The sequence below is a fragment of the Trachypithecus francoisi genome, unplaced genomic scaffold (genome assembly GCF_009764315.1).
Source record: "Trachypithecus francoisi isolate TF-2019V2 unplaced genomic scaffold, Tfra_2.0 Lachesis_group10, whole genome shotgun sequence".
In the NCBI taxonomy this organism is placed as follows: Eukaryota; Metazoa; Chordata; class Mammalia; order Primates; family Cercopithecidae; genus Trachypithecus; species Trachypithecus francoisi.
This window is the reverse complement of record NW_022681455.1, coordinates 27,176,847-27,248,935: the sequence shown is the minus strand read 5'-3', so window position 1 is coordinate 27,248,935 and position 72,089 is coordinate 27,176,847. Positions and strand designations below refer to the sequence as shown.

General features: G+C 39.0%; 1 long non-coding RNA gene and 1 other non-coding gene across 3 annotated transcripts; one reads left to right on the top strand and one right to left on the bottom strand.

Moving 5' to 3' along the window:
• The first annotated feature begins 26,736 nt into the window (after positions 1–26,736).
• On the top strand, positions 26,737–43,615 carry LOC117086871. 2 transcript variants are annotated; one of them, XR_004438602.1, is made up of 3 exons: positions 26,737–26,801; positions 28,492–28,940; positions 43,402–43,615. It is a non-coding gene; the product is annotated as an uncharacterized LOC117086871 (long non-coding RNA). The 2 variants fall into 2 exon arrangements; XR_004438601.1 differs by lacking the exon at positions 43,402–43,615 and adding an exon at positions 29,382–30,385.
• A 5,454-nt stretch (positions 43,616–49,069) lies between these two features.
• On the bottom strand, positions 49,070–49,163 carry TRNAI-UAU. Its single transcript has 2 exons — positions 49,126–49,163; positions 49,070–49,105 (listed from the first exon to the last, which is right to left on the bottom strand). It is a non-coding gene; the product is annotated as a tRNA-Ile (tRNA).
• Between the last annotated feature and the right edge of the window lie 22,926 nt (positions 49,164–72,089).

Below are 72,089 nucleotides of genomic sequence, written 5' to 3'. Positions count from 1 at the left end.
AATGGATAAACAAACTGTGGTATGTCCATACAGTGGAATATTATTCATCAATAAAAGGAAATGAGGCATGAAGCCACAGAAAACACGAGGAAACTTACATGCATATTGCTAAGTGAAAGAAGGTAGTCTGAAAAGGCTGCATACTGTATGATTCCAACTGTATGACATTTTGGAAAATGCTAAACTATAAAGATAGTAGAAAGATCAGTGGTTGCCAGGAGGTAGGGTGGCAGGAAAAAGAGAAGGATGAACAGGTAGAACACAGAGGACTTTTAGGGTTATGTAACTATTCAGTATGATCCTGTAATGATCATTGTATATTTGTCAAGACCTTTATAAAGTGCAGCACAAAAAGTGAACACTAATATAACTATGGACTTTAGTTAATAAAAATGCATCAATATTATCTCATCAACTGTTGCAAATGTATCACACTATAAGGATGTATATGGGAACTCTCTATACTTTCTGATCAATTTTTTTGTAAATGCAGAACTCTAAAAATAGTCCAGAATTTTTTTTTTTTTTTTTTTTTTTTTTTTTTTTTTTGAGACGGAGTCTCGCTCTGTCGCCCAGGCTGGAGTGCAGTGGCCAGATCTCAGCTCACTGCAAGCTCCACCTCCCGGGTTCACACCATTCTCCTGCCTCAGCCTCCAGAATAGCTGGGACTATAGGCGCCCGCCACTTCGCCCGGCTAGTTTTTTGTATTTTTTTTAGTAGAGACAGGGTTTCACCGTGTGAGCCAGGATGGTCTTGATCTCCTGACCTCGTGATCCGCCCGTCTCGGCCTCCCAAAGTGCTGGGATTACAGGCTTGAGCCACCATGCCCGGCCAGAAAATTTTTAAAAAGAGATAAAATGGAAAGTATTATCTAGAAAGTAGCACAGATGTTAAAACAATGGAAAACATCTTTAAAACACTTAGAACTTGCAGGATAGGAAGAGGCAATATTTACAAAGATAATGGCTGATAATTTCTCCAAACAAAGGGAAGATATGACTTCACATACACAGAAAGCACAACATATTCCAAGCAGATCAAATAGAAAGTGATCTCACCAGACACACTGTAATGCAATTAACAATACTAAAGACTAAAGGAAGACTTTTAAAGCAACAGGAAAGAAAAAACAAAGATTGCTGAAGAAATAACATTCAGATTGCTGTAGGTTTCTGAAACCACAAAGTGAAAGTCCAATCTGAGAAAAAGTGTATCTTCAGACTGTTCAGAGAAACATGTCAACTCAAAAGTTGATACAAAGTAAATGTCTTCGTTCATTTTCTGTTGCTATAACAGAATACCTTAGACTGGGTGATTTGTAAAGAAAATAAGTTTATTTGGCTCACAATTCTGGAGGCTGGGAAGCCCAAGGTCATGGGACTGGCTTCTGGCAAGGGTTTTTGTTCTGCATCACAACATGGTGGAAAAGCAACAAGACAAGAGAATGTGGATGAAAGAGGGAAGAAGAAGCAGGCTGACTGGTTTTATAACAACTCACTGTCATGAGAACTAACCCAGTTAGCCAGAACTGCATGAATCTCTTCATGAGGGCAGAGATAACCCAAATACCTTCCACCAGGTCCTATCTCCCAATCTTTCCACTTTAAGGAATTAAGGTTCCAACATGTTAACTTTTGGGGAATACACTCAAACCATCGTAGTAAATTTGTCTTTCAATAATGAGGATAAAATACAGTTTAAGGGTGAGGGAAAGCAAAGCAACATTTCCACTAAAAAACTTTACTATAGAACCTTTAAGTTTGTACTTGAACAACAAAATCATAACCCTAGAAGGGATAAGCTGTAATATAAAAATGAAAGAGAATAAATTGGGAAACAGATAAGCCTAAGCAAATATGGCCTGTACAAAATAATAATAATAATAATAATGTCTAGTTTTGGGGGTTGAAAAAAGCCAGAACTAAAATAACAGATAAGAATAGTTTAACAGATGAGAGTAATTAGATTTAAGTTATTTAAAAATATTGTAGCTGGGAATGATGACTACAATAGCAGGACTTTGGGAGGCTGAGGTAGGAGGATTGCTTAAGCCCAGGAGTTTGAGACCAGCCTAGGCAACACAGTGAGATCTTGTCTCTACCAATTTTTAAAAATTAGTTGGGTGGTCCAAAATTAGCCTAAAAAAATTAGGATCATTTGAGTCCAGGAGGTCAAGGTTGCAGTGAATCCTGATGGCACCACTGCACTCCAGCCTGGGTGACAGAGCAAGATCCTGTCTCAAAATATGTGTGTGTAAACATATGTTAATGCTTGGAATATGTTATAAAGTAGATTAACTTTATACTTTATAAAGTTAACTATTAATAAAATTTTGATAGTAAGCACACAAAGAATAAATAAATATACAGATTAGTAGAAGAAAAAATTATTCACATGCGTAGGGCAGTAAGGGGAAAAACTAGCAAAATAAAAAATCCAATTAAAAAGACAGTAAAGAAAAAAGATAATAAAAAAGAAATAAACTCAAATGTGGGAAAAATACAAACCAAATAGACGTCAGAAAAAAGTCCAAGTATATTAGTGCTGGTATAATAACAAGTTGCAGCCTAAGCAGCTTTAACCAGGAGCCACTAAACCACTAGAAACAAACCTGTAATCTGACAAAATCAGATTAATGAGTGAAGTAATGGAAGGAAGATGTTTGAGAGGAATCTTGAAATGGTAGCTCTACAGAAGAGAAGCGAGAAGTACTTTTTATAAGGTTTGAGTTCTGCTCAAAGGTTCTGAAGAGAGACAAGGAGAAGCAGGTATTCTTCAGCGTTGGTTCTGGTTTGGTTGATGTTTCTAGGACAGAACTAGTAAGTAGAGGAAGGATTAACTAAAGATTTAGTGCAGTAAAGAGTTGGGGGTGCTTTAGTAGTTTGGTATCCCCTGTAACAAATGGATATAGCAAGGCAGGCCTGGGGCACCATTGGAAAGAAAGCAGAAACCATTCAAAGACGAGTCTGTTGGGGAGTTTTACAGTTATTCCATGATCTTGGTAGAAAAACAATGTTTCCTGTAAACCTTCAGCCTTCTTTAATCTCTGTGTGTTTTCCTAGTGAGAAAAATGACAATGCTGCTTTTTTTCTTTTATAATGTGAGCTGATTTTTATTCTTTCATTCCTGGACAGATTTTTACTCTTTTAAACATCAAAAATGTATATAATCCTTCCTAAATATTTAATTTTACTATTATTAATTTACAGATGAGAAAACACCAAGAAACTAAATAACTTTTCCAAAAGCTAGCAATTGACTGGCATAGACACCAAATTCAGGAAAAGTAACTCCAGAAGCCATAGATCAAATTATTATTCTTGGTTATCTATGAATATTGTATTAGATGAAACTAGATACTAACTACTGCTATTTTTCCTTTTCAAGAGACCTGTCCAGTACATAATGACCACTTTGAAAGGAAAATTATGAAGTGAGTTACCTTAGCTAATATTAAGCAAAAAGTATTTTGGAGAACCTTTATTAATAAAAGACTAATTGCTGTTAAGACAAAAAGCATTATTATGACTAAAGAGGGTTTCTACATGTATTAGTCCAGGGTTCTTCAGAGAGACAGAACAAATAAGAGATAGATAGGTAGATAGATAGATGATAGATAGATAGATAGATGGTAGGTAGATAGAAGGGAATTTAATAAGTGAATTGGCTTACATGATTATGGGAGTGGAGAAGTCTGATGGAAGGCTGTCTGCAAGCTGGAGACCATAGAATGCTGGTAGTGTGGCTCAGTCCATGTCTCAAGGTGTCATAACCCAGAAAAACCAATGGTATAACTTTCAATCTGTGACCAAAGCCCTGAGAATCTGGGGGCCTCTAATCCTGGAGTCCTAGGCTGAGAGAGTCTTGGCAGGAAAAGAAGAGTGTTTCAGTTCCAGGAGAAAGAGAAAACAATTTGCCTTTCCTCTGCCCTTTTGTTCTATCCAAGCAACAGCCAATTCAATGGTGTGCATCCACATTGAGGGCAGAACTTCCCCACTCGGTCCACCCACTCGCACACCAATCTCCTGTGGAAACACCTTCACAGACCAGAAATAATGCTTTACCAGTTCTCTAAATATTACTTAATCTAGTCAACATCTAAAATTAGCCATCATGCTACATAATAAAAGTTCCAACTTGTATAGTAAAACAATTCTCAATTTTATGCACATGTGAAAAGCCTCAGATAAAGCAAGTGATAGAACTATAAGGGGAAATATAGACACCCAGCATCATAAAATTTTAATATATCTTTTCATTTAGTGATAGAAGATACTGATCTTTTCATATTCTGATACCAGAAATAAAGATGATTAGAACAATATAACTAATAATTGAACATACATAGAATTTTATGTTCCTCAAATTTAAAGCATGTACATTATTAAGAAAGTTTACAAAACATCATAGACCATAAACTAAGTCTCAAAATGTGTTTTAAAAGCATAATTAAAACAGGACTGGGTGCGGTGGCTCATGCCTGTAATCTCAGCATTTTGGGAAGCCAAGGCAGGTGGATCACCTGAGGTCAGGAGTTCAAGACAAGCCTGCCCAACATGGCAAAACCCTGTCTCAACAGAAAACACAAAAATTAGCCGGGCGTAATGGTGCATGCCTGTAGTCCCAGCTATTCAGGAGGTTGAGACAGGAGAATCTCTTGATCCCAGGAGGCGGAGGTTGCAGTGAGCCAAGATCACACCACTGCACTTCAGCCTGGGTGACAGAGCAAGACTCCATCTCAAAAACAAAAGCAAAAGCAAAAACAAAAACAAAAACAAAAAACAACAAAACCCTTTACATTAAAATACCATTAAATAAGAAATAAATATTAAAATAATTTAAAAATTAGCATTTCTCTGCTTTATCTTCATTTTATCACACATGCATGCATTTCAAAAGTGTTTATTTTAGTTTTGCTTGACCCTCTATTAAAATAGTATCATAGCTTATATAACTCTGCCATTTGATCCACCATTTGTGGTTGCAGATGCAATTAATTGTTTAAGTGCCATAAATACTATGTCTTTATTCATTCTCTTATCAACTTAAATTTCAGTTAATTATAGTTTTTTGTTCTTGTTGTTCTTTTTGCTCTAAAAGCAATTCTATTAACTTCCTTGTCTCCTGCACAAATATGCAAGAGGAATATTTCCAACTTGTGTGCGCCTCAGAATTATCTGGAGGGTCTGTTAAACACAGATTGCTGGGAGCCCCCTGAAGAGTCTTGAAATTCAGTAGGTCTGGGGTGGGCCATAGAATTTTCATTTCTAACATGTGATGTTAGTGACTTCAGACTCAAGCCCACATTTTGAAAGCTAATATTCTAAGGTATATAGTATAGTCATGTGTCGTATAACAACGTTTTGGTCAATGATGGACTGCACACACGAGGGTGGTCCCATAAAATTATATCATATTTTTACTGTATCTTTTCTATATTTAGATACGTTTAGATACACAAATACTTACCATTGTGTTTCAGTTGCCTACTGTATTCAGTGCACTAACGTATTTGTAGCCTAGGAACAACAGGCTATACCAGACAGCCTAGGTATGTAGTAGGCTATCTAGGTTTGTGTGAATATACTCTGTGATGTTCCCACCAAACGGTGAAATTGCCTAATGACACATTTCTCAGAACATATGTCCTTCATTGAGTGACACATGAGTGTAAAAGTAAAGCATATATGTAGTAATTTGTTGCTTAGTCATAAGATATGAGTTGTTCAAACATACTAGTTAATAATAAGTCAAATTATTTCCCCTGATGTTCCAATTAATACTATCAGCCATAAGTCCCCATTGTTCTATATGCCCACCAACACTTGGTCTTCTGTCTGTTTAAATTCAATTAAAAGTATTATTTTTATTTTGGTTTTAATTCACATTGCCATAAAATTATTGAGATTGAGTGTATCCGTGTCTTTTTATATTCCACTCATTTTTTTATCCTTCTATGAAATGGCCATTTTTTTTAATGCTTTTTAAGTTTTATCCTTTTCTGGTCTATTTTAAGCCAATTTTAATATATATTCTGAATACTAATTCAGAATACTTTGTTGTAAATATATTTTGTCAGTTTGTGGCTTGTTGTTTTACTAATTCAGGAAGACTTTCGTGAGCATAAGTCATGAGCTCTAGGTTGGCGTCTTATGTATGCATCCTTGAGGAAGTAATTTAGCTCACCTGGCCTCAGCATCTTATTTCCATGGTTGTCATGAAGTTCAAATAATTTACATGAAATCCTGTAGATGTATAATACATTATTAAATATTTGTGTTCATCTTCTCACATGCACTTATCAGAAAATTTTGAAAATCTGCTGTGCATCTAATGGAATTACTTATGCCTAGATTTTTTAATATCCTGATTCAAGAGCTCTGCAAATAGTAGATAATGTATGGTTGTGATACACACACACACACACACACACACACTTGAGTTTAGAGGGAGCTCAGATATCACATTGAGGGGTTGTAATAATTGAATAAAAATCAAGTGAGGGAAATGTGTCTCTTCAGGCTGCAATAGCAGAGGAAACTGCAATGATCATGCTGCATGATTCAGGATTGTAAAAGAAACCATCCCCCGCCCGACCCCAGCCTCTGCTACCAGGTCAATTCCATTCCTTAGGAGTCCTCCTCTCTTCCCTGTTTGTTTGTTGTTGTTGTTTTTTTAAACTACCACTTACCTTACTCAGCTGACATAAGCACCGGTGCTCTTGTGTTTAGAAAAATATTTACCTGAACTTTAGGTTACAGCTGGAATTCATTTTATGCATTCCTTCGCATCAAGAACTGTAATGGCCACTCAAAAGGGAAGGGTATGCATGAAGATCACAGAAAAATTATTTAAGCTAAGCCGTATTGCTAGATGGTGGATATCAAAATCAGCTGTCTTCCTCTCTTTGCATCCCTTTATTGCCTAATGGAACTATTTCTGGAAAAGCTATTAGGGACCCAGCATGAAGGTTTAACTCTGATAGCCAGGGCTGTGCACATCCTACTCAGCTAGTCTGCGCCGTGACTCCCGGGCATGAGCTTCCAGAGCCAGTGACAGTACGTTTTATTTGGCAGTAAACTTTTAAATGAAATATGCATACAAAGAAGTGCAGAAATCATTAATGAATATCTCATTGAATTGTATAAACTAATTTATATGCATAAAACTAGCACCTGGATCAAGAAGCAGACAATACCAGCAACCAGAGGCCCCACTTCGGCCATAAAATAGACACTAAACCCCAAGAGAAGGCCCTGATTTTGGCAATCAGTGATCTTTCATTATCAACGTAGAATACACTTGTAAAATGTTTGGAAAGTGACCACTACAGATTCTCAGGTCTTTTTTTTTTTTTTTCCAAATTGGTTCCTGAGCTTTGGTGATGAATGGAGGAGATGGGATGAGAATACAGTAAAAATGAAGAAACCCAGACACCTTAGTAAACTCTTCCTCATTACAGTGCCTTCTACTCGTTACTGCACATTTACTATAATTAGGATCAAGATGTTTCCGGGCCCAGCAAATTATGGAGCCACAGGGAGAGGGCAGAGTTGTACCCAGGGATTGACACTGTACAGAAGGACCCCTTTTCCCCTGGCAAAGTCAGAAATTATGACGTTGACATTGTGACACAAGCGGGGGTTGCCCGTAAGCATTGGGTCTTGGGGAAATATAAACAGGCCGTGGCTGGTGCTGCTCTGTCAGAACAGCCACTCAGAGCCGTGCTACACAGACTCCCCAGGTGAATGTACCTGACAACTGTGGATTGGGGCTGCCTTTGGCTTTGCAAGGGGGCTGCCCAGGGCAGAGCTGGTCAGGGGTAGGCAATGAGAGAGAAGAGTCTGAGGTCCTCTGTCATTTGTGGAAGAGGAAGGTGCCAGGGCCCAGGGAGAAGGTGGCTGATCATTTCCCAACTCACATCCAGAAACACCTGCTTCTTTTTGGTCCACAAGGGAGCCAGAGCCATTGTACAGCAGTGTTTGATGCACTGTGCCTGGAGCTGCCCCTTCTTATACAAGGAAGAGAGGTATAGGTGACATCAGACATCAATGGCATGTCAGCCTAGATGTGTGGGAGCACTCATCCTCTGCAGTCTTCCCTCAGCATTTGTGCACTTTCTCTCCTAGCAGTTGAAATTTTTAGTTAAGCTATGCGTATTATTTCTAGTGTCCCTTCGGCCTTTTCTTTACGTGGCACTTTTGTCTTCTTTAATAAGGTTTAGTATTCTGAGGATGTTTAAATTCATTCTGCATTTTTCTTTAAATTAACACCCTAGCTCCAAAACATAATATGGTGTACTTTTTTAGAGAATTGTTGAGATGTGGGGAATAGGACAGATGTAAAGAACACATCATAATAATACTAATAGTTACCTTATGGAAAATTGTTCTTTAGTACTTAGTTGCCAAGCACATATATGAGCACTTCCTACATCAGCTCATTCAGTCCTCACTAGAGACTAGTACAGCACAAAGCACTCCCCTTATTTTACACATGAGAATATTGGGTCTTACAGAGGTCAAGTAATATGCAGATACAAATTAGGAAAGCCAAGATTTGAACTTCAGAGTTACTGAAGGCAAAGCTAATTCTTGTGAATCTGTGCGGTTGTATCTCCTAGACCCAAGGACACTGGATAAACATCTAGGAGATTCAGAGACAGTGAGCATCTCAGTCAGGGTGGGAAGCAGGAATTAAATAAGTTGACCTGGGAGGGAGTGATCAGAGGAGTAGCAAAGAATATGATCACAAAGACGGAGGGGATGAGATGCTGGTTGCTCATCCCTGTAATTCTAGCACCTTGAGAGGCTGAGGCAGGAGGATCACTTGAGCTCAGGAGTTTGAGACCAGCCTGGACAACATAGAGAGACCTCATTTCTACAAAAAATTAAAAAGTAAAAACTAACTGGGCGTGATGGCACGTGCCTGTACTCTCTGCTGTGGTGGGAAAGTGGCTGAGGGCTGAGGTGGGAGGACTGCTTAAACCCAGCAGGTCTAAGTGCACCGGGCTGCACTCTAGTCCAGGCAACAGAGCAGAACACTGTCTCAAAACAAACAAAACAAACAAACAAAAAAGATCGAGGGGATGGAACAAAGTATTTGGAGGGAAAATAAGTCAATAAAGTGAATTGAGATCTTCCTTACGAACATATTCCAGGTCTTGACTAAAGTATTTAACAACTCTGTGAGTTTTTATTTATTAATCAGTGTTGTTTTTGTTGTTGTAGTGTGTCACCAATTATTATTTATTTATTTACATTTATTTATTTATTTTTGAGATGGAGTCTTGCTCTGTCACCTAGGATGGAGTGCAGTGGCACAATCTCAGCTCACTGCAACCTCCACCTACCAAGTTCAAGCAATTCTCCTGCTTCAGCTTCCCTAGTAGCTGGGATTACAGGTGACTGTCACCATGCCTGGCTAATTTTTGTATTTTTAGTAGAGACAGGGTTTCACCATGTTGGCCAGGCTGGTCTTGATCTCCTGACCTCGTGATCAGCCCTCCTCAGCCTCCCAAAGTGTTGAGATTACAAGCATGAGCCACCTATTATTAAATTGTGTATCAAGCACTATATAAGAGGAAGACATTCTGGAAAATGCAATGCATAAATATAGTCCACAATATGGATCATATTATAACCATTTTAAAGATGAAGAAGTAAGAGTCCCAGGGAAGAAAACACATGCTCCCCAAATCGTGGAACTAGTAACTTCCCAAATCAGGGATGTATACCTATACTTGTCTAATGGCCATGTTCATAATGCTTCTTTTATCATCAACCCAAAAGACATGTTGTTTTCAGGCTTATAAAGGAAAATAGGCCTTGAAAATGTGGATACATTGGAAATAGCAAATCCCATGGTTGTAATTATAAGGGAAACTTTGTTTTTGTTTCCTGTCCTTTATACCTGATGTCAACTCAGGCAGATCCTTAATTTTTCTTTTCAGATTTAGGCAATAAAATTACCTAAAGACAGTTTAAATCACAAAAGCACTTCCAGTCAGGAGTACAATCTTCTTCCCTCTGAGCAGAGTGTGAAACTTTGAGCTGAGTTAGGGGTGTGGCCTGCTTTTTCTCTTTGCGTCTCCTGCCTCACAGTTAGATAGGAAAACAAAGGGACTATTTATTTGACTCATATTTATCTATTTAATTATTATTTATGTGTTCTCATAGGAGAACAAAGGGACTATTTATCTGACTTAAAACCTATTCTCTCCAAGACACTTTTGTAAATTCTTTGGAGGCATTTCTGCTGGGCACTTCTAGCTGCAATTCACCCTGGGAAAGCAATGCTTCTCCTTCAGGAAACCTACTCCTGAAAACTCCAGTGATTCTGCTGCTTGTGATACACACACAGGCTGTTCCCTGTGCATACACTCAGCATGTTGAACCACTTTCATGGCTGATATCCCTACTGCACTGTCAAACCTAGTCCTTGAAAGGTCTGCAGCATTGATCACCCATTACCTTGAGCACCTTTACTTCCCAGTTACATCGTTCTCCTCTGCTATGGGGGACCTTTGTCATTTTAATTAGCCCAAGTCAGACACCAGCTGTCCCCCCACACCCAACACCCCGCGTGTGTAACGACCACAAGGCAGACACTTCATGTTTCCTAAGTGGTTGAGGAAAGGTCCTCTTCTAGATGTAGCATCACCCTTCACTCCTCTCACTTGACAGGGTTCACAATATAGCTCTCTTCTGATTTATTCCCATAATCTTCTCTAAATTGCACTTTCTTACCCACTGAAAAACCTCCAGCTAGGTTGTAGGCTCCCAGGATCCAAAAACTGTAAAACCAGATCTGCCCAAGAGGCATTCAGAGATGATTAACAAATGCCTGTGTGCCCTAATGACTCAGCCAAAACTTCAATTTTGAGATTTTTTTTAATGTGTATTTCTTTTTCTTTTCTTCTTTTTTAAAATAGATGAAATTATATGTAATGATATTTTGAAATATATGCATTACGGAATGACTAAATCTAGCTAATTAACATATATATTACCTCACGTAGTTATTTCCATTTTGAGATTTCATTACATGAAGCAATCACATAAGGCTGTGAGATACCTAAGCCAACAATACTAGGGTTGACTAAGTGTTACGTAGAGACTGGTCAAAAGTGTCAGCAAATAGAGCAGATAAAAAAATAAGTCTAGCTAATGTTAAGGGTGGCATTACAAGAAAGATGACATGAATGACATTTAAAAGATGATTTTTTTAAGTTATCTTGATTTTTTAAAAAATATATTTATATATTCATATATATAATACATATATGAAAGCTGGATTCCAAGCAGAGGCATTGACATGCACAGGAATATGAACAAGAAAAATGTATTTTAAAACTATAAACCATTCATTGTGTCTGGAGCATGGAGTGCTAATGCATTCATTAGAATCATTTAAAGTATATATATATGTTAGTTCTGGGGTGTGAACAACAAATTACAAGAAATTAGAGATTTGTTCAAGACAGCCCAACATATGGGCTGCCACCCACAATTCATGTACTATCCAGTGGGGCCAAAGTGACCTACTTTCTGTTTCCCTTCCCTGTACCTCGCCTTGGTAACCCTATGCCTTTGCTTATGAAGTTTCATTTGTTCCTTCTGCTCACCCATTTCTACCTTTCACAGCCCATAACTGTGGATATTCATAAACCTTTTCCTTTTGGGTCTACCATAATGCCACATTATATAAAAGGCCTTCCTCATGTGTCTCCTCTAAATGACCACACTCTCCTGACATCATGTGTTCCCACGGCACTCACTGCAGACATCTGTCTTGGCTCTTCCACATGCTATCTTTCTCTATCAGTGAGTAGCCCGTGGTGGCAAAACCACATGGTACTTTTCTATTTAATTTCCAATATCTTATTCAGGGCCTATTATATGGTGAAATATCCAGGTACATTTGTTGGATAAATGTTTTCTTTAATCTATCATTTTTCTTGCAGGTTCGTAAGTCCTTCATTCAGAACAGTGTCTGAGTTTAACCCATTTTGAAGGCCTCAAATCTGATAGAAAAGTGCTTGCTAGAGATTCACATACACTTGGTTATAAATAAAGGCTTTAGAAGTTAAGGTGGGCTTAATGTATATCATGATAAAGTGTTTAAATCTTTTGGCAATTCTTCTTAATATTGAAGCCACACCCCTTAATTATAGACTTGGACTGGGCATGGTGGCTCATGCCTGTAATCCCAGCATTTCGGGAGGTCGAGGTGGGAGGATCACCTGAACCCAGGAGTTTGAGGCCAGCATGGGCAACAAGGCAAGACCCCATCTCTACGAAAAATACAAACATTAGCTGGACATAGTGGTGTGCGGCTGTAGTTCCAGCTACTTGGGGGGCTGGGACTTGAGTCTGGGAGGTGGAGGTTTCAGTGAACCAAGATCACACCTCTGCACTCTAGCCTGGGTGATAGAGTGAGGTTCTGTCTCCAAAACAAAAATGAAAACAAAAACAAAAACCACACACACACACACGTATATATAGAGAGAGACTTGAAAAACAATGTAATTAATGAAGCCCATATCTGCAGAGATTTAAACATCACTAGCCCTCCTGGCCAGCTATCTCACTTGACTTTGGGGTCATGCTGTCTCTCACGTAGAAAGGCTCTGCCAAACAACTCCAAGAGGTATACCCTATGTTCTCCAGGTTGCCTTTAATTGATCCTTAAATATTGGCTGTAAAAGCCTTGCAAACGATTTCTTAGAAATATGTGTGACCTGCCGGGCGCGGTGGTTCATGCCTGTAATCCCAGCACTTTGGGAGGCCAAAGCAGGCAGATCATGAGGTCAGGAGCTCAAGACCGTCCTGGCCAACATGGTGAAACTCCATCTCTACTAAAAATACAAACATTAGCTGAGTGTAGTGGCACGTGTCTATAGTCCCAGCCACTCGGGAGGCTGAGGCAGGAGAATGGCGTGAACCCGGGAGGCGGAGCTTGCAGTGAGCCGAGATCCGGCCACTGCACTTTGGCCTGGCAACAGAGCAAGACTCCATCTCAAAAAAAAAAAAAAAGAAAAAGAAATTTGTGTGACCTTTCACCCACTCCCAGTGACCAGAGCAAGTATAAAAGTATCACTTGCCCAGTCCATCTGTCTTCCTATTCTAGATAGCAAAGACAAAATTATCATTCCAAAAACTGCTATGGGTATCTCAGAATGGTGTGTTTGGAAAATAAGTAATTAATCAGAAGCATTTCAATGCAGGGAGAGTAAACGTAAATATGTCAGAGTTTATTGTGGCTCTTGAAAGATGGCACATGTGACTTACTGGAGCTGGTAACAAGAATGGCAGCCTTAAAGTTTAAACCTACATATACATCTGGGAAGACACTGAAGTCCCTAATGAATGTCATCAGACATGGTTTGACTTGAGTTCTCCATGTCATCTAGTCTCTAGATTCATAGAGAAGATTCTGCTCAAACAGTTGCTCCCCAGTGGCTCCTAACCTCATCTCTGTGATTAACATGCACTTTAACAACCATAACTACATGCTTATTCGATTTTTATTTATGAACTGTTTATTGAATATTATTTTGCAGGCATATAGCCAGGTGACTTAGATGAAAAGTGAGTCTCTTTCCACAGTCAGGTGGCAGAAGAAAAGTGAGAAATACAGAGTGACAATTTGGCACTACGAGGTCAGTGAGTGTTTAACAGACAAAACAAGTCTAAATTGGTTTCTGATGGATGGATGGGAGGTAGCTATGAAATGGGTGGTGGCAGAGGTAAAATATTATCATAGGGAGCTTGTGCATATAACTATAGATAAGTATAAAGATTAAACATTTTGCAGGAATTCAATGTACCTCCGAAATTCAGTATGGGTTTGATAAGAAAGGAGGCTAAAAGTGTAAGCTTTATACAAATCAAAAGAAGACAAATGTTCTTGCATGGATATAAAGCTATCAAGGGATTATGAGACATAAATTCAAATAGGCAGATTTCTAATTTGAAATCTCAGTCCAGCAGAAAATGGATGGAAAAACCTGGAGGAAGAGTAATGAGTAAGAAAACTATTATGTCAATCAAAATATGAGATATTAGGGTAGCATTTCTAATTAAGAAAATGGTAAAATTAGACAAATATTAAAAGATAGAATCAACAGGATGTTGATCTTGGCAGGGTTCCCTGGATACAGATTCTGAAAATAGAATTTGTGTTCACATAATTTATTGGGGGAGTTAGAGGAAGCGGGGGATAAAGCAAGTTTGGGCAGATGAGCAAAGTTAGGCCCACAGTACAGTCTCAGCTAATAAAATATGTCAGCCACCTCTAGTCTATGAGATTATGGAGCAAAATAACAGAGGGACCCACAGGCTGAAGTTGTGGGGAAGCTTGACCTTCCATGTCAGTCAGTAATTGGCCTAGGTGTTCTGAATAAGGAGAGAGAGAGTGCTTGTTCTCTTGGTAGAGATTGCTCTCTTTCAGTCAAGGGAAATTCTCTAGAGAAAGTGCCAGCTGTGAACCGTTTCCAACCAACATTCATAGCAATTGGTAGATAGATGCGTGGGCTATATCCAGGAGATCTAGAAGGGGAATTCACAATGTTCAGGATAATATAGAGCCAGTTGAATATTGGAAGTGAGGGGAGATAACATTCAGGATTACAGAGTAGGAATTTACTATTTTTTAGGAAATACATGAAGTATAGTAGGATTGTGGGGAGGAATATTGCCACATATATGTGAACATATACAGAAGGCGATTGCTATGGTTTCAATATTTGTCGCTTCCAAAACTCATTTTAAAATGTTATCCTGGCTGGGTGCAGTGGCTCATGCCTGTAATCCCAGCACTCTGCGAGGCCGAGGCCGGCGGATCACGAGGTCAGGAGTTCAAGACCAGCCTGGCCAACACAATGAAAGCCTGTCTCTACTAATAATATAGAAATTAGCTGGGAATGGTACGTGCCTGTAATCCCAGCTACTCGGGAGGCTGAGGAAGGAGAATTGCTTGAACCTGGGAGGTGGGGGTTGCAGTTAGCCAAGATCGTGCCTCTGCACTCCAGCCTAGGTAACAGAACAAGCCTCCATCTCGGAGAAGAAAAAAATAAAAATAAAAAAAAATAAAATGTTATCTTCAATATGGAAGTATTAATAGGTGAGGCCCTTAAGAAGTGATTGGATCATGAGGGCTCTGTGTTCGTGAATGGATTAATCCATTCATAGACTAATGAGTGAATGGATTATGTGTTATCATGGGATTAGGCCTGCTGGCTTTATAAGAAGAGGAAGAGAAACCCAAGCTAGCATGCTTAGTCCCTTGGTCATGTAATGCCCTATACCACCTTAGGACTCTGCAGAAAGTTTCCACCAGCAAAAAGGTGTCCATCAGATGTGGCCACTTGACCTTGGATTTCTCAGTGTCCATAATTATGATAAATAAATTGCTTTTCTTATAAGTTACCCAGTTTCTGGTATTCTGTTATAAGAAACAGAAAACAGACTAAAATAGTGATGTTGGTGGAATCAGGTAGATGGTGTATAATGCAGGAGAATGAGTTGTTATAAAGCCAGGATACCCCTTGGATTTTGATTCTTCACATGTGCCTACTTCCCCCAACCATGCTATGAAATAGTATGAAAGCCTTTACCAGAAGCCAAGCCCATGCCCTTGAACTCCCCAGCCTGAAGAACTACAAGCTAAATAAACCTCTTTTCTTGATAAACTATCCAGTCTCAGGTATTCTGGTATAGCAATTCAGAACAAACTAGTTATCCTCACTTTATTTGTTTTTCTTATAAGGTTCCTCTTGGTTTTGTCCATGAAGTCAGAGAATGATCTGGAATAACTCCATCCAGGGGATAATCTTCATTTCTTTTACTGGATCTGGCATTGGAGGGAATTTCTTTTTGTTTGTGGAGCATATGTACATGTTTGTCATGAGTTCCAAGAAAAAAACCCATAGACCTTCTTCTCATCCACCTGGATTTTCCTAATGCAATGACACTTTGTGCCAGAGGAATCTCAGATGTAATGTCAGCTTTTCCTTTCAGTAACTTCTTAGATAATGCTGGTTGTAAAACTACAATTTATTTAGGGAGGGTTGCTCGGGGCCTTTCCATCTGCACCACCTGTCTCCTCAGTATGGTCCAGGCCATCACCATCAGTCCCAGGACCACCTTGTGGAGAAAGCTCAAACTATGGACTGCATGGCAAGTTCTTCCTTATCTCTTCCTCTTTTGGATCTTTAATTTTCTGATAAGCTCCAACTTGCTCTACTACATTAGAACAGTTAATAGCATGAATAGGTCTGAAATTAGACCACATATTAGTTATTGCTATATGCTACCATCTAAGCAAATAGTTAGGTGAGTTTTTCTCACTCTCATGGCTCTTCGGGATATCATCTTTCAGAGTCTCATGGGCTGGAACAGTGGGTACATGGCTTATCATCTGTATAAATATCACAAGCGTGTCTCCTACCTTCAGACCTCCAGGTTTGCAAATAATTCCAGCCCAGAGATCAGAGCTACTCAAAGTACTGTCATTCTCATGACCTGTTTCCTTTTCTTTTATTGGGCAGATTTTATTTTCTCCTTCTACATAGGTTCCAGCTTGACAAATGATTTTATGATATTACATGTGAAAATATTTCTAACACTTCGTTAGGTTATGCCTGTGCCAGTCCCTTCATGCTGATCAGCAGGGATTCCATTTGGTTAACTGCTGGCACACTCGCTAAGAAGTTGGAAAAATTACTTTCTACATTAACTCCTCCAGTAACTAAAGGTATATGTAAGAAACACGGCTGTGCTTTGGTCAAGGAATAGGCCAAGGCAGACATGTGGGCCAGAATGACTCAGCAAGTTTGGAGCACAGGTGCACAATTCCATGGATAATGTAAACACAACTATGTAGCCATAACGTGGGAAGACCATCACTTGGCTCTGAGCCACTATTGTCTGTAAAATGTATAATTGCCCTGTTGACACTGTGCAGGTGCGCTCATGCCCAGAGAAAGAGAGAGTCAAAGCTGTCCCTCTTTGCAGATAGACAGTGGGGAGCCAGGGTACAGCACAACTCTCTCTTGTGCCCAGAGAGAGAAAGAGTTAAGCTGATGACTCTGAAGGCAGGGGAGAGCCGGCCATGCAGCTGTGTGTGGAAAGGGGCTGCTGAGAGGAGCTGCAGAGCTGCAGCAGACAGCTAGACAAGGCAGACAGTGTGAGAGAGCTAGACAGTGTGAGAGGCAGACAGTGTGAGTAAGCTGTTGATGAGCGCTACTGCTGAATAAAACATTTCACCTGCCTGTGGCTCCCCGAGTGTTGTTTCTGCTCATCCACCCACTCCCTTCAGACCTCAACATGAGAATTGGCATAGTCGTGAACCTGACAGTATATTAACTGGTGATTTTGTTGTTGTTGTTGTTTTGTTTTGTTTTGTTTTTTGCCCAGCAAAAAGTTTGTCCTACATAAATTAGCAGTGTCTTATAAAAATAGTGTGTTAGGCTGGGTCCTCCCAGAACCAAACATCAAGACAAAATTAAGTGTTATTAGGGGAAATACCTGTCAGAGAAAACGTCAGCTGAGAGAATCATCAGATCACAGTGCAAGGATAGAAGGAAGAAGGTTGGACAGAAGCAACCTAGGCCACCTTGCAGTGTAAGCTGAGTTAAGCAAGGAAGACTTGACACTAAATTCAGCTGTCGGAGGAGTCCTTGGTCTCACAGAAACTTTGTCTGTCTTAGTATCCCTTAAGCATTCAGTTATTAGCTGGAAACAGTTCATGGGATACTGGGCCACAGCACAAACACAACAAAGCATTTGGGAATAGAACAGCTGGGAGACCCGGCCAAATAATTTTACAGTATTTGTGGTCCACAAGGTATATTCTTATGGCTGTTAAAAATGAGGTTACTTTTTTGTGTGTGTAAAAAGAAGTCTATTTCGAGGCAGTTAACCTGATTCAGGGGTTCCAAAAAAGTTGGGAAGACAAATTTCTTCCAGGCTTTCTTTTCACCATTGCTGTGATATGGCATTTGTCTTCATGCTTGTACAATTATTGATCCATCTCTTTTCTGAATAGGAAGGAAAAAGAGAAAGTAACAAGCATGAAGATGAAACATTTATGTGAGGAAAGCAAGATTTTGTGAGAAATTTCCACCAAATATTGTGCATATTCTTATTGACAAAAATATATTATTTGGTCATTCCTATTTGCTAGGGTGTCTGAGAAATGTGCTTCCAGGCCCACCAGCATTAAATTTTACAGGAACTGACAAGAGCTTGTCTCTTTGGGCTGAGGAAGAGACATTTTCTTTTCCATTTGTGGCTAAAATTCTTCTATTTACTCTTCTCACTGGATATTAAAAACCATTTTCACTTTTCCAAAGACTCAATATGAGCTCCACATCTCCACCTCTATCCTCTTGCTTCTTCAGTCACTCCTCTTCCTCTGCTGTTGAAAAGAACAAGACTCAAACAGAAACCCCTTTCCTCCTCAACACCTCTGACACTCAGTCCTCACTCATGAAGTTGTTTACAACCTAATTTTCATTATTTACTAGAAAATGTTACTTCAAAAGAATGCCTACAAGGTATCTCAAAACATAAAATGGATAAAAGTAATTTTAATTAGTATTTAGCAATTGATACATTCAGATTTATGTTCATGGAATTGTTTGGAGGAGGTATATTTCACCTATCTGTTCATATGAATCTGGGGATTGTTTCAAGCTGTACATTATATCTCTTTATCTAGTCATGCCATATATATGTCATATATAGTTCTAAATGATTTTCCATGGCTACTTTAATCAAAACAAATAAACTTTGGAATTCAAATAAAACAATATGAACATTTAAAAATAAAAATTTAGAATTTTAGAATTCAAATTTGAGGAATTTTAGAATTCAAATAAAACAATAAAAAAATTTTATAACTAAAACCACACTTTTTTAACTTCATGACTTTATACTACTAATAAATGCAAATAAAAATTTACTGTTCAGATAGTCTCTAATTTACTGTTTTTAAAATCATGTACACATGTTCTTTTAGAATTCAAAATGATAAAGTTATTTTATAATTCAAAACCAAGTCTTTTTTAATTTCATGACGTTATGCTATAATTAGTACAATGATATAAAGTTACAGCTTTAATAATCTACAAGTTATTCAAATTTTAAAAGTAAGTATCATGTTGTTTCTTTACTAGATTTATTTATGTATTTATTTATCTATGTTTGAGACAGAGTCTCCCTCTGTCGCCCAGGCTGGAGTGCAGTGGTGCGATCTCGGCTCACTGCAACCTCCGCCTCCCGGGTTCAAGCAATTCTCCTGACTCAGCCTCCTGAGTAGCTGGGATTACAGTCACCCACCACCACACCTGGCTACTTTTTTGTAATTTTAGTAGAGATAGGAGTTTCACTATGTTGGCCAGGCTGGTCTCGAACTCCTGACCTTAGGTGATCCACCTGTCTTGGCCTCTCAAAGTGCTGGGATTACAGGCGTGAGCCACTGTGTCCAGCCCTAGATTTATTAATTTACAAAACATTTTAATTACAGTGAATCAACTAATGGAAACTTAAACACATTTTGAAACCACTGGCCTAACCTATCATTAGTCTTTTTCATCTTAGAAAAGATAGACCACTGTAGACACTATTGATTACCTGAATGCTGGTAATTCAAGTGTGGAACCCGCATATGAATTAACCATTCTGGAAATAAACTGAGCATCAGGGAGGTCTGGACAGTGCAAAAAGAAAAGAAAAAGAAAATCTCATGAGATATACAGACAAACAGGCTTAACATATAAATAGGTTGAACAAGAAAGTTTGTCTTGTACAGCGAGTCTACTCGAAAACACTTAATAGCATGAATTACGTATGCTTTTAGTGAGTAATCACATTGACATTTGAGAGGGAAACATTTCTTTACTGGTCCAAACTAGACAAAGCTACTTGATTCGAGGTACTGTTTATTACCTAGGTAAAGGAGACTGCCTCTTACAGAAATTGCCAGCAACAAACAAATTGTTCCTGTTCTGATTTGCCTCTTATTTTGGTATTTCCCCCATTCTTCTTAGCTCCACCGCTGTTTTTAAAAACAGTTGTTCTAAGCTCTGATTCTCAACATAACCCAGCTTTTTCCAATCTACCCAGCTCAATTTGGTTAAAGTTCATATGCCAGGTTGCTGAGCATTGTGTTAATGGAATATGATGGTTACTGCCCTACAAAGGATGGGGACTGAGAAAGGAAGTCACATGACCTCATAGGGAAGTCCAAAAGGTCTTCTCCCTGGGTGAGCAGAGAATAGCGTGGACACCACAGCCCTTGGACACTGTTCTTCTGATCACTGAGGTAAAAACAGGGCCAGGTGTGGTGGCTCATGCCCGTAATCCCAGTGCTTTGGGAGGCTGAGGTGGGAGGAACATTTGAGGCCATGAGTTTGAGACAAGTCTGGGCAATATAGTGAGACTCCTTTCTCTATAAAAAGTAAAATAAAATTAAATTTACAAATTAAATAAAAGAGACCCCTCTCACATTGGCTCATTGGGATAGGACTCTAAAACCAGTGTTTCTGTACCAGGACAAATGAAAATACAAAAAGCAGCGCTTTGGGGAGAGAAAGCATTAAGCATGATTCTGCCCCACAATCTGGAGGAACATTTTACTGCAGTCAGCTCCTAGTGCATTCCATGAGCAAAAGTGTCATGTTTCAGCCAAAGAAAGGAAATTTGTCTTCATGAGGCAAAACAAATCAATTGTCCTCTTTGCTACATAAAGAGAACATGAAATACTCTGTGCTAGTAGTAATCGATGGGACATATTTAGGAAAAAAAAAAAGAGGTCTGTCTGAATGTCTATCTGATTTTAATAAAACTGAAAATATTTGGGGGGAAGAGGAAATGTAGAGAATGGACTAGAAATTCGTCCAGTTACAGAACAATATGCTTGAGGCTGACAGATTGTCTTTGATCTTCTGAATCATCCATGGAAGAAAGTAAAGGACATCCTTTGAGGAGCTCCCACGTTGGGGGTGGATGAAGATTAATTCAATTTTTTCGCTTAAGAAAATAACACTGAGTTTCTAGCTGTACCAGGCACTGTTCTAGAAGCAAGGAAATAGAGCAGTGATCAAATGGAAACAGCTCTCCCATACTCCTTATCCCCACCAAATAATCCTTGTCTCAATGAATATATTGGGGAAGGAGCAAGGTCAATAAACAAAACATGCAATGTCAGATCTTCATAAGCTTTTCTTTAAAAACAGTAGAGGAGTGGTTGGGTGCAGTGGCTCACGCCTGTAATCCCAGCACTTTAGGAGGCCAAGGCAGGTGGATCACGACGTCAAGAGTTTGAGACCAGCCTGGCTAACATGGTGAAACCCTGTCTCTACTAAAAATAAAAAAATTAACCAGTGTGGTGGTAGGCACCTGTAATACTAGCTACAAGGGAGGCTGAGGCAGGAGAATGGCTTGAACCCGGGAGGCGGAGGTTGCAGTGGGCCGAGATCGTGCCACTGCACTCTAGCCTGGGTGACAGACCAAAACTCTGTCTCAAAAAAAAAAAAAAAGAGCAGTAAGTAGGGACAGAAAATGCAAGTAGGGTGGCTCAATTACAAGACAGTTGAAGACAGTTACAGTCTACAATAAGTAGACACTTATTGTCTCACTGACAATAAGAGTTCCCAGTCTTAGGGCCTTTGTGTTTCTCATTAGAAAGAGTGAAGGCTCCATTCCAGGAAAGGAACAGGAATTCTGCCTATCCACAGCTGCTCTGGCCCAGCGCAGCCCCTGGGCAACTGTGCTGAGAGACTCATGCATAACATTTCAAAATGACAAACAGATTTACCTTCATGGAAGATGCAGCCATGGTGGAATTCCCAGTGTAGAAGCAGGTTTGACCTCAGGTTTCTCAGTCAACAGTGCACAGAAGCACCTGCTGAGAAGTTTCAGCCACTCTACTTCCCAATAGGTAAGGGTGCCCAAATGGTGAGAACCATGGAAGGAACATGTAACTATTGGCCATGTGAGATAAAAGGATGCAAAAAGAATTCATGTTTATATATTTATGTACACAGATGAGTACACAGACACTAATAGGAGTGATTGCTTATAGTTGGTAGGGTAACTGGGTGGTTTGGGACTGAGGTGGGAGCAGGATTGTTTGTTGTATTTTTTAATATATGCAATTATTAAACCCTAGAAGTGCAATACCTATTCAAAACCATGAAACAAACAGTTCCAGGTTTTTGTTTTTGTCTTTTTTTTTTTTTGGAGCTTGAGGTCCATCCCTTGTTTGCTCCTTGGGCTCATGGCTTTCATTTCTTTTTCTTTCTCTTAGTTTTGTCACTTGAATCTTTACTACTGTCACCAGATTCCTTGCAGTTACTCTTAGGTGATCAGAAGAGGAAGAATATGACTTTTAATGGACATTTTTTCCCTAAAGTTATTTCTTTTGTTATCTTGGAGATCTGCATACACGCACAGAGCTATAAAGAACAGTCAGATGCCTGTCTAGTACACATCAGGCATGTTTCAGTAACTATCTAAATTTCAAACTTGTTTCTTTTACTATTATTTTGATATAATTATAGATTCAAAGAAGTTGCAAAGTTAGTACAGAGACCCCATGTTTACCTCCATGGCCACATTTTACATAGCTAAAGTACAATAACAAAACCAGGAAATTGCCATTACTAGTGTGTATGTGTATAGTTCTAAGCTGTTTAATAATGTTTAGATTTGTACAAACACCATTATGATCAAGATAAAGAATTATTCCATCACCACAGAAATCTCCCTCTGATATCTCTTTATATTTACATCTACCTCCTAACCTCATACCCTCCCCATCCCCATCATTTATAATCCCTGACAGTCGCTAATCTGTTTTACATCACTACAATTTTGTCTGCATATGTATACAAATGTTGTCATGTATTTGTATGTGTATATGAAATATATAAACACATACATATACAAAATCATACAGTATGTGATCTTCAGAGATTTTTTTTCACTCAGTATAATGCCCTCAAGATCTACCTAAATTGTTGAATGTATCAAAGTTTAATTTTTTATGACTGAATAGTATTCCATTGTACAGATTACCACATTATGTTTAACCACTCACCTATTAAGAGACATTATGATTGTTTTCAGCTTTGGCTATTCCAAATAAAACTGCTGTGAACATTCCTGCATAAGTTTTGAATAACGCTGCAATAGACATGAGAATGCAGATATCTCTTCAATATACTGATTTCATTTCCTTTGACTGTATACCCAATAGTGGGATTGCTAGATCAGATGATAGTTCTATTTTTAATTTTTTGAGTAATCTCCATACTGTTTTCTGAAATGGCTGTACTAATTTTCATTCCACTAAGAGTGTACAAGATTTCTCTTTCCTCTATATTCTCTCCAACACTTGTTATCTTTTGTCTTTTTGATAACAGCTGTTCTAACAAGTGTGAGGTAGTTTTTCATTATGGTTTTAATTTGCCTTTCCCTCATGATTAGTGATGCTGAGGATTTTTTCATGTACCTGTTGTCCATTTGTATGTCTTCTTTTGAGAAATGCCTGTACAGGTTCTTTGCCCATGTTTTAATTGGGTTCTTTGTTTTCTTAACATCGAGTTGTTCGAGTTCCTTATACATTTTGTACATTAACCCCTTATCAGATGTATGGTTTGCAAATATATTCTCCCATTCCATAGATTGTTTCTTTATTATTCCCTTGGCTGTGCAGAAGCTTTTTAGTTTAACATAATCACACATTTTAATTTTCACTTTTGTTTGCCTGTGGTTTGGAGGTCCTGTTCAAAAAATCATTGCTCAGATCCATGTTATGGAGCTTTCCCCTATGTTTTCTTCTAGTAGTTTCACAGCTTCAGGTCTTACATTTGAGTTTTTTCATCCATTTTGAGTTGATTTTTGTATACGGTATGAGATGAGGGTCTAATTTCATTCTTCTGCATGTAGGTTTAGAGCAAGTTGTGGGATCTCGGCTCACTGCAAGCTCCGCCTCCCGGGTTTAAGCGATTATCCTGCCTCGGTCCCCCGAGAAGGTGAGATTACCAGCGCACGCTACCACCCAGGCTAATTTTTTGTGTTTTTAGTAGAGATAGGGTTTCACCATGTTGGCTGGGATGGTCTCAAACTCCTGACCTCAAGTGATTTGCTTGCTTTGGCTTCCCAAAGTGCTGGGATTACAGGTGAGAGCCACCACGCCCAGCTGCAAACGTCTTTAATTCTAATGTTTGTCTTTCACAACAACTTTTCCAGTGGCAGAGCAAAAGAGAGCAATTTGGTAAATGTTACCAAAATTACTAGTGTATTTATCCTTTTGATCCAGAGTTTCTCTTCTAGGCCTTGATTCTACAGATATACTTGCTTGTGTGAGAATTACAACAGGAAAATTACTACACATTGAAGCATTTGTTATTTTATAAACACAGTTAGATATCTAGCAAAATGAGCTAGTTTTCTGGCTATTTGAAAAAATAGTCATTAAGTATCCATTTATACAAAGGAATTTTATAGAATATATGAAAGAATGAGTAAGTTCAAAATGCACTGACATGGAATTGAAACAGGAAAAGTTCCCTTGTTCTCTTCATAGGGCATTCAACAGGGAGAGTGGCTCGCTTCTTCAGTGCCCTGCTGCTCAAACCTCTAGGGGAGCATACAGACGGACAGGTTGTGGGCCTCTAACCCCACTGCAGCGCCTAAGGGTGGAAGTTTACACTTCCTGAAGCCCCAGTGGGCGTGTGCCCTGTGCTCTTTCAGTTTTGCTGCCTATAAGCGGCTTATGTTAACCAGCTCAATTAGACCCTCTACTTTGTCGCAAGGACAGAGGACTTTCTGGATCCCGGGTTTTTGCCTTGGTATATTGGAAGAATCAGATCACACCTGGGCTTAGAGAATGAGTGCAAGGTTCTATTGAGTGGAGGTAGCTTTCAGCAGATGGGGGGTGGAGTGGGAAGGTTTTCCCCGGATTCCTGCCGCTCAGCAGCCCCGGCTCTCCTCCCACCGCCCTGACCAAACTCCACGTCCTTCTGCTGGTTGGTCGATGGCCTGCAGGCTTGCCAGTACCTGTCAGTGTGCTCTCAACACCCTCTCCACATCCAGGTGCTTGTGTGTTCCTCTGCAAATGTGTTTGTCTCGATGTCCAGCCGCTTGTGTGTCTGCCTGCTAGGGTGTTGGGGTTTTTATAGGTCCAGGATAGGGGCGTGGCGGGCCAGGAGGGTCTTGGGAAAGATAATATTTGGGTGCAAAAGTTGGAGTGCCTGTCCTCACTTAGGTCTGTGGGAACAGGCCCGGGATGGAGCCCTTGTCTGGGACCCACCCGTCTCCTCCCAGCACTTCTGTAGCAGGACAAGCCGCAGACAAAACTGCTCAGACACCGGATTAAAGAAGGAAGAGGTTTTTTATTCGGCCGGGAGCGTCGGCAGACTCGCGTCTTAAGAGCCCAGCTCCCGGAAGAAGAAATATGTGGCCTTTTTAAAGGCTTACAACTTTAAGGGATCCAGGTAAAAGGGTCATGATAAATCAAGCAAGCGTGGAAAACGTGACTGGGGGCTACATGCATCAGCTAACAGAACAAAAAGTTTTACAATGCTTTTTTTTTCATACAGTGTCTGGAATTTACAGATAGCACAAGTAGTTTAGGCCAGGGGTTGATGTTATTATTATTACTTTGTTTAACTCCTAGAGCCGGGTGGTGGTGCCAAGGTTGTCTGGCTATTTATCTTACTTCTGTTTCTTTCCAACTTTTTGCTTTCTCCCTCTTCTCCTGTCTTATAAACTAGGGAAAAGTGGAGATGGGGAAAAACCGGGAAAGACAACAGGAGAAGTGGTGGTCTCATTCTATACTTCCTTGCCCCTCTTCGGTATCAGAATGATATCTAAGCTGTAAATGTAATTAACAAAAGAGAAGCAATGCAAGAGTAATAGTATTCAAAAAATGTGGAATATATATTTAATTTGTTATTATATCCATGAACAATCTCTGGAGGATGCAAAAGAGACTGTAAGTGTTGGCAGAAACTAAGAAAATAGAGTCATAGTACATAGAATTTCATAAATTTCATTTCGTATATTTCTGTAGTGTTTTATTTATTAAACGTATGATTACATTGTTTTTCAAAACGAATCTAGCATAGAAAATAAGCCAAAGTAAGTGTTGGCATTTGACTCAAAAGGGAAAAATGTAAGGATCTGGAAATAATAGTAAGAATGACATATTAAAACTGAATCATATAACAAAGAAAAAAACCTTGAAAGTGGCCTGAGAGAAACAAGAGATTACCTGTAAGAAAACAAAGGTTCTCAAATGACATTGGATTTTTCATAAGAAATCATGAAGCTGAGACAAAACTGCACTGATTACCTGACCTTATTAAATCCCTACTCTAGTGGTTCACAGTGACATTTCAGGTTTCCAGGAATTCATGTCAGTTCAGAGCTGGTGTCCATTAATATCTGAAAAGTCCAATTGAGCTTCCTTTCCTACTACATGGTATCCTAGTAAATGACTGCTGGTCCCTTTGTGGAAGGGTGGAAGGTAGATTATCAGTACACATTTTTGGCAGTGTAGCTGAGATGGGGACCTGGCTTCCCCTTCATTCAAGAGGTTACACATCTGTGAATTGATTTAAATCACAGGAATTGTGATAAATCTGGGAATTGTTTGATTATCTGTTCTAATGTTTCAAATCAGATTTCTGTTTACTAGATTAGGGATGTTCTCTTTCTACAGATCAAACAAAACTTCAGTAGACCTCTCATACACTTCAGGTCTACAGACACCATGATCAACTGGTGAGTGCCAAAGATCTCTCTGGGTCTTACTCATCATTATAGTAACCATATTCACCTTGTCTTTGGTGGTTAAGTGCCTCCTCTTGGCCCCTGTCACCTTAGGATCAAATCATCCCATTGTGTTTAGGGATTCCATCTAAGAGGGAAGATCCACCACAGAGCTCTACTAGGGTGCTGGGGCTATCCTCATGAATTCGTCACAGCTATAGTCTCCTGGTTTGGATGAGCAGATTTTACACCATAAATTATCTTTAGCATTTCAATCACTCATAGGCTTTAGATAAGTCCCTCTACAGTATACTAAGGAGGTTTTGACATTTCGGCTTCATTTATTGCAGGCCAATTTGTGTCCCTTTTTCAATCAACTAACGTAGCAATATTTACAGCCATTCCTAACCCCTCAAGCTAAATTGAATTCATAATCTCTGCTTAGTGTTCCCATATCAATAAATCTGACCTGATCCAACTTTTTATTCCCTTTACCTTGATTCTATACCTTTAAAATCCACTTACATCTAGCAGGAATCACAAACAATCTGGGAACTGTTTCTGAATTGTTTTCTGCAGTGTGCATGGTTTTGCTCTAAATCCTATCTTGCTCTAAAATCTATTTCAGAATGTTCATTTCTCCATAAAACATCCTGTACTGCCATAGTCATGTCAATCATAATTGGATTACTTGTTTTAGAGCCTCTAGTGGAAAATTTGCCAACTTCACATCTGGATCTGGCCAAAACCAAAACATCATATGGAATCTAATCAAGCTTACACATCTAGTTGTGAATTTACGGAATATATGGGGGAAACAGCATGTTTAATGACACCATGGGAATGGATAAAGATTCAGATATAAAAAATTATATTGCACAAATATTCTGATTTCTTAAGAAATTAAATGTCATGAGATTTTTTAAAAAGGGGAGAATGGCTGGGTACAGTGGCTCATGCCTGTAATCCCAGCATTTTGGGAGGCTAAGTCAGGCAGATGACCTGAGGTCAGGAGTTCGAGACCAGCCTGGCCAACATGGTAAAATCCCATCTCTACTAAAAATATATTAAAAAAAATTAGCCGGGTGTGGTGGCAGACGCCTGTAATTCCAGCAGGAGAATCGCTTGAACTCGAAATGTGGAGGTTGCGGTGAGCCGAGAACACACCATTGCACTCCAGTCTGGACGACAAGAGTGAAACTCTGTCTCAAAAATAAATAAATAAATAAATAATTTAAAAATTAAAAACAAAGTTGGGGGAGAGTGATAATTTTATAGATAGCAAGAGACTTAAGAAGTGATACTTGAAAAGAGTACAGCATTGGATTTTATTGGGGACTTATTCCAGATAAATCATAAGCAGTTAATAATAAGAAGTCAAGATAATCAGGGGAATTTGAACAAGGACTACTGAAGAATTGTTCAGTATTAGATGTTATCAAAGAATTAGTATCATTGATGGGTGTGATATTTGCATAGTTGTTACTGTGTTTTAGTATTTAAAAAATATCTTTGTTAGCAATGTATCCTGAAGTATTTACTAGTGGAATGAAATTATATATACTGAAGGTATGGTGGGGAGAAAAGGAGGCTTGACATGTTAATGACTGACACTGAATAGTAGATCCTTGCTTATAGTAGGACATTATGCTATTTGGTTTGAATGTATGTTTCACATTTTTTTTTTTTTTTGTAACACAAGTGGAAAGTCTCAAGAGCCATGTTCTGGGAGTGTGAGTCTTAAAGGGGCTCTACAGCTCACCTAAGCCTGCTAGGGCCTAGCAGGAGTGCTTGGAGCACATCTGAATCTCCTGGAAACTGAGTGGTCAGAGAACCTTGAGGACCGAGATGACAGCCACTGGAAGCCTCCACCCTCCGGCACATGGGTAACAACCACATCACAACCACGTTTGTTTTAATAACAAGGAAATAGAGAGTTTGGGGACTGTGAGGACGTTAGCAACGTCCTCCGCAGCTGGGACCCATCTGCTCCAGGCGCCTCCGTGCAATCAGGAACGTGAAACTGGTGAATCAGAGCTTTCTCGCCGCCACCTTCAATTTTTCCCCACCCTCCTATGGACAGAGCAATGGATTCACCTTGTCCTTGGATAAGTCCTCCTTATAAAGACTCCAAGCCCCGTATCAGCCTAGGTGAGATCCCCTTCTCTATCTTTTTTTTTTTTTTTTTTAATTAGCTTGGCGCAGTGGCACTCTCCTGTAATCAATCCCAGCTACTTGGGAGGCCGAAGTGGGAGGATTGCTTGAACCCAGAACCGGGAGGTCGAGGCTATAAGTGAGCTGAGACACTCCAGCCTGGGTGACAGAGACTGTCTCAAGAAAAAAAAAAAAAAAGACTCCAAGGCCCCTAGGGTGCAGACAGGGTTGGGTAGAGCTGAGATGACTCTGGATCAGGCAAGAGGCTCCGACTGGAGTTTGTCCCTTAAGTGCTGGTGGGGCATGGTGTCCATGTTTTTGAATTACTAACGGATAAAACAGGTGTGGGGGTGGGGATAACCCAAATGGTAGACGTGAGTGTGGCAAAGCCAAGGATCGATGCCCACGTTTCTCAATCTCCCCTCTTTCCCGTGGTAGGTGGCAGTGTTCCTCAGAGCACTGAGGCGAGTGACGGCTTAAGGAGCAGGGACCACGCACGTCTTGTTGAGAGGGAGAGCATTATATAGACTTCTGGGCTTATCAAACAGAGGAAAGTAAGAAACTTGACAAATTCTCCAAGGAAAAATCTGCACATCTGGATTAGTCCGTTCTCTCACTGCTATAAAGAAATACCTGAGACTGGGTAATTTATAAAGAAATGAGGTTTAATCAGCTCACGGTTTCGCAGGCTGTACAGGAATCACGGCAGCATTGGCTCCGCTTTTGGGGAGGCCTCAGGAAACATAAAACTGGCGGAAGGCGAAGGGAAGCAGGCACTTCTTATGTGGCCAGAGCATGAGGAAGAGAGCGGGGTGGTGCTGCACACTTTTAAACAACCAGATCTTGGGATAAGTCACTCTCCCCAGGACAGCACCGAGGGGGCTGGTGTTAAACCATGAGAAACCACCCCTATGATCCAATCACCTCCCACCAGGCCCTACCTTCGACATTGGGGATGACAATTTGGCATGAGATTTGGGTGGGGACACAAATCCAAACCTTATCAAGGCCATAATAGAAGACAGGGAGGTGACAGTGGGTGATGATACCAAGTCCATGCTCAGAAAGGCCAGCTGTGTTGGACATTTTCCTCTCTGGGTCACATAATGTGCTCTAGGGAATCTTAGCTTCCATTCTCTCCCTTCCTGCTCTCCAGAACTTAAAAAGGCCAATTTATTCTTACATGTAGAGGGGATAGATAGAACTGGAAATTGTGTCAAGGGTGACTGAGCCCTGCTAGTATGAGAAGTATGAGAAACTACATGTTGCCACTGCTCCCCCAATGCCTCAGCAAACCCTCCTAACACTGGCGGTGACTTGTTTTAGATTTAAAGCCCCTCATTGGTCTCTGAGACTGAGAAGGGCAGCAACGTTTTGTTCATCATGACATCATGGGGGCCCAATCTCCCACCTTCTAGAAGTAATTACTGAATAAATGTGAAAATGAATGAATGAGTTAAAGTATATGTCATACACAACGCATAAGGAATATAAGACAAAGCTCTCTGGCAGTTGCTTTTTGGACAAGCATAAAAGATGTTAGTAGAGAGAAATGGCAAGGATAAGTCATCTAGGGTACAAAAATGAGGGAGTTTGGCTGTGAAGTGAGACCTTGGTTAAAAAAAATGAGGGAGGAAGATGTAAAATGAACAGGAATTCGTAAAGGAACACTGCAATCAGCCGGAATCACCATCGGTAGGTATAAAAGCATGTAGCCTTATTGCATTACAACAAAAATGCCACCCACGTATCATTTTTACTAAAAGCGAGACCATAACAATGATACCTTCATCTGAGAGGAAAATATTGGCTTTCCACAGATCACTCATTATTTCTGTGAAGCCAAGTGTTTCATCAAAGAGTAATATGTTCAGATTTCCTTTTCCTTCAACGCAGTTGGTTTTTCTCTTCATCATAAAATAACCAGACTCTATATATTTGCTAGCAGGACTATGAGATTTGTAGGTGGTAACTGCTCTAGAGGATGTGGAGAAGGTCCTGCTGAGTTTCAGTTTCTTAATTATAGAATATTTTCCCAAAGAAAGGAATTGGAAAAAGTAGGCAGGGAGGGGAACTATGGGTGAGGTCAGATAATATAAGGTACTATTGAAACTGAGATGAGTTTGCAGATTTTTATTTTTATTTTTTACAATTCTCTCTAATTCTCAGTGTGTTTTAATACTGCCATAATAAAATTTTGTTTTTTAATTTTTCTACAGCTTTATTGTGGTATAACTGACAAGTAAAAGTTGTATATATTTAAGATGTGCACCATGAGGTTTTGATATAAGTATACATTTTGAAGTGATTACCACAATCAAGCTAATTAACATACCCATGAAATCACACAGTTACCTTTTTGTGTGTGTGGTGAGAACATTTAAGGTCTACTTTCTTGGCAAATTTCAAGTATATAACACATTATGAACTACAATCATCCTGCTGTACATTAGATCTCCAGAAGTTATTCATCTAATAACTGAAAGTTTGTACTCCTTGACTGAAATTCCCCATTGTCCCCTCTCCTCAGCCCTCAGCAACCACTATTCTACTCTCTATTTCTATGAATTCAGCTTCTTTAAATTCCACATGTAAATGAGATCATGCAGTATTTATCTTTCTGTGTCTGGCTTATTTCACCTAGCAGAAGGTTCTCTAGGTTCATCTATGTTGTCACATGTGGCAGGATTTCCTTCTTTTTTAAGATTAAATAATATTCCATTATATATATGTAAATTGATACTTAGGTTGTTTTCCAATCTTGACTGTTGTGAATAATGCTGCAATGAATTTGGGAGTGCAGATATCTCTTTGATATAAAGATTTCTTTTTGTTTGGATATCTGCCCAGTGGTGGAATTGCTGGATCATATGGTAGTTTTATTTTTAATTTTTTGAAGAGTCTCTATACTGTCTCTATACTGTTTCCATAGTGGCTGTACCAATTTACATTCCCACCAGCACTGTACAGAGGTTCTCTTGACATCCTCACCAACATTCATTGTCATTTCACTTTTTGATAGCCATGCAAACAAATGTGAGATAATATCTCATTATGGTTTTGATTTGCATTTTTCTGACTGGGAAAATATAATCTCTTCAAATATATATTGTTAGGAAAACTGGATAACCATATGCAAAAGAACAAAATTTGTCTCTTACACCATACACAAAAATCAACTCAAAATGGGTTAAGGATGTAAATATGAGACTTGAAACTGTAAAACTACGAGAAAAAAACAGGGGAAGAGCTCCTTGACATTGATCTTGGCAATTTTATGGAAATGACACCAAAAGTATTGGCAATAAAAGCAAAAATAAACAAATGAGACTATATCAAACTGAAAAGTTTCTGCACATCAAAGGAAACAATCAATAATATGAAAAGGCAACCTACAGAATAGGAGAAACTATTTGCAAACCATACAGGGGGCTAATATTAAAATATATAAGGAACTCATACAACTCAATAGCAAACACAAACAAATAACCTAATTTAAAAATGGGCAAAGGACTTGACTAAACATTTTTCCAAAGACAACGTACAAATAGGAAACAGGTACATGAAAACGTTTGGTTTTTTAAAAGAAAAGTTTGGAAAACTTTAAATAATTTTAAAGATAATAGGTTTAAAACAAAAGACAATGTAATTGGAAAACTATTTGAAATTTTGGGGAAGAATCTTCAAATATTCTCCTACATAGAGATCTCAGATATTTATACATATATAACCTATACTCTATTATTATGTAAATGTAAAATACTACAATAATTGTGGAACCAGATTGTACATTTATACCAGAGAATCTAGATGACTTGAGCTTTAGCAGTAACATTGTGAAAAGAAGCAACAAATTTGAAAACAAAATTGTCAGTTACTTTTAACCATTTCACAAGGCATGCATATACCAAAACATCATATTGTAATACCATAAATATATACAATTTTTGTCAACTATATCTTAATTTTTAAAATTATCAGTTGCTAAAATTAATCTGTAAGGGGTGCCAAGCCTTAGCCAATTAATTATCTTAAAATCAAAATTTTTAAAATAGAACAATGACCAACAGGGAAATTATATGACCACTCTATTGACTGTTATGAAGCTATCAACATGATCATGAAAAACAAACTGGTTTTAACTGAAAAAGCAGCTGAAAATAATTGTGAAACCAAATTATTATGTAGACATATAACAAATGCATGAATATAGTCAAGGGGAAAAAGCATCTTAGATTTGAGGGGTTATGATTATGATTTAAAACTATTTTACCCTAGCATTTAAAACTAGTATTTAAATTCCTGCATCCATTCCTTAGGACCAAAATTTGTTTACTCCCAGTAGATTCCTGTTTCACTTCTAATTCTTTGAATTTGTGCCTTGATGTATGTGTCTAGATTGCTGAACTAAGGCTTTCATAAGATTTCATTTTACCTTTCATAGTAGGAGAACAGAACAACCATCAGACTCTTTTGGACTCCCTTTTTATTAACTTCTTTGGACAACTTTGATTCTCTCTCTGCCAACCCTTCCCTCTCCCTCTCTCTCTCCCTTTCCCTCTCTTCTCTCTTCTCACTCTGTTGTATCTTTCCACCTTGCTCTTACTTCTAGAACCTTATTAAATTGATCTTGTAACTCCACTTAGATAATTTGAATGGGTTGAAAGAAAAAGTCTCTTCAAGGAGTCTGCTAAAAATCCAGAGAACAATATGTTAAATAAGGATAAAATTGAGGAATATCTTGCAAAATCATCTCAACAGTTGAAATATTAATGCCAGAAATGCTTACCTCCCAATGGCCCCGCCCTCAAATACCATCACATTGAAGGCAGGGATTTCAATATATGAATTTTGTGGAAAGACAATCCCCCATATAGACAACTCCGTCCATAACAGATGTGATGAGAAGGGTACTTTACCTCTGTGGTATTCTGCCCCCAAACTCATAACCTTAGTTTAACCATAAAGAAACTATCTGGATGAGCCCAATGTAATCATATAAATTCTTAAAAACAGAACTTTCTCTGTTTAGAAGAAAGAGATGAGACAAAAAGAAAAGTCAGAGAGATTCTTCATGCATTGTTCATTCTTTGAAGAAGTGGCCAACATGATGAGGAATACAGGCAGACTAAAGGATGTAAGAGACGTTCCTGGCTAATAGCAAGAAAAAAGTGAACTTCAGTTCTACCAACACAGGGAACTGAATTCTGTCAACAGCCTAATTAAGCTTAGAAACAGATTCCCCCTCAGAGCCTCCAGATAAATCTCAAATTAGCCAACACCTTGACTTCAGCCTTCTAACAACTGGAGCAGAAAAGCCAGCCAAGCCCACTGAACATCTGACCTACAGAATGTGTGGCTGGAGGCATGGAGCCTTAACATGGACTCCCAGGTCAGTTCTTCTAGACATGATTAGAAGTTCTCCTCTCTTCCCTAATTTTTTTTTTTTTTTTTTTTTTTTAACCACTTTCCTAACTCAACTGACACAAGAACAATGCTCTTGTGGCTAGAAAAATATTCACTTGAACTTTAGGTCTCAGCTGCTTGTACTCACTTCAGCATATTCCTTCGCAGGAGGAACTATACTGCCCCCTCAGAAGGGAAGGGTATGCATGGAGACCTGTTTCTTGCAGGCATGGCTTTAATGACACAACCACAATGTGAAAGTTTAAGAAGTTTTGGTTCTTACACCTCTGAGGGATACATGGTACACCTGGAGGCCACATACAAAGATCAGGGAGCAAAGGAAGGGAGAGAGAGAAAGGGACCTGTGGACCAATGCCTTTATTGGGTCCAGAGTGTTATCTAAACAGATTTTTTTTTATTTTTGGAGAGTTTTAATTGATGGGTTTAAAGCAGGTAGGAAAGAATTCCAGGAGATGAAATCACAGTGACTGAAAGGTGGTCACTGGGCATATCCATACAGTCTATGCGAGGTGTGAGGGTCAGTGGGGCCAGTGAAACAGGCTGCATTTAGCTGTCCCATTGGGAGGTGGTCACCAGGGAGCAGTTGTATAAAGCAGATATCTGGAGAAACCACACTGAGGAACTAGGCATAGGCAGGGGATAGATACAGCTGCAAACTGTGTCAAGGGTGACTGAACCCTGCTAGTATGAGAAGGCCCGGCTTATATTTTAAATGGATGGCAAGGCAACATAAAATTATAAGGATTCACTACAAGTGTTCTTAGGAGAAGTGGAGAGAAAAACAGGATAGGCAGGAGAAAAAATAATTAGCTTCCATCTGATCTCATCCACATGGGAGATTGGGATGACAAATTTTACCACGGAGTTAGTCCCACCTTCAGGCAAGGGGCTGGACTTTCCTACTCCCCTACTTCTGTGTTAGTTATTGACCTAAGTCTATGCACGGGGTGTGGGGAGAGGAGTAAGCCACATGGCCTTTCCTGTGAAACTCCTCTCATTTGGCCAAGTACAATTCTTTGGAGTAGCTGTGATTCTTTGGGATGACTGTCTACAGGCTGGAAAAGAGGATCGAGGTGGGACACAAATGCAGTCCACTAGAGCAAGGTAATTTATCAAATGTACATAATGAAAGGAGGAGACATGGAAGATAATATCCAGGATCATGGCTTAGAAATGGACAAAGTGATGTTGCCCTTTGCTTAGCTTTTGTCTGGGGAAAAATTGTCATGTAAATTTTAGACATGAGGAATACATAGAAGGATCTCTTGGAAAGGCAGGTGAATGTGTATGAGTATGGAGTGTATGTTTAAATTGTAGTTATCTCTGTATCAATGGCAGCAAGAAGAAAAGAAGAAAGAGATCAAAAAATGAGATGAGGGGTTTGCTAGGACAGAATCATGTACACTTACATATTTCATAATTGAAACTGTTCTTTCTCTGAAATTAACACAGAGAAAAACCACAGACCTGAAACATGTCATCTTTGTTTCTTTGTGTTTCTCAAAAAGTTTTTTTTCTAGCTCTGTCCATGATGTCAGAAGATAATTTAGAGTAACCTCATCCAGGCAATAGTCTTCCTTTTCCTTATTAGACCCGGATTTGTGGGAAACTTCCTTATATTTGTAGGACATGTATATACTTTTGTGATGGGTTCTGAGAAAAAAAACCCACAGAATTTATCCTTCCTCATTTGGCTTTCTCAAATGTAATCATTATTTATACTACAAGTAGCAGAAATATAACTGCAGTTTTTAGTTTCAGAAACTTCCTAGGTAATGTTGGTTGTAAAACTTCAATTTATTGAGGGAGGGTCGCTCGAGGCCTTTCTATCTGCACCACCTGTCTCCTCATCGTGGTCCAGGCCATCACCATCAGTCCCAGGACCACCTTGTGGAGAAAGCTCAAACTATGGACTGCACGGCAAGTTCTTCCTTATCTCTTCCTCTTTTGGATCTTTAATTTTCTGATAAGTTCCAACTTGCTCTACTACATTAGAACAGTTAATAGCATGAATAGGTCTGAAATTAGACCACATATTAGTTATTGCTATATGCTACCCTCTAAGCAAATAGGTGGGTTTTTCTCACTCTCATGGCCTTGGGGATATCATCTTTCAGAGTCTCATGGGCTGAAGCAGTGGGTACATGGCTTATCATCTGTATAAATATCACAAGCGTGTCTCCTACCTTCAGAGCTCCAGGTTTGTAAATAATCCCAGTCCAGAGGTCAGAGCTACTCAAAGTACTTTCACTCTCATGACCTGTTTCCTTTTCTTTTATTGGGCAGATTTTATTTTCTCCTTCTACATAGGTTCCATCTTGACAAATGATTCTGCTGTATTAATTATTCAAACATTTCTAATATTTGGTTATGCCAGTCTCAGCCCCTTTGTGCTGATCAGCAGAGATGTCTGCATTGCTAAATGCTGGAGTGCTCACCTAGGAAACTGGGGGAAATTACTTTCTGCAATGATTCCTCCAGGAACTAAGGGTGTATACTTTAGGGGTTGCTTTTGCCTGCATATGTCAGAGTATTAACTTAATCAAGGCTTTAACAATAGATTTACTTTTTGTTTTAAGAAGAATCCTGGTACTAGGCAATCTAAGGCTTGTTCAGAGGTTCCAGGAAGTTGTAAAGACAGATTCTTTCTAGCCTCTCATTCTGTCATTCCTGTCATAGGCTTTTATCTTCTGGCTGGCACAATTATTGCTCAGTTATTTAACCAGCATTCTAAGTACAGAGAGAAAGGGTAAAGCAACAAAGAAAAATATATTATAGAGACTACATACATACATAATTCAGGAAAACAAAACTTTTACAGACATCCCCATAAAATATTTGAATCGATTGGTAAAATTATATTACTTGGCCATCTCTAAAGGCAAAGTTGACTAAGGAATATTACTTTTATTGGGACACATTCCTTTCCTCAAGATAAGTTAATCAGGCAGCTAGTTGTTTACATGGAGAATTATGTGATGGATAACTCCCATTTGATCAGTCACTTCAGAATGAATACCACTTTGAGCGAAAATACAAGGGTAAGACTGTTCTCTATCTGTGTTCCTGGAATACAAAAATCTGTCCTCAAAAGCTTTTCATTATCTGAGCTCTGTCTAAAAAAAAAAACTCTAAATTGTCTGGCAGAGTGACTGATCTATCATGATACTGAATTAATTATTTAGTCATTAATACTGACTCAGGTTAGACATGGAGAAGGAAATGAAGTTTAGCTGCAATAAATACTTAAATCAAAAGCCATGATGAAACTATGGGTAGACAGGAAGGTATGAGGTGAGTTGGGGAATGTTGTGTGAGTTGAGACACAAGCAAGTGAAGTATTGACATGGACTTGAATCCTCAGGGCTGAGCAGGCATTGTGATGTTACAGTATTCTACTACTTCTACAGGGTACTACTTCTTTTGACACAGTTGGGGTAGATCTGGGGTTTCTGGGCACTGTGCTCTCTGGACATTGAAGGAATGTCAGTATCATATGGAAATTACTGACTTTAGGCCAGTATCTCAGTGCTCATAAAACATTCCCAGCCGGCCGGGTGCGGTGGCTCAAGCCTGTAATCTCAGCACTTTGGGAGGCCGAGACGGGCGGATCACGAGGTCAGGAGATCGAGACCATCCTGGCTAACACGGTGAAACCCCGTCTCTACTAAAAATACAAAAAACTAGCCGGGTGAGGTGGCGGGCGCCTGTAGTCCCAGCTACTCAGGAGGCTGAGGCAGGAGAATGGCGTAAACCCGGGAGGCGGAGCTTGCAGTGAGCTGAGATCCGGCCACTGCACTCCAGCCTGGGCGACAGAGCGAGACTCCGTCTAAAAAAAAAAAAAAAAAAAAAAAAAAATTCCCAGCCAACTTTCTTTAGTCAGAGCACTATAGCAATAATAAATGGCCCTGCATTTTATTAGCTTAATTTTCAATCTCTTGGGACAATAATTTCCTTGAGGAAAGGATAATTGTTCCACAATGATATGACATTGCTTCTAATGACACTATGATCAATCTTTATAAATTAGGGCAAAGATAGGTGTTACCCTCGGCATGAAGTATATCATGAACTTGTGACAGAAAACGACCATAAGAAAAGACATAAATGCAGACTCTTTCATCTTTATGAATCAAGATAATGCTGACAGGAAAGAAAAGAAACAAAAGGTCCCACTTTTTTTTCTGTATATGAAGAACAGTATAATTCTGCACTATTCTTCTTTGTGTTAAACTCAAACTGCAACCTTAGAAAAATTTCAATATAATAATATACGTGCCCTAATTATCTACAGAATATTTTAAAAATCATATTCTTTAAGTTTATTACTAAACTTTCTACAGTATTACTTTTAGTCTATAAAATTAAAGGCCTGTCAGTTGAGGAAGACTAAAAACATATTTATTCCTTTTTTCTCCTCATAATCCACATTAAAATGGTAGTAATGGAACTAAAAAGCAATCAACAGTAAAAGGTAAGGATAATGGAGTAGCAGTAGGGTAGGTAAAGTATTTCAGTAATTTTTTTGAAAACAGAGAAAAGGTGCATCTAATAGAGTGAGATGGAAAACACAGCAGCAATCTGAAGTGTGAGAATAAGAGAGTATTGATAAGAGGAAAGCATGTAGTCACATCTCAATGCCTGTGGAGAATTCTCCAGAATTGTGAGAAAATAATTTCTATTGTTTAAGTCACCCAGACTGTGGTACTTTGTTATGGCAACCCTAGTAAACTAATACACTGGCCTTAATAGGATTTCATGATTTTTTTAATTTTAAGTTTTGTTTTTATTTTTTGTATGGTCTACAATACCTTAAGCAAAGAAAATCCTCTTTGAAGCATGAAACTTCAACCCAGATATTAGAGAATTCCCACAGATATAGTGCAATGGTAGATGCTCACATTCAAAAATTCAAAATACGCAAGGAAATAGAGAAGCTGGAGTAAAAGTGAGGAGAAAGAGTGTCAATAGGAAATCCACAAATATTCATATAGTTATACATTTAGAATACAAAATATTTATATTAAATAAGGAAAAGCTGGCCAGGTGCGTTGGCTCATGCCTGTAATCCCAGCGCTTCGGGAGGCCAAGGCAGGCAGATCACCTGAGGTCGGGAGTTAGAAACCTGCCTGGCCAACACAGTGAAAGCCCATCTCTACTAAAACACAAGAAAATGAGCTGGCTGAGGTGGCAGGCACTTGTAATTCCAGCTACTTGGGAGGCTGAGGCAGAAGAATCGCTTGAGCCCAGGAGGCAGAGGTTGCAGTGAGCTGAGATAGCACCACTGCACTTCAGCCTGGGTGACAGAGTGAGACCCCATCTCAAAAAAAAAAAAAAATATATATATATATATATATATATGGAAAAGCCACAGAGACGTAATTGAAAAAAAAACTACAGGCTAATATTCTTCATGAAGATAAGTGCAGTAACCATCAACTGAACATTAACAAAATCCAGAAATATATAAAAAGTATTATACACCATGATAAAGTGGAATTTATTCCAGGAATGTAAGGTTGGTTTAATATCTGAAAATCAATTAATATAAAGCACCATATTAATAGAAAGCTAAAAAAAAATCACTGGTCATCTCAACAGATACAAAGCACTTGACAAAATCCAATCCCTATTCCTTGTAAAAAAAACTCATTAAACTTGGAATATAAGGAAATTCTATAGTCTAATAAAGGGCTTCTATGAAAAACCTGAAGTTAATGTCATACTTAATAATAAGAGACTCAATGCTTTCTCCCTAAGATTGAGAACAAATCAAGTATGTCTGCTCTTGCCACTTTTGTTCCCTATTGTACTGTATATTCTAGCTTGTACAATCAGGAGAGAAAAAGAAATGAAAGCATACATACTTGAGAGAAAGAAATAAAATCATCTATATTCACAGATGACATGATCCTATATGCCAAAAATTTCAGGAAATACACACATACACACACACTCACATATGCACACACACACATACATTGAACAAATAAAAGAGTTTTAGCAAAGTTGAAGGATACAAGATCAATATCTAGAAATTAACTGTATTTCTACATTCTATCAATGAACAACCTGAAAATGAAATTAAGAAAACAATTCTACTCACAATAGCATTCAAAAGAATATAATTCTTAAGAACAAACATAACAAAATATGTTTGTTCATGGAACATGAACACGTATTAAAAGACTCAGTATGACCCATATTGTTAAGGTGGCAATTCTCCTTAAATTATCCTATAGATTCAATGCAATTCTTATAGAAATCCTGCAAAGACTGGCTAGTATATCTTAAAATTTATTTAAAATTGCGGAGGATCTAGAAGAGTAGAAGCAACTTGAAAAAAGAAGAACAAAAGCTAAGAACTTAAACTTCCAGGTTTTAAAATGGAAGATCATATGCTGAGGGAATCAAGACAGTATAGCCCTGTCATAAAGGTAGATAAATGGAACAGAATTGACAGTCTATTTTTTTTTTTTTTTTTTTTTGAGACGGAGGCTTGCTCTGCCGCCCAGGCTGGAGTGCAGTGGCCGGATCTCAGCTCACTGCAAGCTCCGCCTCCCAGGTTTACGCCATTCTCCTGCCTCAGCCTCCAGAGTAGCTGGGACTACAGACGCCCGCCTCGTCGCCCGGCTAGTTTTTTGTATTTTTTAGTAGAGACGGGGTTTCACCGTGTTAGCCAGGATGGTCTCGATCTCCTGACCTCGTGATCCGCCCGTCTCGGCCTCCCAAAGTGCTGGGATTACATGTTTGAGCCACCGCGCCCGGCCAGAATGGCAGTCTAGAAGTAAACTCTTACCTTTGTGTTGCATTCATTTTCAACCAAGTTGCCAAGGCAGTTGGGGGAGGTGAAAAAAAACAGTTGTTTTGTTTTGTTTTGTTTTGTTTTAACGAATACTGCTGGGATAATTGGATATTCACATGCAACAACAACAATAAAGATAAATTTAGACCCTTAACTCACACCACATAAAACATTAACTCAAAATGGATAGAAAACCTAACTATAAGAGTTAAAACTATGAAACATTTAGAATAAAGAATAGGAGAAAATCATCATGATTTTAAATTAGGCAAAAAGGTCTAAGATATATACTAAAATCACAATTCACAGAAAAACAAAAATTGATAAATTGGACTTCATCAAAATTAAAATCATTTGCACTTTTAAAAGCACTATTATGAAAATGAAAAGACATGCCACAGACTAAGAGGAAACATTTAAAAATCATATATATGATAAAGAACTTGCATCCTGAATATTTAGAGAACTCTTATAACTCAATAAGAAAAAAACTTAATTTAAAACTGAGCAAAATATTCTAATAGACAGCTCACCAAAGAAGACATATGAATGAGTATTAAGCACATGAAAAAAAAATCTCAACATCATTAGTCATTAGTGCAATACAGTTGACAACCACAATGAGTACCACTTCATACCCACATGAATAGCTATTTTTTAAAAAACACAGGACAGACAATAACAAGGTTGGTGAGAATGTGGAAAAGCCGGAACCCTCATCTAGTGCTTGTGGAAATGTAAAATGGAACAGCCTATTTGGAAAGCAGTTCCTTTAAGATAATCATAAATTTATCACATGACTCTGCAATTCCATTCCCAGGTATCCAAGAGAAATGAAAACACGTCACACAAAAATTTGTATGCAAATGTTCATAGCAATATTATTCATATTAGCCAAAATATGGATGGATGCAATCCAAATGTCCATCAACGGGTGAATGGATAGGTAAAAGGAGTATATCCATAAAATGAAATACTGCTTAGCAATAAAGAGTAACAAATTACTGATACCTGCTACAACACTGACGAACTTCAAAAACATTATGTTAAGTGAAAGAGTCCAGATGCAAAAGACCACGTATTACTTATTTCATTTACACAAAATGTCCAGAAAATGCAAATTTGTAGAGACAGAAAGTTAGATTAGAGATTGCCTGGGGTTGGAGGTAAAATTGACTGTAAATGGGCATGAGGGAGAGATTGGAAATCTCTCTTTTGGGGAGATGTAAGTGTTCTAAACTGATTCATAATGATAATTGCACAACTCTGTAAGTTTACTAAAAGTCATTAAATTGTACAGTTAAAATTAGTGAATTTTATGATATGTAAATTATACCTCAATGAAGCTGTTAACAAAATAAGGAGTAGTCCGTAAAGGCGTCTCTAAAGAGGTGACAGTTGAGCTATGAATCAAATGATTAAAAATTTCTGACATGTTAGCACCACCTTTGTAATAGGATAAGGCTTAAGAGCACAGGGAATACCAACAGTAAAGGGCCTGAGGCAGGAATGAGCAGGGGTGTTAGAAAAACAGAAAGAAGGAATGTATGGTGGTGACAAACTGAGGGAGAAAAGAATGGCAGAAGATAACTTCAGAATGGGCATGGTGTCTCATGCCTGTAATTCCAGTACTTTGAGAGGCTGAGGCAGGAGGATCACTGGAGGTCATGAGTTCAAGACCAGCCTAGGTAACATAGCAATACTCCATCTCTCTGTGGCACAGCTCTGTAGTCCTAGCCATTAGGGAGTCTGAGGCAGGAAGATCATAGGAGCCCAGGAGGTGGAGGTTATAGTGAACTATGATTGTGCCCCAGAATTCCAGCCTGGGTAGCAGAGTGAGACCTTGCCTCTGGAAAAAAAAAAAAACCTCAGTGAAGAAATTAGGAATGACAGCATTTAGTGAACAATTGAATGTAAAGGAACTTAGACCTGTGGAAGGTCTAAGTTTCCATCTTCAGTGGTAGGACTGTGGTAATTTACTGAGGAAGTGAATAGTGGAGAAGAGCAGGTTTCAGGGAGAATATTATAGATAAAGTTTAGACACATTAATTTTGAAATACCTGTATGTGATGGTTCATTTTACACTTCAACTTGGCTGGGATATGGAACCCAGACATTTGGTCAAATGCTAGTCTAGATGTTGCTGTGAAGACATGTTTTAAATGAAACTAACGTTTGAATTAGTATACTTTAAGTAAAGTAGATTACCTTATGTAACACGGGCAGGCTTCATCTAATTGGTTGAAGGCCTTACGAGAAAGAGACTGGAGTTTCCCAAGGAAGAGGGAATTCTGCTTCCAGGATGCCTTCATACTCAAGCTGCAACATGAACGCTTTCCCGAGTCTTCAGTCTGCTGGCCTACCCTGCAGATTTTGTACTTGCCAGATACCACAGTCATGTGAGCCACTATCTTGAAATAAATGCCAGTTTATCTATTTATCTACCTATCTCTTTATACGTATATATAAAATCTCCAGTTGGTTCTGTTTCTCTAGAGAACCCTTGGTAATACAATGTGCAGTGTGGAAGTGGAGATACCAAGAAGTAAGTCAGAAATAAGAATTTGGAGCATAGGAAGATGGCTCTCCTGAATATTGGTATAAAATGTAACTTAAACAATGAAGATTATGTAATATAGACTCATGATTCTTAATCTTGTGCAGTGGTTTACATACATAAAAGAAATATACAAAATTTTAGCAAGTTACATATCTCTGAAATTCATCAGTATAGATTTAATTTAGCTTAATATTAAAAAGCAGACCAATGACTGAATCTTGGGGGAAAACTCATATTTACAAAGGAAAGGGGAGAGCTAAAAGAACTGGACAGTTGGAGAGGTGGAGATACCAAGGAGTAAAACCTGACCTACAAAAGATTAGTCAACCATCAAATATTTTTGAGTACAAGTTAGAAAAAAAGTCTAAAACTGTCTTGGTGAGGATGTCATCTCAGTAGCCTTAACAAAGCAGTTTGGTAAAATGGTAGGTGGATGCCAGATTGCGGTGGGTTGAAGACTGGAAGGAAAGGAAAGGTATTCATCCAGGTTTCTCTTTCTGGAAGTACATGTTCAGGGGAAGGAGTAAAAAAAAGCAGTCTCTTGAGAGTAGTCATGTAGATCTTTGGATCATGCAGAGTGTGAGTGTATATGTCCATTTAAAGATGACAGACTGTGTGTTTATACATATTTTATTTTAAGGTTAAGTCATCATGGGGAGTTGGCATTTGGAGGTGCAGATGAAGAGTTTAGTCTTTAAAGAACAGAGAGACATCTCTAAAAAAATCAGGCAAGCAATAAAGCTGGTAACTGATGCTGATGAATTATAAATGTATGTAAAGAAGAGGGAAATGATGTAAATCAGAGGAGATTCTAGATTCTTTGTGAAGTAAAAGGTAAGATTATCTGCTAAGAATGAAGCATTATCATGGAGTTTGGCTATTAAGGAGATAGCGGAAATTATGCAAAAACAGTCCTGGGTGGATGAGGAAATTATTAGGTCTAAGGTTACCCATAGGCTTTGAGGTTACAGACCACAATTTTGCAAAGGACATGAAATTTGCTTGCTTCCCTTTTATTCTTCAGAAAGGGTAGGGTAAATATTGATGAGAAAATATGGATAAAGTGATATTGGTGTGTTGGAAACTTGATCCCCAGTGGGGCAGTATTGGAAAGTGGTATCTTCAAAAAGTGTTTAAATTATGAGGGTTCCACCCTCATGAGTGGATTAACGCCATTATCTTGGCACTGAGTTTCTTATCAAATGAAGAGTTCTGCCCCTTCTTGTTCTCTCCCCTGCCCCCCACCCCCACTCACTCTTTGACCTTCTGCCATAAGGTGAGGCAACAAGAAGTCTCTTGCCAGATACTAGTCCCTTGATTTTGAAATTCCCTGCTTCCAAGACCATGAATCAATAAATTTCTGTTCATTATAAACTTCCCAGTCTTAGGTATTTTGCTATAGCAGCACAAAATGAACTAAAACAGATGCTTTTCATATTCTCTGTTCTATTCCTAATGACTTTGTGATCATGCCTGAATAACTGAATTGTGAACTCTTACTAAGATGTAATAGTTCAACAAAAACAGGGTGATAGAATCAACAATTACTGCATAACAAACTATCTTCAAAGCTCAAGGTCACATAACAATAAGCATTTATTTCATACAGGCTTATTGGAGAAGTCAGCTGGTCTAGGCTGGGCTCAGCTGGACGGATCTTCTTCAATCTGTAGGCAGCAGAGGCAGCCAGACAATTTTTCTCTTCGTCTCTCATCCTCCTCTTCAGACCGGTGTGTGATCTGGGGTTTGTTTGTTTTTCTTGTGACAATAGCAGAGGTACAAGAAAGCAAGTGGAAATAGGCAAAGCCTTTTAAGGCCTAGGCTGGGAATAAGCACACCATCACTTCTACCCCATTCCATTGGCCAAGCAAGTTGAGTGGCCAAGTCTAAGTCAAGGGACTTTGTTTTTCAGTTATCTATTGCTGTATAACAAACCATCTCAAATGCAGTGGCTTAAAACATTATGCTTAAATGTAGTAACTTGAAGCAACCATGATTTATTTGCTTATGATTTTACAATTTTGACAGAGAATGACAGAGATAGCTTATCTCTGCACTATGTGGTGTCTGCTAGAGTTGTAAGGTATGAGATGGCTTTTTCACTCACAGGTTTGATGTCTTAGAATAGTTGGAATAGTTGAGAGTTGGCAAGGAATAACTCTCCATGTCTTTCCATGTGGTTAGCTTGAGCCTCTGCACACCATCACAGTCTCTAGGCATTTGAACTTCTTACATGGGAGCTGGCTTCTCCTTAAAGGTAAAAATGTCTTCTTAATGCCTGGGCTGAGAAATCACAAAATGTTATTTTTGCTGCACTCCATTGCTCAAAGTAGTTACAAACCCAAACGAAATTCAAGGTGAAGGGAAATAGACTCTACTTCTAGCTGGGGAGGTGCCAAGGTCACATTGCAGAAGGGACTGAGGGATACTGTTTCAGTCATTTTCAGGAATCCAATCTACCACAAGTGAAGACAAACACTCCACCCACAAAAAGGTTGTGGATATAGAGAAGGAGCAATGATTTAATCAACTGTGCTGTATAATACAAATGTGTATATTAAAATGATTTTAAATGATTCTAGGGTCAGTCCCTTGCCCTGGTATCACAGTCTGGGGGATTGTCATTTAACATAATAAACAAAACCACGCTGCTGAAGTGCCCACTAAAAGTACTTCAGTTTTCTTTATTTTTGATAAACACCAGAGGCTGTCATAATTAGCATAATGGAATATTGGATACTGGGTTTCTTTGATGAAATTTGTCCTTGTTAATTAGTTAATTAATATATTAGAAACAAAGATCCCATGGGGTGAAGGGAACAAATATTAGAAATATAGTCTCCCTGGGTAAATTAGTGGTTCCCAAAATGAATTAAGTATTTAAGAGATACTGTTCAGGCCGGGCGCGGTGGCTCAAGCCTGTAATCCCAGCACTTTGGGAGGCTGAGACGGGCGGATCACGAGGTCAGGAGATCGAGACCATCCTGGCGAACACGGTGAAACCCCGTCTCTACTAAAAATACAAAAACTAGCCGGGCGAGGCGGCGGGCGCCTGTAGTCCCAGCTACTCGGGAGGCTGAGGCAGGAGAATGGCGTAAACCCGGGAGGCGGAGCTTGCGGTGAGCTGAGATCCGGCCACTGCACTCCAGTCCGGGCGACAGAGGGAGACTCCGCCTCAAAAAAAAAAAATAAATAAATAAATAAAAGAGATACTGTTCAAAGGGAATAAAAATTAAATGAGCTCTGTAGCCTTTAACTTGAGGGGTGGTGCCCTAGGCTGGAGCTGTCAGTATTCCTGTGTCCTGCTGTGTCCAGAGGTTTTCTTCTTAGAGATGTTTGGCTGAATCCTGATTCTGAAATATTGTTGCATTTGCCTCAAGCAAAGTTTTTATGAAAGGTAGTTTTGGAGTTAGTAAAACAACAATGACAACAACAAAAACAAATGACAAAACCATGGGAACTTCTTTGAGCTTAGAGAACAGGTTTTATGACTGTTTTTTGCTTGCTTTCTAATAAGTGACTATATATGTACAAATTTTGTTGAAGATCTGCTATCACTATAACTTGTTGGTATCTTGTAGCTAACTATCCTTTACTTTATACTATAAAGTAAGCTGCCGATGGACATCTACCAAAAGCAACAAAAGTTGTCTATCACAAAATTGGTTTAAGCCAGTTCAAAAAAATTCTTTATGGCAAAAGTCAACATTTTTTAAACACTCTCTGCAGATACTCAATAATACCCTCAATTGATCAGGAACAGAGATAAAATAATTGAATTAAGGTGCTAAATCTATTCAGAAAAAAAAATAAGGCAAAAAAAGATATTAGTACTCTTTCAAAATAATACTAGAGCATTGTCTAACAAGCCTACTGAAGGGGCAAGTAATCCTCTGAGTTAATGCAACTTTTGGAGGTCGCTATTTACTATTGATTAGAAAATAGATTACAAGGTTAAATGTCATTATGTAGAAGATTAAGTTTTGAATGATTTTTACCCAGTAAAGATGCAACTAGTTTCTGTATTTTAGAAAAAAAAAAAAATCCCAAAGGCCATAGTTTTCACCGCCCCATAGGACATTGCTAGTTTTTTACTCAAACTTGCAATCTCATGTGAGCATTATTTTTCCCCCACTGACTATACATTTACCAGCCTTTTCTATTGTTATTGCAATCAGTTTACCATACTCCTCCTTTCCTCATTAGTGACTTAAATAAATATTTGATGATTAGTTACTATATATATATTTGAAGATCATGCTTTGATAGCTTTTAAGGTATTCCAGTGGCTTACCAAGCACTACAAAGTGAGAAGGTGTTCACTTTATTATCATCTGGTGCGTTCCTGAATGGGAGCTCCCTAACCTTTCTCAGGAGATACTCTGTGAGTGGACAATGTCCAGATACATGCAAGACCCATTTAGGAATACAGACCTCAAGAGAGAGTTATCTGTGCTCAGCTTAATTCCACTCACCTCTGTGACATGTCCCAAGTGGGACACATGTGCTTTCAGGTTTGTGGCAATCTTTATAGCTAGGAAAACAACTTCAAATTACTCAGTTCAATTACCTCTCTTGGTGAAGAGTTGGGAAGCATATGATAAAAGCTATATCCAGGCAAACCGCAGGTGTCATAGGGAGGGGAAGCATATTTTAAAGTCAAAATCCCTATCTATGTCCTACCCAACTCACCCACAACAGTATGCTTATTCTTGTAATGCTGTTCTAAAGAGTTCAGGCTTCTGGGTCTATTATCACTCATCCTTTTTCAAGTCCAGGTAGTTGAATGCCTGAGGACACCAGGTGCTGTTTCTCAGTTGATAAAAGCTGCTAGATCGTCCATGATTGTTGATTTTATCAGGGTAAAATCAAGTGGGGGAAAATACTGGAGGGGACACTGTCGTCAGAAATCAGTCCTCCCCCTCCCCTCAATCAGAGCTTTAATCAGACAGTAAACTTTTACTATTTCCCACTTTTGAGTTTCCTTAAATGGAGTTCAATGCTTATCACCTGATGGGAGTTTCTTACCAGTATGTGCCAGGGGCTTCCCGAGGAACGATGATTGACGATTCTAACAGCGAAGTGGAAAGAAGGATGTAAAGAGATGATGTTCTTTACCTGAGATCGACATGCAGGACAAAGTAGAGATAGAAAGTAGATAACTCACTGCGCCGCAACGGATTTTTTGGTAATTGGCATTGCTTGGTTCTAAAAGGGCTAAGGAAACCAGTAACAATAAACTGTGTATACAATTCCAAACACGTTAAAGACGGTGGAGTAGGATTACAAGGGGAAAGGCACTTCAAGTGATGCTATCTTGGATTGGAAAAACAATGCTCCAGGTGAGGCTCGAACTCACAACCTCGGCATCACTCGCACACATACTGCCTTATAAGTACCGCGCGCTAACCGATTGCGCCACTGGAGCACACAGCCCCTACTTCCGGTCACTGGTTACACGGCCTACACAGGAACATGCGGCGTGTTTGCTCTGGTCGTCACAGCACAAGTTCCTCGGCCGCGCGCCCTGAGTCCCGGGGCTGCTTCTCCCTCAGACGCGTGCGAAGGCGGACTGGGTTCAGCTGCGGACTCCACGGGAGCCACCGGTCCTGAAAGCGCAGAGCATGCTTTGTTTGCGGAAACGAAAGCGAATACTTCTTTCCAAGGAAACCTGGGAAAGGGCAGACGCTTCCACTGCCTCAGGCGTTCCCTGGAGGACCTTCAGTGGCCGCCGTGTGGGCGGGCTAGCGTCATGCTACTGCGCTGGTTCCGGAGCCCTTCCCTTGCCTCTCCCAGGGTCCTTCTCCCGGCGCCGGAGGAAGGCCCGCCGTCTGCGCGTGGAGTGCGGGTGGTGGGAATCCCTGGGAGGAGTACGAAATCCTTCAAGTGGGATTTACCAAAGCCATTCCTTTCCGCTCGCTTCCGTTCCCGCTTAGCAAACGTGTTGGAAACGGGTTGCTAGTGAAAGGAAGTGGTGCTGGGCTGCATTTTCTGCGGCTAGTCTGCGAGAAACAGCCCTGGAATGGGCCTCTATTTCTTCCTTGGAGCATCCCTCCCTGGGACCTGGGAGTTGAAACTCTCTAGGCTAAAGCAACTGAAGCAGGCCCGGTACTGGACCTCAACGCTGGGTTAAACAAGGTTTTTCAGAAAGTGTCTTACTAGGCTAAAGACCTTGTGCTTCGGAGTGTTTTAAGGGGACAATATGGGGGAAAGGACTGTCTCTAGAAGGTAAATGTGTATTGGAGATGGGGAGTGCGTGTTTACACGGAGTATCGGGCGTCTTTCTTATGGGTGGACATTGTGGATGAAAATGAGAGATTAAGGCAGAATTAGCTGGTCTTTTAATCCCAAACAGTGTTCTAAAAATAAAAACTATATCTTCAAGGTGTACAACATAATGTTTTGATACATGTACACAGTGAAATGATTTCTACAGTCAAGCTAATTAACGTAATACATATCTTCACAGTTACTATTTTGTGTAAGTGGTGAGAGCGCATGAAATGTACTCTTCACAAGTTTCCAATGCACAATGCAGTATTAACTATAGTTATGCTATGCATTACGCCTCTAAACTTATTCATCCTACAGAAATGCAACTTTGTGTCCTTTGACCAACATTTCAACCATTTCCACACGTCTCCACCCCTGGTAACCACTGTTCTACTCTGCTTCTATGTATTTGACTTTTTTATAATCCACATATGAAATCATGCAGTATTTTTCTTTCTGTGTCTGGCTTGTTTCACTTAGCATAATGACATCCAGGTTCATCTGTGTTGCAAACAGCAGGATCTTTATTAAGGATGAATAATATCCTACTGTATATATAAACCATATGTGCTTTATCCATTCGTTGGTGGACACACACTTAGGTTGATTCCATGTCTTAGTTATTGTGAATAATGTTTCAATGAACATGGGCATGCAGTTATTGCTTCGAGATCCTGATTTCATTTCCTTTGGGGATGTGAACCCTGAAAATTTGAGACAGGCCTCAGTTAATTTAGAAAGTTAATTTTGCCAAGGTTGAGGACACACCCCCGTGACACAGCCTTAGGAAGTTCTGACTACATGTGCCCAAGGTGGTAGGGGCACAGCTTAGTTTTATACGTTTTAGGGAGACATGAGACATCAATCAATATATGTAAGAAGTACATTGGTTCCTACCAGAAAGGCGGGGATGAAGCAGGGAGGGGGCTGCCAGGTCGCAGGTAGGGGAGAGACAAATGGTTGCATTCTTTTGAGTTTATGATAAACCTTTCCAAAGGAGGCAATCAGGGTATGCATCTATCTCAGTGAGCGGAGGGATGACTTTGAATAGAATGGGAGGCGAATTTGTCCTGAGCACTTTCCAGCTTGAATTTTCCTTTTGTGATTTTGGGGGCACAAGATACTTTACTTTCACAGTATATACCCAGAAAAGGTACTGCTGGATCATGTGGTAATTCTATTTGTAATTTTCTGAGGAACAGCCATACTGCTGTTTTCCGTAAAGGCTGTACTAATTTACATTCCCACCCACAATGTAAAAGAGTTCCCTTTTCACTACATTGCCAACACTTGTTATTTTTTTATATTTTTAAATTGGTGATTCTAACAGGTGTGAGATGATGTCTCATTGTGGGTTTAATTTGCATTTCCGTGATGATTAGAGATGTTGAGCATTTTTTCTATTGGCCATTTTTATGTCATCCTTGGGAAAATATCTTTTCAGGTTCTTTACCTATTTTTTAATCAGATTTGGTTTTCTTGCTATTGAGCTGTCCAATATGTTTTGGACATACCTTATATGTTTTGGATATTAACTCCTTATCAGATACATCGTTTACAATATTTTCTGCCAACCAATAGTTGCCTTTCCGTTTTGCCCATTGTTTTCTTCTCTGTGCAGATATTTTGTTTGATGTAGTCTCATTTGGTTATTTTTGCTTTTGTTTCCTGAGCTTTTGGTGTCCTGTCCAAGAAATCATTGCAAAGGCCAGTGTCAAGGAGGTTGTCCCTTATATTTTCTTCTAGGATTTTTACAATTTCAGGTCTTCTGTTTGTGTCTTTAGCCTATTTCGAGTTGAATTTTATGTAAGGTGTAAGATAAGGATGTAATCTTATTATTTTGTATGTGGGTTCCCAATTTCCCAACACCATTTATTGAAGAGGCTGTCTTTTGCCCAGTGTGTATTTTTGTCGCCCTTGTCAAAAATCAGTTGACTGTAAATGTGTAGATTTATTTCTGGGCTCTCTATTTTGTTCCATCGGTCTATGTGTCTGTTTTCATGTCAGTGCCCTGCTGTTTTGATTGTATAGCTTTGTATAGTATATTCTGAAGTCAGGTAGTGTGATGCCTCCAACTTTGTTTTTCTTTCCCAAGATTGCTTTGGATATTTAAGGTCTTTTGTGGTTTTATGCAAATTTCAGAATGTTTTTATTTCTGTGAAAAATGTTGGAATTTTGATATTGTGTTGAATCTGTATATTGCTTTGAGTATTATGGACATTTTAACAATATTAATTATTTTGATCCAGAAATCTTTTCATTTACTTTGTCTTTTTCAGTTTTGTTCATCAACGTTTTATAGTTTTCAGTGTACAAATCTTTTACCTCCTTGGTTAAATTTATTCCTAAGTATTTAAATTTTTGTACCGATCTTAGTAAATATTTTTTTAAAATTTCTTTTTAGGTAGATTGTGTAAAGAAACACAACTGACTTTTGTATGTTAATTTTATATCCTACAGCTTTGTTTAATTATTAATTTTAATAGATTTTTGGGTGGAGTTTTTATCAATTTCTACATATAGACTCATGCCATGTGCAAACAGTTTCACTACTTCTTTTCCAATTTGGATGCCTTTTATTTCTTTTTCTTGTCTAATTGCTTTTGCTAGAACTTCCAGTGCTATGTTGAATAGAAATGGAGATGGTGGTAATCTATGCCTTGCACCAGATCTTAGAGGAAAAGTTTTCAGTTTTTCCCTATTGATTATGATGTTAGTTGTGGGATATTAATAAATGGCCCTCTTGTGTTGAGGTAATTTTCTTCTGTACCTATTTTGTTGAGAGTTTTTATCTTGAGTGGATGTTGAACTTTGTCAAATGCTTTTACTGCATCTATGATGATATGGTTTTTATCTTTCACTCTGTTAATGTGATATATTGCATTGATTGATTTGGGTATTTTAAGCCACCCTTGTATCCCAGGGATAAACCCCACCTGATCACTGTGTATAGTCTTTTTGATATGTTGTTGAATTCAGTTTTCTATTATTTTATTGAGGATTTTTGCATCTATGTTCACCCAGAGATATTGGCCTGTAGTTTAGTTTTCTTGTGGAGGCTTTGTCTGGCTTTGATATCAGAGTGATGCTAGCCTCATAAAATGAGTTTGGAAATCTTACCTCTACTTCTATTTTTGGAAGGGTTTAAGAAGGATTGGTATTAATTTTTCTTTAAATATATGTCACAATTCAGCTGTGAAGCCATCTGGTCTTGGACTTCTCTTTTTTTGGGAGGTGCTATATGGTTTGTATGTAGTTTGTCCCCAAAAAACTCACACTCAAAGTTAATTGCCAATGTCATGGTGCTAAGAGGTGGGACTTTTAAAGGCCTTTGGATCATGGAGGGATTAATGCAATCATGAAGGGTTTAATGCAGTCTCAGTTATCATGAGAGCAGGTTATTATAAAGTGAGGCTGCCTCTTGTGTTTCATCTCTTTGTACACACTCATTTCCCCTTTGTTCTGCTTTCCACCATTAGTTGAAGCAGCACAAGGCCCTCACCAGATGGGATGCTTGATTTTGGACTTCCCAGCCTGCCAAACTGAGCTAAATAAACCTCTTTTTTTTTGGTCTTAAAATAAGTTACTCATCCTCAATTATTCTGTTACAGCAACACAAAACAGACTATGACAGGAGGTTTTAAAATTATTATTACTTCTATCTCAGTATTTGTTATTAAAATGTTTAGGCTTTGTATTCTTGATCCAGTCTTGGTAAGCTATTTATCCTAGGAATTCATCCATTCTCTCTAGGTTATTTAATTTGTTGACATATAATTTTTCATAATAATCCCTTATGATCTCTTCTGTTTCTGAGGCATCTGTTGTAATGCCCTTTTTCATTTTTTATTTTATTTATGAGTTTCTCTTTTTTTCCTTATCTAGCTAAGGGTTTATCCATTTTGTTTATATTTAAAAAAACTCTTGGTTTTGTTTATTATTTTTCTATTGTTTTCTAGTCTCTGATTTATTTCTGTACTGATCTTTATTATTTTCTTTCTTCTGCTAACTTTGGGTTTAGTTTGTTCTTCTTTCTAGTCCCTTGAAATCTAGTTTATTTATTTGAGAGCTTTCTTGTTTTGTAATGTGGCATTTGTCACTATAAACTTCCCTCTTAGTATTGCTTTTGCTATATCCGATAAGTTTTGATAAGTTGTATTTTCATTTTTGTTTGTCTGGAGTTTTTTTAAAATTTTGTTTTGATCTCCTACTGAACCCAGTGGTTGTTCAAGATTATGTTATTTAGTTTCTATGTGTTTATGAATTTTCCTGTTTTCTTGCTGTTAATGATTTCTGGCTTCATTCCATTTTGGTTGAAAAAGGCACTTCATATGATTTCTATCTTTTTGAATTTGTTAAGACTTGTTTTGTGACTTAAAATATGATCTATCCTGGAGAATGGTCCATGTGTGCTTCTGAAATATTTTCCTGCTCTTGAGTGAAAAGTTCTAAATATGTCTGTAGGTCTATTTGGCCTATAGCACTTTTCAAGTTAGCTGTTTATTGATTTTTCTGTCCACATGCCACATGTTCTATCCATTATTCAAAGTGGGGTATTGAAATCTATTACTATTGTATTGCTGTCAGTTGGTCAACTTGCTGGTGTCTCATATGTCCCTTAAGCTATGTTGACTCTTTTTCAATTTTTCTTTTTTTCCCTCTGATTGTATCATTTCTAATGACCTGTCTTCAAGTTCACTGATCCTTTTCTTCTGCTAGATCTAGTCTGCTGTTGAACCCTGCTACTGAATTTTTTAGTTCAGTTATTGTATACTTTAGTGCTGTGATTTCTGTTTGTCACTATTTAATTTTTTTTTTTTTTTTTGAGACGGAGTCTTGCTCTGCCGCCCAGGCTGGAGTGCAGTGGCCGGATCTCTGCTCACTGCAAGCTCCGCCTCCCGGGTTCACGCCATTCTCCTGCCTCAGCCTCCCGAGTAGCTGGGACTACAGGCGCCCGCCACCTCGCCCGGCTAGTTTTTTTTGTATTTTTTAGTAGAGACGGGGTTTCACTGTGTTAGCCAGGATGGTCTTGATCTCCTGACCTCGTGATCCGCCCGTCTCGGCCTCCCAAAGTGCTGGGATTACAGGCTTGAGCCACCGCGCCCGGCCCACTATTTAATTTTTTAATCTCTCTGTTGAAATTCTCATTCTGGTCATGAATTTATCTCTTGACCCCAGTGAGCATCTTTTTTTGTTTTTTTGGATTGTCCATCATTTTTTATTGTTTCATAAGAGTTTTTCTTTCTTTCTTTCTTTTTTATTATACTTTAAGTTCTAGGGTACATGTGCACAACGTGCAGTCTTGTTACATATGTATACATGTGCCATGTTGGTCTGCTGCATCTATCGACTTGTTGTTTACATTAGGTATTTCTCCTAATGCTATCCCTTCCCCTCCACCAACCCTACGACAGGCCCCGGTGTGTGATGTTCTCCACCCTGTGTCCAAGTGTTTTCATTGTTCAATTCCCACCTATATTTGAGAACATATGGTGTTTGGTTTTCTGTCCTTGTGATAGTTTGCTCAGAATGATGATTTCCAGCTTCATCCGTGTCCCTACAAAGGACATGAACTCATCCATTTTTTAGGCTGCATAATATTCCATGGTGTATATGTGACACATTTTCTTAATCCAGTCTGTCATTGATGGACATTTGGGTTGGTTCCAAGTCTTTGCTATTGTGAATAGTGCTGCATGAATAGTGCTGCACTAAACATTTGTGTGCATGTGTCTTTATCGTAGCATGATTTATAATCCTTTGGGTATATACCCAGTAATGGGATAGCTGGGTCAAATGGTATTTCTAGTTCTAGATCCTTGAGGAATCGCCACACTGTCTTCCACAATGGCTGAACTAGTTTACAACCCACCAACAGTGTAAAAGTGTTCCTATTTCTCCACATCCTCTCCAGCATCTGTTGTTTCCTGACTTTTTAATGGTTGCCATTCTAACGGGTGTGAGACGGTATCTCATTGTGGTTTTGATTTGCATTGCTCTGATAGCCAGTGATGATGAGCATTTTTTCATGTGTCTGTTGGTTGCATAAATGTCTTCTTTTGAGAAATGTTTGTTCATATCCTTTGCCCACTTTTTGATGGGGTTGTTTGATTTTTTTCTTGTAAATTTAAGTTCTTTGTAGATTCTGGATATTAGCCCTTGTCAGATGGGTAGATTGTGAAAATTTTCTCCCATTCTGCAGGTTGCCTGTTCACTCTGATGGTAGTTTCTTTTCCTGTGCAGAAGCTCTTTAGTTTAATTAGATCCTATTTGTCTATTTTGGTTTTTGTTGCCATTGTTTTTGGTGTTTTAGTCATGAAGTCCTTGCCCATGCCTATGTCCTGAATGGTATTGCCTAGGCTTTCTTCTAGAGTTTTTATGGTTTTTGTATAAGGTGTAAGGAAGGGATCCAGTTTCAGCTTTCTATATATGTCTAGCCAGTTTTCCCAGCACCATTTATTTATTAAATAGGGAATCCTTTCCCCGTTTCTTGTTTTTCTCAGGTTTGTCAAAGATCAAATGGTTGTAGATGTGTGGTATTATTTCTGAGTGTTCTGTTCTGTTCCATTGGTCTATATCTCTGTTTTGGTACTAGTACCAAGCTGTTTTGGTTACTGTAGCCTTGTAGTATAGTTTGAAGTCAGGTAGCGTGATGCCTCCAGCTTTGTTCTTTTTGCTTAGGATTGTCTTGGCAATGCAGGCTCTTTTTTGGTTCTGTATGAACTTTAAAGTAGTTTTTTCCAATTCTGTGAAGAAAGTCATTGGTGGCTTGATGGGGATGGCATTGAATCTATAAGTTACCTTGGGCAGTATGGCCATTTTCATGATATTGATTCTTCCTATCCATGAACATGGAATGTTCTTCCATTTGTTTGTGTCCTCTTTTATTTTGTTGAGCAGTGGTTTGTAGTTCTCCTTGAAGAGGTCCTTCACATCCCTTGTAAGTTGGATTCCTAGGCATTTTATTCTCTTTGAAGCAATTGTGAGTGGGAGTTCAGTCATAATTTGGCTCTCTGTTTGTCTGTTATTGGTGTATAGGAATGCTTGTGATTTTTGCACATCGATTATGTATCCTGAGACTTTGCTGAAGTTGCTTATCAGCTTAAGGAGATTTTGGGCTGAGACGATGGGGTTTTATAAATATGTAATAATGTCATCTGCAAATAGAGACAATTTGACTTCCTCTTTTCCTATTTGAATACCCTTTATTTCTTTCTCTTGCCTGATTGCCCTGGCCAAAACTTTCAACATTATGTTGAATAGGAGAGGGGGTTTTGCCTATGGAGCTTTTTGCATGAGAGATGGGTCTCCTGACTACAGCACACCAATGGGCCCTTACTCTTTATCCAATTTGCCAGTCTGTGTCTTTTGTCTTTTAATTGGGGCATTTAGCCCATTTACATTTAAGGTTAATATTGTTATGTGTTAATTTGATTCTGTTATTATGATATCAGCTGGTTATTTTGCCCATTAATTGATGCAGTTTCTTTAAAATGCTGATGGTCCTTACAATTTGGCATGTTTTTGTGGTGGCTGGTACTGGTTGTTTCTTTCCATGTTTAGGGCTTCCTTCAGGAGCTCTTGTAAGGCAGGCCTGGTGGTGACAAAGTCTCTCAGCATTTGCTTGTCTGTAAAGGATTTTATTTCTCCTTCACTTATGAAGCTTAGTTTGGATGGATATGAAATTCTGGGTTGGAAATTCTTTCCTTTAAGAATGTTGAATATTGGCCCCCACTCTTTTCTGGCTTGTAGAGTTTCAGCTGACAGATCTGCTGTTAGTCTGATGGGCTTCCCTTTGTAGGTTACCCGACCTTTCTCTCTGGCTGCCCTTAATATTTTTTCCCTCATTTCAACCTTGGTGAATCTGCCAATTTTGTGCCTTAGGGTTGCTCTTCTCGAGGAGTATCTTTGTGGCATCCTCTGTATTTCCTGAATTTGAATGTTGGCCTGCCTTGCTAGGTTGGGGAAGTTCTCCTGGATAATATCCTGAAGAGTGTTTTCCAACTTGGTTCCATTCTCCCCGTCACTTTCAGGTACAGCAATCAGACGTAGATTTGGTCTTTTCACATAGTCCCATATTTCTTGGAGGCTTTGTTCATTTCTTTTTACTCTTTTTTCTCTAAATTTCTCTTCTTGCTTCATTTCATTCATTTGATCTTCAGTCACTGATACCCTTTCTTCCATTTGATCGAATCGGCTACTGAAGCTTGTGCATGCATCATGTAGTTCTCATGCCATGGTTTTCAGCTCCCTCAGGTCATTTAAGGTCTTCTCTATGCTATTTATTCTAGTTAGCCATTTGTTTAATCTTTTTTCAAGGTTTTTAGCTTCTTTGCGATGGGTTCGAACATCCTCCTTTAGCTTGGAGAAGTTTGTTATTACCAATCGTCTAAAGTCTTCTTCTCTCAGCTCATCAAAGTCATTCTCTGTCCAGCTTTGTTCCATTGCTGGCGAGGAGCTGCATTCCTTTGGAGGAGAAGAAGCACTCTGATGTTTAGAATTTTTAGCTTTTCTGCTCTGGTTTCTCCCCGTCTTTGTGGTTTTATCTACCTTTGGTCTTTGACGGTGGTAATGTACAGATGGGGTTTTGGTGTCGATGTCCTTTCTGTTTGTTAGTTTTCCTTCTAACAGCCAGGACCCTTAGCTGCAGGTCTGTTGGAGTTTGCTGGAGGTCCACTCCAGATTCTGTTTGCCTGGGTATCACCAGCAGAAGCTGCAGAACAGCAAATATTGCAGAACAGCAAATGTTGCTATCTGATCCTTCCTCTGGAAGCTACGTCTTAGAGGGGCACCTGGCCGTATGAGGTGTCAGTTGGCCCCTACTGGATGGTGCCTCCCAGTTAGGCTACTCAGGGGTCAGGGACCCACTTGAGGAGGCAGTCTGTCCATTCTCAGATCTCAAACTCTGTGCTGGGAGAACCACTGCTCTCTTCAAAGCCGTCAGACAGGGATATTTAAGTCTGCAGAAGTTTCTGCAGCCTTTTGTTCAGCTATGCCCTGTCCCCAGAGGTGGAGTCTACAGAGGCAGGCAGGCCTCCTTGAGCTGTGGTGGGCTCCACCCAGTTCAAGCCTCCTGGCAGTGCTGTTTACCTAGTCAAGCCTCAACAATGGCAGATGCCCCTCCCCTAGCCCCGCTGCTACCTTGCCATTGGATCTCAGACTGCTGTGGTAGCAGTGAGCAAGGCTCCGTGGGCGTGGGACCCGCTGAGCCAGGCGCAGGATATAATCTCCTGGTGTGCCATTTGCTAAGGCCATTGGAAAAGTGCAGTATTAGGGCAGGAGTGTCCTGATTTTCCAGCTACCATCTGTCACGGCTTCCCTTGGCTAGGAAAGGGAATTCCCTGACCTATTGCACTTCCCCAGGTGAGGTGATGCCTAGCCCTGCTTCAACTCACACTCCATGGGCTGCACCCACTGTCCAACAAGGCCTGGTGAGATGAACCTGGTACCTCAGGTGGAAATGCAGAAATCACCTATCTTCTGCGTCACTCCCACTGAGAGCTGTAGACTGGAACTGTTCCTATTCGGCCATCTTGAAACAAAGATTTTTTTTTTTTTTTTTTTTTTGAGACAGAGTCTTGCTCTGTTGCCCAGGCTGGAGCACAGCAGTGTGATCTCAGCTCACTGCAAGCTCCACCTTCTGGGTTCAAGCGATTCTCGTGCCTCAGCCTCCCAAGTAACTGGGATTGCAGGTGTGTGCCACAACACCTAGCTAATTTTTTTTGTGTTTTTGGTAGAGACGGGGGTTTTACAACATGTGGTCAGGCTGGTATTGAGCTCCTGACCTCAGGTGATCCGCCTGCCTCGGCTTCCCAAAGTGTTAGGATTACAGGCATGAGCCAATGCACCCGGCCCTGTGAGCGTCTTTATGACCATTATTTTGAATTCTCCATGTGGTAAATCATTTATCCCCATTTCATTAGGGTCAATCTCTGGAGATTTATCTTTTTCTTTTGTTTAGAACATTTTTTTTATTTCTTTACTTTTCTTGACTGTATATTGGTTTCTGCACATTAAACAACCACCTCTCCCAGTCTTCACAGACTGGCCTAATATAGAAGAAACTCACCAGTCAGTCCAGCCAGAGGTACTGGATGCCTTTCAAATCTTTTTTTTTTTTTTTTTTGGCGATGGAGTCTTGCTATGTTGCTCAGGATGGAGTGCACTGGCACAATCTCAGCTCATTGCAACCTCCGCCTCCTGGGTTCAAGCAATTCTCCTGACTCAGCCTCCCCTGTAGATAGGACTACAGGTGCACGCCACCACACCCGGCTAAATTTTTTTGTATTTTAGTAGAGAAAGGGTTTCACTGTGTTACCCAGGCTGATCTCAAAATCCTGAGCTCAGGCAATCTGCCCGCCTCAACCTCCCAAGCCTCTCAAATCTTTATTGTCATACAGACCATCATCTTTGTTCTTATTGACCCCCAGAAGACTAGAGTATGCCAAGTCCCATTAGTGTCCTGAAACAGTCAAGACAGGAGCCAGTCCCTCCTGTAGCAGCTGGAAACGTTGGGATGTTAGGTGTGTAATCCAATCCTTTCTCTCCTCAAGTAGAAGCTCTGAGCTGGAGTTTATCATCATTTGTTCAGCACTGAGCCAGGAAGGGTAGCTGGGGCAAATACCTGCACTCTCAAACTGCACACTTTTCAAACCATTACTTTGCTGTCTGTCACCTCCAGGGGCCTAGCAAATGCTGGCTGATAACTCTGAGAGACAAGCAGTTTAAGTGGAGGCTTGTTTCTGTCTCTGGAGTGAGCCCCGGGAAGGAGCTGCAGGAGGTGCCCACATACCTATTCAGGCTCCCAGAAGACTACTCATTGTCTGCTCTCTCACCTCCTAGATGCAGGCTGGTTAGAAGTTAGACCCTCAGGCAGCAACTGGAAAAGTCTGGATGTTAGATGTGTAGTCTAACTCTTTCCATGGAAATACTGGCAGCTGGGCATTATTGCCTGCTCTGTCTGCACTGAGCCAGAGGGAATAGCCTGTGGAAATATTCCTGTACCCATTTAAAACCACCTTTTTGTTTTCTGTGGTCCCTGGGGACTTGAGAATGGTGAGCCTCATCATCTCTCAGAGCTAGGTGATTTAGGAGCTAGCCCCTCAGGTGCTAACTGTAAAAGTTAGGGGAGTAGATGTGTAGTCCAAATTCTTTGCTCTTTATGGAGAAGTTGGGAGTTGGGGGTTCCCTACCAATTACAAGGCACTGTGCCCAGGGTTAGATTTATGGCACTAGTGTGTCTCAGCTGCAATGCCCACTAGGTAGGAGTCTCTCAACTAGTTTCTGGATTTCTCTCAAAGGGAATTAATTCATGTCTAGGTGTTTATTCTGTGTTTTTGTGGGATTAAGGAAAGTTAGGAGCTTCCTATTCCACTGTCTTGCTGATGTCCTCTTTGTTTTGTTTTCTAATTACCATTTGCCATGTATATGTGGGTATGATGTGTCAAAAAAATAACGTGTTGGTTGGGCATGGTGGCTCATGCCTATAATCCCACCACTTTGGGAGGCTGAGGCGGGCGGATCACTTGTGGACAGGAGTTCGAGACCAGCCTGGCCAACATGGCAAAACCTCATCTCTACTAAAAATACAAAATTAGCAGGGTGTGGTGGAGTGCGTCTGTAATCCCAGCGACTCGGGGGGCTGAGGCAGGAGAATTGTTTGAACCTGGGAGGCGGAGGTTGCAGTGAGCTGGAGATCACACCATCGCATTCCAGCCTGGGTGACGGAGCAAGACTCCATCTTGAAAAAAAAAAAAAGAAAGTGGACTTGGATTGATTGTAAATATTTATTGCAAACACAAGAACAATCACCAAAAAGGTTTAAAAAGAGATGTATAATTGATATATTAAGAAAGGATAAAAATGGAATCTTACAAAATAAAACCAGAAAAGAGAGGAAAAAGTGGAAGACAAAAAAAAAAAAAGAAGAAGAAGAAACTAAGGACAAGGACAATGAATAGAAAACAGTAACAAATATGGTAGATATCAATCCAGCTATATACATAATCACTTTAAATGTCAATAGTTTGATTATATCAGTTAAAATATAGAGACTTAGCTAGGCATGGTGGCACATGCCTAAAGGCCCAGCAACTCAGGCAAGGCAGGGAGGGACTGAGGCAGGAGGATCTCCTGAGCGAGCCCAAGAGGTCGAGGCTGCAGTGAGCCATGACACTCACCCTGGGTGACAGAGTGAGACCCTGTCTAAAAAACAAAAACAGAAAAAGAGACTCAATCAGAAAACAAGATCCAACTACCTATATGTTGTCTACCAAAAATCCGCTTTAAATTTAAGACACCTATAGATTAAAAGTAAAGTGATGGAGAAACATATACCATGTTAACACTAACGAAAAGAAGCTGCAGTAGCTAAATTGATATTAGACAAAGTCAACTTCAGATCAAGGATAAAGAGGAGCATTACATTACATTCTAGCATTATAATGATGGAAGTGTCAGTTCTCCCAGAAGACATACAAACCTTAATGTGTATGCACCTAATAAGAGAGCGTCAAAATATGAGGCTAAAGCCAATAGAACTGCAGTGAAAAATAGTGTATTAGAGATGGAGACTTCAACACCCATCTAACAGTAATTGACAGATCCAGCAGGCAGAAAATCAGTACAGATATAGCAGAACTGAGCAGCACCATCATTCCACTGGATCTAATTGACATTTATTAACTATTTCATTCAAAACAAAATTCCATTCTCAAGCTCACATAAAATATTCATCAAGATAGACCACATTCTGGATCATAAAACACAATTTAACAAATTATAAGACTAGAAATCATACAAAATATGCTATCAATAGAATTAAATGAGAAATCAGTAACAGAAAGAAAGCTAGAAAACTTCAAAATAAAGAATTGTTTATTGCAGAATAAACAATACACTTCTAAATAACACATAGGTCAGAGAAGAAGTTTTAAGAGAAATTTAAAATTTCAAAATAGCTCAAACTAAATAAAAATTAAGATACAGCTTATAAATTTGTAGGATGCAGTGAAATCAGTGCTTAGAGGGAAATTTATAGTACTGAATGCATATATTAGAAAAGAAAAATCTAAAATCAGTAATTTAAGCTTCCAGTTAGAAAACTAGAAAAAGAAGAATATATTTCAACCCAAAGTAAGCAGAAGAAAAGAAATAAAAATTAGAGCAAATGCCAATGAAATTGAAAAGAGGAAATAGAAAAAAAGTCAACAAAACCAAAAACTAATTCTTTGAGAAGATCAAAAAACTTGATAAAACTCTAGCCAGGTTAACTAAGAGAAAAAGAAGACACAAATTACTAATATCAGAAATGGAAGAGGGATCATCACTATTTATTCCATGGATATTAAAGGGATAGTGGAGAAATATGAGCAACTGTGCTCACGAATTGATAACCTAGATGAAATGATCTAATTCTAAGAAAGACACAATCTACCAAAACTCATAGGAGAAATAGGCCTATGTCTATTTAAAAATGGAATTAATAATATCTTAGGCAATTAGAACAGGCCTGTATCTATTTAAAAGTGGAATTAATAATATCTTGCCCAAAGAGAAAAACCAGGCCCTGATGGATTCACTGGTGAAGTCTACCAAACATTTAAGGAAGAAATTATACCAATTATCTATATTCTCTTCCAGAAAATAGATGCACAGTAAATATTTTCTAATTCATTCTAGGAGGCCAACATTGCCCTAATACCAAAACCAGACACAGATGTTACAAGAAAGGAAAACAACAGATCAATGTCTTTCATAACACAGATGCAAAAATTCTGAACAAAATATTAGCAAATTGAATCCAACAATGTATAAAAAAAATTATACACTATTTCCAAGTAGAATTTATTCCAGGTATATAAGGTTGATTCCCCATCCAGAATCAATATATCACACCAGTAGGCCAAAGAAGAAAAATTATATAATCATATTAATGGATACAGAAAAGTATTTGACAAATTTAAGATAATTATAGTCTCTCACATTTTTTAATTTTTAGTATTATTATTATTTTTGAGACAGATTGTCACGCTGTCACCCAGATTGTGATCTTGGCTTACTACAGCCTTCCCCTCCTGGTTCAGGTGATTCACATGCCTCAGCCTCCCGAGTACCTGGGATTACAGGCATGCGCCACCCATGCCCGGCTAATTTTTGTATTTTTAGTAGAGATCAGGTTTCACTATGTTGGCCAGGCTGGTCTGAAACCTCTGGCCTCAAGTGATCCACTGGCCTTGGCCTTCCAAAGTATTGGGATTACAGGGGTGAGCCACTGTGCCCGGCCTGATTTTGTCTTAATCGTGATAAAAAATTTTAATTTTTCTAGCAATGTAGACGAAATAGAACTGTGATTTATTATACATGATTTACACAAGTGAATGAGCCGTGTGTTTGTTTTTTTCTTTTTCAAATTTTTATCCTTTCTTCACTCTGCATATACATCCCAGAATGCCTGTCCTCTCAGTGCTATGTTTATGTCATCAGTGTTTGCCAGAAGAGAGTGTCTTAGGTAAGGGTATCCAATCATTGTTTTTATCAGGCTAACTGTCCTGAAGAACTGTTGTTCTATTGTTTGTGTTTTCTTGCTATGAATTTATACTCATCATTTTATTTCCATTTGACTTTGTTGGTGGATAACATATAGAAAGAGAATGAACTCTTGATCTGCTTTACAGTTTTATTTATACTCATCATTTTATTTACATTTGACTTTGTTGGTGGATAACATATAGAAAGAGAATGAACTCTTGATCTGCTTTACAGTTTTATTTTGCTATAAATTAACAAAATACCATCCTTATTACAATTTGACTTTTAGTGCCGCTTCCCTGTGAGCAAAGAATGTACAGATCTGCAACTTTAGTGTTGTGAACCCCTTGACAATTTTATTTCACATTGAAAATTTATGGATTTGTAATCTACTTAGTATCTGTGTGGTTGGTTAATGTACTTCTGAGAGAAAGCCTCACTCAGTTTGTTGATAAAATCATATATCAGAGCTTATGAGAGAGAACCAGAAGTGACTTCACTAAGGAAACTGCCTATGCAGCCATTACCCTTCTCCAGGAGGCATCACCTCTGTCTCATTGAGCAACACCTGGAAATTTCTATCTCAAGAGAGTACTACAAGGCATAAATGAGATGATTTATATCAAATGCCTGGAATAATACTTATTAAATAACACATTATTATTATTTTTATTCATTATTTCCTTCCTTGTAAGCTAGCCATCTAAGCCTATCACAGATTGTGTATTGAGCACAAAATGATAGCAAGGGGAGTCCCATAATTCACAGCACTAGGTTTCAATAATGGAAAACATCAATTCCTAGAAAGAGATCTTCATGCAAGTAATACATTATTTTATTTCCATAATCTGAGAAATTCAGTCTGTTGGCAGTCATCTGTCTTACTCACTTAGAATTTTGTCTATTGGGAAGACAAAATTGTCTCTTCAGGTTAAACATTTTCTGTTTGTTTTGATACATTTTGTGTTGACTGTATATTCTCTGGGAAAAATATTTTTCCAAGGTTTTGTTTTTCCTATGTCTTGCCTAGGAAACTTTGGTGCATCCTTTGCTTATGAAATGAAATTTGTTTCCTATTGAATGTCTTGAAAGTTCCTTAAATGTACTATTTGGATAACTTTAGAAAATAATATTTGAATCAAAAATGGATTTGTATCATTGGTCAGCTGTAGTGCAGTTGACTTTGAAATATTCTGAATCTGGGCAATAAATATAGTTTCAAATATATATACAGTGATAACTCCTCCTAGCCTATGTGCAGCTAGTTTTAAAATTAGGGTAAGAATAGAAACTTAGTGTATAAATTTTTACATTTTCCTAAGTGATTCTTTTAAAAACTCATTCTAGTTAGAATGAGACAAGAGGAATCTCCATAAAGTGATGCATAATATCCAGTTTTGGTGTGATGTTTAAAAATAAGGCAAAGGATTTAAATTTCCAATAATAATTATAATGAAGAAGCACTTATATGGAGCCTCATTTTAAAAATACTTTTACATTTGTTTTCTAAATATAGTTTTATAGCAATTCTATAGGGGTAGGTATTATTTTTGTTAAAATAATACATAGTCAAGCAACAGTCTTTGATCACTTATGTGACTAATAAAATGAGTATACGTAAACAAAACAGCCTCTTGCAGAGTTTATATCTGAGAGACCTGGAAAAGTTATACCATCTAAAATGAAACATATCAGTGAGCACAACTGAATGTAATAGAGAGCAGGTGACATTTTCAATCTGGTGAACAGCGTTTTTAAGGGAAAGAGAAATTAGCTTTTAGCCCTTTGGGTGACTGAGATGTCAAATTTATATTTTTTAAACTTCTTATGATGGAAAATTTTAAACACAAAAGTTGATATAATTAGTTAACAAACTTCCCGGTACTCAGTTTTGCCAATCCTGTTTTCTCTGTTTCCCCATCACATTTTTTGTGGAGAGAGGGTGAGGTGGAGGGAGTGTTTTAAAGTGAAATCCAGACATAACATTTCACTTTAAATTTCTCAGTTTGTATGTCTTAGACATAAGGACTCTTTTATTTTATTTATATAGGCACATACTATTATCACATTCAGCAAATTTAGCAGTAATCCCTTACTATAGGAAGTGACTTGGTCAAATAGTAAGTGGAAAACTAGGATTTGAATACAGGTTTTCTGGTTCCAGCTTTTGCTCTTTGATTCTTTTATATACCATTTTAAGCAAAGAACAGTTTTCTCACTTTAAAAGAGTATATGCTTTAAAGGGAGTATGGATTGAAGAGTTATGATTTTAATATATTGATTGAGACTTCATATATAAGAGAAAGAGTAGGTGACTGCTGTAGGCAGTGAACAGTTTGCTTGCTAAATATATTTATAGTTTTCCTTTATTCTCTTCTGACATCAGTAAAAATATATTTGCCCATCATCTTTGTTTTCCTGGGTCAATTCATAGCTCAGGAGCAAATAGGCACTCTTCTCAATGGGGTCCCCACCAACCTTGAGATTTAAAGATATTACCTTATAATATCTGTTCTTTGTAAGTCTCAGGGATGAGTTTCCATGAGCACATTATTGGCAGAAGCAATCTTTACCTAGGTGAATTACTTCTGACTTTCTGCTGTAAATATCCCTTCTCTCCCCCAGCCAATGACATTAGTATGCTACCTTCTTTCATCAGCCAGTGTCCCACATAGTTTCAAATATGTATACAATGATAACTCATCCTAGCCTGTGTGCTGCTAGTTTTAAAATTTGGTTAAGAATACAAACTATTTGGTGTATAAATTTTTACACTGTCCTAAGTGATTTTTGTAAACACTCATTCTAGTTAGTTTTTAAAAGTTAATGAGACATGTATTGCTGTTGCACACTCTAAATGCTAGTTAATCCTATACATATATTAGCATAATACATATCCAACAGAAACAGTCCACCAGGGGTAACTGGCAGATATGCCAACCTTCTCTTCTGACGATGAGCCTTTTGTTCCTGGATCAGTCATTCATTCATTACACAAATATTTATATAGCACTTGTCTTGTGCCAGACAGTATTTTAGATGCTCAGAACACATAAGTGAATAAAATAGACAAAAATCAGCTGGGTGTGGTGGCTGACGCCTGTAATCCCAGCACTTTGGGAGGCTGAGGCAGGGGGATCAGGAGGTCAAGAGATCAAGACCATCCTGGCCAACATGGTGAAACTCTGTCTCTACTAAAAATACAAAAAATTAGCTGGGCGTGGTGGTGTGTGCCTGTAGTCCCAGCTACTCAGGAGGCTAAGCCAGGAGGATCGCTTGAACCCGGGAGGTGGAGGTTGCAGTGGGCCAAGATAATACCACTAAAAATCATCCCAGTTTCCTGGAGCTTACATTTGGTAAACTTCAACGGGGGATTTTAGCAGCGGTCTGCTTTTTCAGCTTATGTTCATTTATCCACTTATTTGCTAATTCCTTCATCGGCATTACATATCTTAACATCATTCTGGTAGAGTACAAAGGATGTAGTATATCCCATTGTTCTTTAACACATAATTGGTTTCCACTTATATCTTCCCAGATATTGCCCAGATTATTCTGTTTTCTCTCTCAAGTGTCCTTCATTCTTGTATAGGAATACAGTATTCCTATCCAGTCAGTATTAGAAGTTAGAACTAAGGGCACAAGCTGTAGTTTTGGGGGCATGCAAGTGCCAAGAGAAACAGAGCCATGCTAGATTGAAGAGTATGGGAGGTGTTTTGAAAAAACAAGGGGAGCAAGGTAGGATCTCACGCTTGGGGGGCAGAGTTCACATACTTATGATGTCACTAAATTTCCTGCCAATAGAGAGACAGGAAGGGATCACAGGGTTCTACTCTTGAGGAGACGGCTAGGATAGGCCTCAGTGTAAAAAGGCGCTATCGAAAACAGAGCGTAACCAAACGATGAAAGCTGAAGGAGAACACTCCTGGCAGGCAGAAACAGAAAGAAGGTTAAGAGAAGAAATAAAAGAGAAGGTAAGCTGGGAACATAAGCAGTAGAAGTGAAAAAAAGGCTGTGATTTGAGGGGAGAAGTCAGGAGGGGAGTGTTGAGTATACAGAGCACCAGAAAAAAATTTTACTTCTCTTGACATCACCAAGGAATGTATTTGGCATGTGGTGTGGCTTTTTATTTTTCCTTGCTGTTAACAGATACTCACTGAGATCCTGCTACATGTAAAGAAAGCACTGTGGTAAGTGTGGTGGGAAATGAAGAATTCAGAATACTTGTCCTCTAGGGACTTTTAATCTAGATGGAGAGACAAGATATATGCCCAGGAAAAGCTTAGTTACAATACAAGGCTGTGTATGATTGTGTGCAAGTAAGTGATTCACATAAAAAGTTGAGATTAAAGAGAAAGGTCTCAGTTCTTGCTGGTGAGGGACAGAGGGTCAGTCTGTGGCCCCAAGAGGATTTGGTTGGGATATGAGAAGGAGGGAGAGTCCTAGAAACTAAGTAGGAGTCAAGACAAGGAGGCTGGCTGGCCTTGATGGGTGTTTAAGAATAGGAAGAAATCCCAAAGGGACTGAGGAAATGTAATTCATTTGACTCCTTTTCCCTTTTTCACTCAGTGCTTGTTTGTGTGAAACCTGGGATAATTAGACTATATGACATTCTAATCCTCATCTGCACTCTCACTGGTTCTGCCCTTCTGTGGTTGGCCTTCAACCTCTTGACCTGGGTGAATATGGAAATCTCAGGCAGTTCCCAAGTCTGCTTAGTGTTCTCTTTGCAGTCTGCAGTGCTGAGGTCACGTGTTGGATTCCTCTATCAAAATCAAGTAAGTTCTATTCTTGAAAGGGAGGGTCCAGCTCCAATCCAGTCCCTTCCAGAAATTGTCAGCCTCTTTTTCTGCCCTAGTTTACCTGAAGGAAACATTCGTACCAGTAATAGGAGCTCATTTCAAAGCATATCTTTTCCAGGGGCCCTCTAGGAATACAGCTCAGGTAGACTCATGATTCTAGATATTTTTGCAGCGTTCTTCTCCCTCTACCCCTACGCTTCCCCTGAGCTGCCATTCATTTCTGCTTTAAAGTCCCTGAACTGCATCTTTTAGCTGTCTGGGCACTCAGACTCAGGAAGGAGGCCCTAGAGAGCTGTTAGCCTTTCTTCTCTCTCCTTTGTGAATTCAGACTACTTCATATTTGGTTGAATTTTCATGAGCAGCACCCTTCTTCTCTCCCTGAGCTTCATACTCCTGGCCTTTCCTCATTTCTTTCATGATACCTGGAAATGCACCTTATCTGCACAATCACCTTCATCATTATAGGTAAGGAATATGAGGAAGGAGATTCCCTCAATAGTCCTGATTGTGGATGGGGTGGCATTCCATTAGATATAGTCTTTTGGAAACTGCTCAGGGACTGCTAAGGAAAAGGAGGATCCAGGGAAAAAGGAAAAAAAGAAACCAGAGTAGGGGGAGCTAAAATGATGACTTAAGGTTCTGGGAATTAGCCCTTACGCAGTAGACTAAGCTAACTAGGTGATGGGTCATCACCTTTTTTTCTTTTTTTGAGTAACAGGTATCTGTGTGTTCCTTGCATTACTGCTGCTCTCTTTGTAGGCTTTGAAAGTAAGTAAGTTATACAAGAAAGTGAAAATCACCCCTCTCTTCCTGCCTTTCATCCTTTGATGCAGTGCCACACTATTTCTCTTATCTGGTAAGTGTTCTTGGGCCTTTGCGAGTGGAAGTTGGGGTAGGTCCTGAATCTATGACCATCATATCTATCAGTTTCAACTGTTTCCCTTGCTAGTTTCTAGGCATTATTTGGTACAATGGCTTCTCATTTGCTCGTCACAGCTGTTCTTACTCTGTTAGAATTCTGCCTTCATAGAAGGCAAAGAATCTATTTCTCTTATAAATTCTGATAGAACCAAGTCTTGGAGATAAGAGAATTTGTAAAATAAATTGTAGTAGGGCAAGGGCTGGGATAAAGAAATGGGATTAATAGAGTAACCTATACTTATTTTTTAACTTTTTAATTTTTATTTTTTCCTGATCTCCTACCACCAGCATAACCTGTACTTTAGGCACCGAAACAACATTCTCATTTGTTAAACCTGTTTAAAAACTGTAATTTTTAAATAAATATCAAATGTTGTAGTCATTTTCATCTTCTATATCATCATTTCTTTCCTTAGGAATTCTCTGCTTCTTCAGCTTTCTTCCTTGTTGGCTTTGATGTGCTTTACTGCAACCAATCCAAGTGCAGTCCATGCAAATATCAGTAGCCAATGTGAATCCAATATCAAACAGAGAGGAAACTGGGTAGAGATGGCTAGGCTAACCTTGGTGGTGGTGATAAGGGTAACTTCTGAAAGTTCATATCTAGCCTGTTGTTTAAGACTTAACAGTCACACACACACCCTAGTTTAATAACTGTGTAAGACTGAAAAGAGTTGGCCTTTCACTAATCATTGTTCAAATATGGATTAGGAGTCTAGGAACCTGGGTTTTCACAGGAGAGAAGGCACAGCTGGGTGGGAGAAGATGAATGAATCTTTGGCTCTTGGAGACTGATAATGAAAATCTTTCTCCTCACCTTGTAGACTCCCTAGGCCCATCCCACCCCCTCACTGTTATTTGTGGTCCCTGGCAGGAGTTTCTAATAGTGACAAAGCTTTTTCTTCACCTATGAAGCCTGAGTTTTGATAAAAATTCTCTGCCTTCTGGAAGTTTCATGACTGGGATCTTTTCACAATGTGAGAGAGAATCTACTGGAGATCATATAGGACAAGTTTTCCTCAACAAGAGATACAAGGAAGAGGTTGATTTGTTTGTTTTTCTGAAATTTATCATGAGACTGTGAGAGTTTGAGGCACTGCAGGGGAACCAGCCAAAATATGAGACCCATATGTTGAGAGTGACAGAGTGCAAAGTTAAAAAAACTCGAAATATTTAAAGATTTATCATGGGTCTTGATGATATATCATGGGTCTTGATGACATGATGGAACCTGTCTACTCTCTGGACTTACTAGGTGTGGTAATAAATCTACTTTGCTTAAGCCAGTTGAGTAGTTTTAATGTTGTAGAGCTGTTGCTGAGAGTTTCCTGAGTTTTTTCTAGTAATGTAGAGATCTTTGTGCTAAATATTTCATAAACAAGTTTGGGGGGTATTGTGTTCTAAATCCTAATCACTAGCATTAACTCAAACCAGCCACATAAACGGCATGAAAAATGTCTGTCTAGTGTGCACTTGGTTCACTAAGCTTTTGCTTTCCTGTCAATAAATTAGACATTCTCTTCACTTAGGAGGCCAACTTCTCAGCCACTGGCTCCGAACTAGCCCTATGGTCTGTCAGTGGCTTTAGGTTTAATTGACACATGCCCAGCGCCGACTCTCTCCTACCTTAAGAATATAAGAGCCACTGTGAGCCTCAAAGTTATTACATCCAAGAAACACAGAAACCACTTTTGTATATACCAGTCCACTGTTTTTTCATTTAAACGTGCTGGTTGGGATAGTACAGGATCATACAACTGTGAGCCTATCTGTTTTAAAAGGTAAACCTTTTTCCTGATGCTTGCAAGCATTTTTCTCACTCAACCCTT